We start from the raw sequence: 72089 nt of genomic DNA on the forward strand, positions 1-72089 counted from the left end.
CTTTCTGTATCTGTGACAAAACACCTGAGGATAACAACTTAAAGGAGGAAAGACTTATTTTGGCTCACAGTATCAGAAGTTACAATCCAAGATTGCTTGGCTCCACTGTTTCTGGACCTATCATGAGACAGAGCACTATGGTGGAACAAAGCTGTCTACCTCATTGCAGCTAGAAGGAAGGGGTGAGAGAGAGAGAAGGGGTGAGAGAGAGAGAGAGAGAGAAAGAGAGGAGAGAGAGAGAGAGAGAGAGAGAGAACACCCAGAGAAGGAGCCTGGGACAAGATATAGTCCCAAAAGGCACATCCCCTTTGATTATGTTTACCTCTGAAGTTCCATCACCTCTCAATAGCTCATGGAGTCATGAACCCACCAATAGATTCATTTGTTGATGATGTCAGTACTTTCATAATCCAAAGTTTTACCTCTGAACCTGCTGCCAACACTGGAACTGGAACCAAGTCTTCAACACATGAGACTTTGGGAGACATTTTAGATTTAAACCATAACAGGAGGGATGAAAAGGCAGAATACAGAGGATTCCCAGGGTAATACACCTATCCTATATGACACTACAATGGTGGATACCTGCCCTTATGCATCTGTCAAAACCCATGGAACATACAACACCAAGAGTGAACCCTCACGCAAGGCATGGTGTTTGGATAATAATGATTTGTCCACATAGGTTCATTTGGTATAACAAATGTGGTGGTGCAGGGCAGGGGACACTTGGGAAATCTCTGTACTCTCCATTTTGCTGTGAACCTAAAACTGCTGTAAATAATGAAGTTCAGCCTGGCACAGTGACCCATGGTTATAATCCAAGAGACTCCAGCGGCTGAGTTAGGAGGATCACAAATGCAAGGCCAGCCTGGGCAACTTAGCAAGACTCTGTCTTAAAATATAAAAAATAAAAAAGGAGAGGGGATGTAACTCAGTGGTAGAGAGCCCTGGGGTTCAATTCCCAGTACCACACACACGCGCACACACACACAAATTTGTAATAATTTTAAAAAGTGGTGTTCCACCTCACCCCTTACCTCCATCCCACCCTCCCTCCTGTCACCAATGCCAATCAAACTGTTCTGAAGTAAGACCTTGGAGTCTGCATTTTCAGAAGGGATGTTCGAAATTCTGATGAGGGGCAGAAAACTGTTTTCAGAAATCCTGATCTCCGCCCTCAAACCTGCTGAGGAAACAGCTCACACAGGGAAACACACTTTTTATCCAGTCTGCAGACAATGCTTGCTTTGACATGCATTGCCAACCCACAATCTCCTGAAGCAACCTACTGCTTGGGAACCCCTACCTTGCAATTAGGTAGTTAAACCTAGAGGTCAAACAGTTGTGGGAAAAAGCAGCGGTCTAGGGAGGCCACAGTATGGTTGTTTCCTCTTTCTGCTGCAGGTGGGGACTTGGGAGGCTTGGATGACTGCACCTGCCTTCTGGCCTTTGCTTTCCTGTTCTGTGATAAGAAAACAAAGCTTCCAAACGAGGCATTCGTAACTATGTAGAGCAAAGGATTCCTCAAAGAGTGCAGCCCGAATCAGGGGCCAAGGAGTTCTCTCAGCCAGCTGTGGGCAACATAAACCCAGTAGGAAATTGTACGTCAGCTGGAATTTGAGGCCCTTTCTGATTTTGTAGCATTCTTGAGTCACTGCTTGAAGTATCATCCTTCCTCTGTGTTGGACACTCTTATAGGCAGTGGGATTATGCCAGGGAGAAAAACCCTTGACTTTGCAGACTTTATGTTCCCTGTACAACAGCTATTATTTTATAGAACCTACTATGTTCCTGACACCTTGCTAAGCACTTTACATATATTCATTCATTAGGCCTTACAACACAGTAAGTTTGATGGTCCTATTATTCTGTTTACAGTTACAGGTACTGATATAGCATCCGGTATGGTGGTGCACACCTGTAATTCCAGCAACTCTGGAGGCTAGAGCAGTAGGATTGAAAGTTTGAGGCCAGCCTTTGCAATTTAGCAAGATCCTGTCTCAAAATTGGGAGGCGGGACTGAGAATGTGCCTCAGGGGTAAAGTGCCCCTGGATTTAATCCCAGTACCAGAAATACTAACAAACCAGATATCAATACAGAGAGGTTAAATTGTTTGCCCAAAGTCACAGTCATCCCCATCTAAACCAGAGAGGATGGTTGAGTGTTCCCTCAGGGAATTATTGAGTTTGGATCCTTGGGTACACATGGCCCTAAGTTACCAGTATGAAATTATTCATATGAAGAGGAAGGGAATTCTGTTTTTTGTTTTTTGTTTTTTTGGTATGGGGGATTGAACCCAGGGGTGTTTAACCACTGAGCTATATCCCCAGTCCCCAGTTCTTTTTATTTTTTTATTTTGAGAGAGGGCCTCATTAAGTTGCTGAGTCTGGCCTTGAACTTGCAATCCTTCTGCTTCAGCCTCCTGAGCTGCTGGGATTACAGGTGTGTACCACCATGCCTGGTGGGACCTCTGAATTGTCGGAGCTGTGATAATAAAATACCACAGGCTGGGTGGGTTAAATAACGGGTGTTTCTCATACTTCTGGATACTGGAAGGCCAAGATCAGGTGCCAGCATCTCATTTCTGGTGAGGCCCATTTCCTGGTTTACAGATAATCATCTTTTCTTTGTATCCTCAATTGGTCAAGAGAGAGAGGGCTAGGTCTCTTCCCCTTCTTCAAAGACATTAATCCTACCATGCAGGCTCCACCCTCATGACTGGATCCTGTTTCCAAGGCCAAAAAAACCTATAAAGTATATTATTAGATCTATTAACAAAATTGGAATGGGGAGGGGGTTATAACTCAGTGGTAAAGTGCTTACCTAGCATATGCAAGGTCCTGGGCTAATAGTGAAACCCCCCCCTCAAGAAGTAGGAATGATTGACTAGATAAAAAATATATAAATTTATGAAGTGACTACTGTGATTATGTAGACTATTCTTATTCTTAATAAATACACACCCTAAAGTTTTTAGAGTTAAAGGACCTTAATGTGTGTAATTAACTCTCAAATAGTTTAGGAAAAAGTTGTATACACACACACACACACACACACACACACACACATGCTGACTCATACATACATGATTCTGATAAAAATAATATGAACAGGTGATAAAAGAAATGCTATTGGGGTGGGAGGGGAAAGGAAAGATGGTAGAATGAGACAGACAGTATTACCCTATGTATATGTATGATTACATGAATGGTGTGACTCTACATTGTGTACGACTATAGAAATGAAAAGTTGTACCCCATTTGTGTACAAGGAAGCAGAATGCAGTCTGTAAAAATAAAAAATAAAATAAATGCATTCCCTGAAACAAAGAAACAAACAAAAAATGATATTAAGCTGCATGTGGTGGCACATGCCTGTAATCACAGTGATTTGGGAGGCTGAGGCAGGAAGATCTCAAGTTCAAGGTCAGCCTCATCTGCTTAGAGAGACTGTCTCAAAATAAGGTCTGTGGATGTAGTTCAGTGGCAGAGCACCCTTGGGCTCAATCTCCTATCATAAATAAATTAATTAATTAAATATAAAAAACTGGAACTATAACTCAGTAGCAGAGTGCTCACTTAGCATGTGGGAAGCCATGGACAAAAAAAAAAAATAATATTGAAAAAGTGAAAAATGATGATAAAAGAAATAATATTAACATGTGAATTTGGCTCTAAGAAGTATATGGATTTTTTGTTGGTTTTTCTTTTTCTTTTTGCAGATCAAACCCAGAAGCCCTGCCCATGTCAGGCTCCACCACTGAGCTATAGCCCCAGCCCTGGATATTTATTATACGATTTTAATTTTTTAAAGTTTTAAATTATCACCAAATAAAAAATGTTAAATTTTACATAAATATATAGATGAGTATATACTCATCTATATACTTTAATACAGATGTATTTTAATGGAGAGGGTTCATTTTTCTAAGACTCTGTGATAACAATGAAGGGTTTTAGAAGTAACCTCTTGATTTTTGAAAGAGTTTATTCCTCATTGGAAAGATGTTTGCCTTTTAAGAAGGTAAAACAGAGCCTGGGGTGGTGGCACCTGCCTGTAATCCCAGCTGCTTGAGAGGGTGAAACAGGAGGATCACAAGTTCAAGTACAAACTCAGCTCAGCAACTTAGCAAGGCCCTAACAACTTAGTGAGATTCTGTCTCGAAATAAAAAATAAAAAGGACGGGGAACTGGGGATGTGGCTCAGGGATAAAGCACCCCTGGGTTCAATCCCCAGTACCAAAAAATAAATAAATAAATAAAAGGGCTGTAGCTTGGTGGTACAGTGCCTGCCTAGAGTGTACAAGGCCTTGGGTTTGATCCACAGTGTTTGGGGAGAAAGCCAACTTGTGGCTTCTAATTTCTAGAACTCACATTTCCTATGCACTTCAGCAACCCAGAAGAGTGCAAGAGTGAGCCTGCAGTATCTGGTTAACCTACTGCACATTCATTGCAAACCTACTATGTAGCATACATTTGCCTCCAGATACATAATGATAAAACATAGGTAATTGTCACTAATCCTTTGCTGTTGCAAAACATGCACTCTAACAGAAACTTAGGGATAAGTGACTGTGATCTTAACTAAAAAGTATTAAATGTTTTCAAATAAATATAATCCAGAAAGCTAAGGGAATTTGGGAGAGAAGACTTTGGGCTGAGATTTTCCAGGGTGGAGATACTTAGCTGGATTTTGCACAACCATGAGTTGTGCAAGGGCGGGGTATCCACATGTGAGTGTGCTTGAGTCTGTGCGGTGGGTAAAACATGCGGATGGGTAAGTCTCTGCTGCTTTGGGAAGATTTTCCACTTAAGCTGGTGTGACTGGAATATGCTACAAGAACTTAGAGGCAGAGTTGGTAACAAAGAACCCTAAGGACTGGGCTAAGAAATTTGGATTTAGTTTACTAGGAAGCAGGCTGGCTGTGGAATTTTAAGCTGACAAATGACATAGAGGGATTCTTTGGGAAGATGGACCCAGGATTGGTGTGGAGGTGGGACTGGACCCTGGGAGGAGGCAGAAAAGAAAAGCAGCACCTGACTCTCATGCTGGGTCTGAGGTGAGGTACCCCAAAATGGTGAGAGTGTGGTGACTAGGGAACCAGAGTTCCCAAGGAAGGTTGAGGGATGGAACAGAGGAGGCTGTTCAAGGATGTTTAGAGATGCAGGCTAAGTAGACACCAAAAACCCTCTACAGCCAGGAGATCAAAGAGAAGCAGGTTGCCATGTGGTTCCTGGGCAGGCAGGGCTGAGAGAGCTGTTCCCAGCTTTCTGCTCCCCCACCACAGACCTTCCATACCCGTGTGAGTATACCTGGCAGAGGACAAGGGCATTTGGGTGGGGACAAGTGAAGCAGTGCTGACTCGTGGCCTGCCCCAGGCCTTGGATGACATCACTGCAGCCCTGCACTAGGTCTCTGTGTTCGGAGGGTTCTCCAGGGTGCCAAACCCAAGGGCTCACAGAATCAACACCTCTGATGTTCAGCTTCTACTGCCTCCTAATTACTCACGAAGACTCTCGCATGGCATGACTATGAGCTTGTTTCTTGACTGTGGTTTTTTTTTTTTTTTTTTTTTTTTTTTTCAGGATTTAATTATTTTTATTGTTGAATAGTGTTCTTGACCGTGGTTGAATCAGCCGGAAGAAAGACACATGCTTTACCTGAAGGATCCAGGTCTTTTTTTTCTTTTTTTTTTTTTTTTTTTTGAGAAGAGCAGGATTGAATCTACACTCCTGTTTTTCAGTTTTCAAAGGGAAGGAATAGATGGGATTGACACCAGTTTTTTGAGATTTAGACTGTAGGTTCTCTTAACTGCAAAGAAGGGTCCCACATACCTTGGGCCTTCTTGCCACTGATGTTCCTGAGGGATTTCTTCTCAGTCAGAGAATTTTAGATCTGAAAAACAGACTTCAGAGATCGTCTCTTTCAATTTTGTTCTTGTGCAAATGAGGAAATGTAAGTCCATAAAATTTGGGTGACTGATCTAGTCCTATGGATAGGGCAAAGTCCAGCCAAAATCCAGACCTCCTGGAATCCTGTCCAGTGTAACCAGCTGCAGTTCCCCCAGAAATTCCTCATGAACTCTTAGAGTTCATCCTCCTTTCCGAAACTTTCTCCAGAGGGCCATCTCGTAAGCAGCAGATGCCAGGACATGATGCTTCCCCTGTGGGACTGGAGAAGGGATTGGGCCAGGATGTTGAAGCAGGATGGCCTGGCTTAAATTTCCCAAAGTCTTACAGGAAATAGAAAGATCTGGTGTTTTACAAGACCTGCAACAGGTGTCTTGTTTGTTCACAGGACTTTTCTAGAGACAGCCATAATGCATCCTGAAAAAGAAGTGAAAACTCATAAAGTCTGAAGGAGATTAAATAGTTGAGATTAGCTTTTTGTGATCTTGCAATGTTTTCACTTATTTCCAAATCATATAATGGTGAGCATGTTGAGCAATCAGGTGAAAATCACATGCAAACAGAGTCTAAGTACTGATAAGAATCCTAAAGGTAAACAATGAATTCCTACTAATGGCTAAGTCACTAAGGTAAGATCCAGTCTAAATACACACCCTTGGTTAAATAGGGTTTCTTTAGCTCAGGTTACAGTGGCTCAGGAAAATTTTTCCTTTATGCTTGTCAAGTGAAATTAATTATATATCATCCATCAATCATTCCTGCCACAGAGCTTCTTGGTGAACATTAAGGAATTCACAGCATCCTGACCAGTGCCCCCTGCCCCCATTCCCTACCCCACCAGGAGCACTCTGGGGCATATTTTGGTGCCCATAGCTGAAAGTTCCCAGGATTTTCTAGGAAATCACAACTATGGTTTTTACTGATAACCTGTAAAAGTTTTTCTTTTCAAAATTTGACACTTGGTGTGTGCTTCAAGTTACTGACAAATATTTGACTTTGTAGAGTGTATCTCAGACTGCAGAGCAAATGAGATTCTTGCAAGTTTCTGATACTAAATTCGTCTTCATGAAATAATTTAAATGATTCAAGAATAATTATTTTAAGAATAAAAAATGATTTTTTAAAATAATTAAAAAATGAAATGGTTATTTTATTCTTGCCTCAGTAGCTTCTCATAGTGGAAACTTCCTTAATATTCTATAATAGATGAGATAGTTTGATTTATTAACTTCGATATTTACAGTTCCCCTTCTCTCCTTTTTCCTCATAGTGTCTTATTCTTTACATACTGAATAAGCATATTTCTGAGTCAGGCATTAGGTTAGGAAATTAAGGATAAGAACATTTATTTATTATTATTATTAATATTATTATTATTATAATACTGGGGATTTGAATCCGGGGATGCTTTACCACTAAGTCATATTCCCAGTCCGTTTTATTTTTTATTTTGAGACAGGGTCTCATTAAGTTGCTTAAAGCCTTGCTAAGTTGCTGAGGCTGACCTTGAACTTGCCATCCTCCACATGTGGCAGAAAATTTATTTTAAAAATAATTATACTTGGCTGTGTGCAGTGGCACATGCCAGTAATCCCAACTGAGGCAGGAGGATCACAAGTTCCTCCTTGGGAGGCTGAGGCAGGGGGATTTTAAGTGTGAGGCCAGCCTCAGTAACTTAGCAAGGCCCTAAGCAACTTAGCGAGACCCTGTCTCTTAATAAAATATAAAAAAGGACTGAGGATGTGGTTCATGGGTGAGTGCCCCTGGTTCAATCTCCAGCACCCTCCCCCACACAAAAAAAAACAAAAAACAAAAAACAAAACCCTAAGAGTCCATTTTGAATCCTTATGAGTCTTCTCTGTGTTCTCCTAGGAGATAGCAACACAGTGGTGAGTAAGACATCATCTGCTGTTCTCAAGTGGCTTAGGGTCCAGGGTCCAATGTCATAAAAAGGACATCTGGAGGCTGTTAAGAATCATCATCCCCAAATGGATATAGTGATACTTGTCCTGCATGAAATTCAATGAAAGGAACTTGCAAGTACTTTGCAAACTTTCAAGTGTGATAGCTGATGGAAGAGTAGCTATCTCTCCTCAGCAGAGGAGCGATGCACAGCACACATGAAACAAGAACAGTACCGGAGAGTGCTGAGGGCCAGGTGGTCAAACAGGCTGTTGGGTAGATTTTCCCAAAGAGGAGACATTTTAAAAAATATTCGTGTGTTTGTTTTTTAATGAGAGATCAATAGAGTTGAGGAAAGGGACCGGGGGAGGGAGTGGGAGAGAAAGGGAAAATACTGGGGAACGATAATTGGCCAAATTATATTGTCACGTTGTGTGCAAGGAATCCCACCATTAGGTATGACTATAATGCACCAATACAAATCTGGAAAGAAAAATACATTATTTGGGGACTGGGGTGTACTTTAATATTGCAGTACTTGCCTTGGCTTCCGTCCCTATCACTGCAATAAGAACAACAAAATACACGCTATATTGTAGAGCAGTTTTAGGTTCAGAGCAAAAGAAATAGATCCTATCCTCTGGGCTCTTTATTAGCTCATTAGATACCAAGATTTGCAAATCAGTTACTTTTTTTTTCAAAGTAAAAGGAACAGAAAGGTTGTATTTCATCATCTTAAGGTTTCACAGGGATGATGCAGGTTTATGATTCAATTCCCACATCTTGAAAAATGACTTCTTAAATAAGTTACCTCTCAAATCTTAAAAGTGCAGTAATCTCGAGCAAGGGTTGTGGCTCAGTAGTAGAGCACTCGCCTAGCATGTGTGAGGCACTGGGTTCGATCCTCAGTACCACATAAAAATAAACAAATAAAATAAAGGTATTGGGTCCATCTACAACTAAAAAAAATTTTTTTAAAAAAATGTAGTAATCTGGAATTATTCTAATCTAAAGGCTTACTAACCAATTATGACTACAGTTGATGTTCATTGTGAGGAATACATAGCTATATGAAACACTTAGCTATACAAAAATAGAATTCAGAGGAGCAAATCGATTACTTTTAACTTATTTAAACTTGGACAGTTTTAGAACTGAAAAATACTGTTCATGCCTTTACTTTGCAAGAAAGCGTTCTGGAGATATGAAGAGGCTTGTCCACAGTTACACAGCGAGCCAGGGTCCAAGGCATCACCCAAATGCAGGCATAGGGCTGGATGACCTCTTTCATTGCACTTTCTGCTGTCTTGCGGCCCCTAGGCACAGAGTGTCTATGTGACTGTCTGTGTGAGTGTTGGTGGCTCAGAGCCATAGCTCCTGCATTAGAGGCAAGTGTGATTTCTTAGAGAAAAGCTGCCCTTCAGAGTTTCTAGCACTGCCTAATTAACCACAAAAGTACTCATTTTGTCTGAGGACCATGTATTCTATATAGTGGCCTGTAAATTCTCCAGCTGAACATGGGAGAATTTCCAAATAAATCTCTTCAAAGTAGGACCTTATCACTTCCCAGAGGAAATCATTTCTCCTGGGGCTGGAGGGGTAACTCAGTGGTAGAGTGATTTCTTAGTGGACGCAACACCCTGAGTTCCATCCTGAGCGCTGCAAACGTACAGAAAAATATTTCTCCATTGATCTGGGTCTTTTTTCTTAAGTCTCCTAAAGACCTTCATGGATCTTTTTTTTTAGCTTATTCTGAAACTGATGCCTGGGTTTTGACTAAAATCCCCACAACCTGTGTTATGGACGATATGTAAGATGGTGCTAATTAAGTCTCTGAAGATGGCTTTGAATTTTTGATCTTTCTGCCTCTGTCTCCCAAGTTGCTTCGATTACAGGTGTGTCTCACCACACCTGGCTAAGAAGACACTGATTAAGAAGCTGTTTCTGGTTTGGTTTTTATTTTGTATGGAGAACAAAAGAGAGAGGAAACAATGTGATTAACTTTTTATGAAAATACCCAAATCATTCCTACCAATGTTACTGCAGGATTAAGAATATTTCTGAAATTACCATGTGTCCTTGCCCCTCTGGAGTGAGTTGTTTGATCTACTTCCAGTGACTTGTTGGTGAACTGTTGACGATAACTGTTTGGGGAGGTGATGGAGAAATGGGCATTTGTATCCATGTAAAGTGGAGTGAAATTGGTGCAGCTTTTAGAGGGATAGTTGGATATGGATATATTAATTATTATTATTATTATTATTATTATTATTATTATTATTACTATTATTTGGCTTTGAACTCGTGATCCTCCTGTCTCAGCCTCCCAAGCCACTGGGATTACAGGTGTGTACCTCTGCACCTGACAAAAGTTGGCAATATTGACTCAAATAAAAATGTGGACATTCTTTGAGCATTTCTTTTAAGAAACGAAAAACTGTCAGCACAAGTGTGCAAATATGTACACGTATATTAAACAGTATTTTTGGAAATAGTAATAAATGAATAAGTAAATCCATACATGAGTAAACCACTGAAGGAAAACAATGATCTATTGATGTGGCATTTGATTTTAAAACTACAGTCTCAGCTGGGCAGGGTGGTCCCTGCATGTAATCCAGCAATCAGAGAGGCTAAAGCTTGAGGATCACAAGTTCAAGGCCAGCCTGGGCAGTTTACCAAGCCTCTGTCCCCCACAAAACATTTTCTTCAAAGGCTGGGAATGTTATGTGGTTAAGCGCCCTGGGGTTCAATCCCCTGTACCAAAAAAAGGAAAAAAAAAAAAAGAGAAGAAGAATAAAGAAAAGAAAAATAAAAAGGAAAAATGAGTGAAAGTAAGAAACAGATGTAGAACAGCATGCACTGTTGATAATTAGCCTATATATTGTTAATTTGTTATTGGGGATTGAACTCAGGGTCACTTTACCACTAAGCTACATCCCTAGCCCTTTTTATTTTTCATTTTGAGACAGGGTCTTGCTAAGTGGCTCACTAAGTTTTTGAGGCTGACCTCAAACTTGCCACCCTCCTGCCTCTGCCTCTGGAGTTGCTGGGATTGCAGGTGTGCACGTTGCACCTGGCTATTTTTACTTTTTACTGATGCATTATGGTTGTACACAATGGTGGGACTTGTTGCTACATATTCATGCATGCACACAACATAACAATACAGTGTGGCCAATACCATTCAATATCACTGCCCCGTGTCCCCCTTTCCCCTCTTCCTCCCTCCCCCTTGTCCTTTTCCTCTACTCCATTGGTCTCCGCATGATTTTAATGAGACACTACCCCCATTCTAATTTATTTTCCTTTTTTCTGTCTAGCTTCCATATATGAGGGACCCTTGGGTTTCTGAGTTTGTCTTATTTTGCTTATATTGTTTATTTTTGTGTGTGTGTGTGTGTTTTGTGTTTTTTTTTTTTTTTTTTTTTTTTTGCGGTACTGGGGATCGAACTCAGGGTCTTGTGCTTGCGAGGTAAGCACTCTACCAGCTGAGCTATCTCCCCAGTCCTTGTTTATTTTTTAATGTGTGTGACTGAATGCAGTTTCTCTTACTTAGCAGTGTGAAAATTAGTCAGAAGTCCGAAATGACTCATCTATCCACACTGCTAACTGGTTATCTCTGGAGGTTGGGTTATGGGGACTCTGTTCTCTTTAGTACTCTTCATTTTTTCATTGGATTATTTTTGTAATAAAACCAAAACCAAAAAAAAAAAAAATAGTTGAACTTTTTTTTTTTCCTTAAAAAGTGATAAAGATTTTAAAAACTTTTCAAAGTCCTGTTTATCTTGTCCAGGTTTTATATCCAGACAATGCCACCAAAGTTTAATCTTTCTTTGGACTTTCATAGATGAAAATGACCTTAAAGCTACTTGAATCTAGGGGAGGCCAAGATCAGAGGAAGTCAGCCTGGGGCAGTTGGAGTTAACTCAATATAAATGGTAGACTGGTTTGAGGGCTGTATGGATGGTTTATGGGATAGATAATGACTGGTGCTGGAGATGGAAAGCAGGACCTTGGCGGTGCTGAATGTGCACTGTACCCCTGAGCTACACTTTGAGCCCATGGGGAATGTTTTGAACCAGAGATTTCTGGTTCCTCAGAAAAGTTAATATGACAGAGAATGCAAATTTCTGGTGGAGAAGTGATAAAGGCCCTAATTATCTTCAATTAGTCTTTACCAATAGTGAATGGAACCTGGAGTCTGGGGCTGAATTATGGACCCTTCATTCTGGCCCCCAGGCCTTAGCCTTCCTGTCTACTGCAGTGTGAATTGGCCCATTTCTCAGGGACTCATTTGACTTTTGTCAGATTCTGTCTCATTTTTGCTGAAATGTGTATGTGCCTTCCCATTCTCACTGGATCATAAACTTGCCAATGGCAGGAAAATCATTTAGATTTATGCAACTATTATGTTGTCTCATGCCTGGGGAAGTGCCTTTCATAGAACAGGTGCCTAGTAATTGACTGTGTCACTTCCCTGCTCAGACCCCCTTTGATACTCCATTTCTTATCAAGTAAAGGACAATTTCCTGGGATCTGGTTATAATTAACTTACCAGTTTTAACTTGCTTTGTCACCCTAAAGGCACCCTGTGCTCCAGAGAAATGGGAATTTGAGTTTGTCTGCAAATGGAGTTGGGATCCTCCGTCCTCCAAACTAGAGTCTGGGCCACCATTGCTTTCAGAATAAAATCCAAATTTTGAAACCATTGAGACTCTATCAACAAAAGCAAAGAAAATGGTAGATTAATCACATGGCCTTCAGAACAAGTTCAAGTCCTCCTTCCCCACCTCAGAGCTCTGACCTTGGGTAAATTGCTTTCTCAGGAAATAGGAATAAGAATAAACAACCTACCTTATGGGTTGTTAATGAGTAATTTGTTTAGCATAGTTGCAGGGCATGGACTAAGTGATAGATATTATCATTACCCTGTATTTAATAGTTTTATGTTAATTATCTGATGCCCTCAGCCAAGGCATTTTGAATTTCCCAGTCATGAGGTGGGAGGTTGGGAATGCTATGTGGGGGTGCGGAAAAGGGAAGGATATCCTGCAGTGAGTGAATGAACCTTCAATTTCTTGAAAGTTGTGTTGGAGTTAGGTGTGACTATAATCCCAGGTGCTCAGCAGGCTGAGGCAGGAGGATTGAGTTCAAGGCCAACCTCAGCAATTTAGCAAGGTTCTAAGCAACTTAGAAGACCCCGTCTCAAAATAAAAAAAGAAAAAGGGCTGGGGAAGTTGCTCAGTGGTTAAGCACCCCTGGGTTTGATTCCAGTACCATTAAAAAAAAAAAAAGTTAGATTAGAATTAAAGAATGAAAGACTGCATACTTTACTAAAAATTTTGTTTTGGGTATAGATAATAAACTTTGAGGGATAAGGATATATTCTACCTATCTATTTATTTAGGTGCTAGGGATTGAATCCTGGGATTTGGACATGCTAGGCAAGCATTCTACCATGGAACCACACCCTAGTCATGGTATATTTTAAATAATTTAAGTACATAATTGGCCATTCTCTACAGCTCGACAGGTATAATTCTTGGAATTTCTCCCCAATACCTGATGATGACAATGTCTATTTTTTTCTTTTTCTTTTCGGTACTGGGAATTGAACCCAAGGGTACTTTACTACTGAATTACATCCCCAGTCCTTTGTAGTTTTTATTTTGAGATAGGTCTTGCTAAGTTGCTGAGGTTGGCCCCGAACTTGCAACTTTCAGTTTCACTGAACTACTTTCTAGATTTTTCAGTCTTCACGTCTGTGCTCACACCTTTTTTTTTTTTTTTTTTTTTTCAGTGCTGGAGATTGAACTCACAGCCTTGTGCATATCGGGCAAGCACTCTACCACTGAACTACACCCCTCACCCTTTCTGTGCATTTTGGCCTTTTGAAGGTATGTATGTCAAATGTCACCTTCTCCTGCAGCATATTTTGGGTCTCCCAGCTGGGACCAGGTCTCCTTGCTGCAAGGATCCTGTTTGTGCTTCACATCCAGCACTGACTTTACCCTGCTGGAATACTTCACGCTGTTAGCTGTACGTGTGGGTTGACGGCTTCCCTTTTCCAGTAGGCTGCCAGGCATCTGCTTTGCACCTCTGTTGCTAACATCTCTTGCCTGAACTACTGCCCGGGTCTGGTGTAGCCAGGTTGCTCTCCTCAGTCTTCCTTTCCACTCTTTTCTCTCCAGCTGGTCCCACCTGTGGGTCTGAGCACACAATTGAGAATGCCAACAGTGATCTTTCTGAAAGACAAATCAGAGGATTGCATTGTGTTACTTAAAACCCATCTATGGTCTCAGTGAAGATAAAATCCACCTGTGTGACACACAGGTGGCCTTTCATAACCTAGACCTGCAGCTTCTCTCACTCTGTACCAGCTGCTCCTCAACCTGGTCTCTTCAGCCTCCATCCAGCCCTGCCTCACATAGTCCCCTCTGTTGAAAGGACTTCTGCTACTCTACCAGGTCAACTCACATGGCTCCTCTCTCTGAAGACTGTCCCTCTTTAGGACATTTTTTATTTTTATTTTTTATTTTGAGAGGGTCTCCACTAACTTGCCCAGGCTGGCCTTGAACTTGCCATCCTCCTGCCTTAGCCCCTAGAGTAGCTGGTATTACACTTTGTGCCACATGCCTGGCCGAAGTCACATGTTTAACGGTTGGTCTTTGCTGCTAGACTGTACCTCTCTTAAGGCAGCACCCCAAGGGTGGTTGTTTACTTCTGTATCCCAGGGTCTGAGAGCTGGCTGCACAGTAGAAAATGAGTATATTTTTGTTGTGTTTTGTTTTGGTCCTCGGGATTGAACCCAGGGGTGCTTTGCCCCCTCACCCTTTTTATTTTTCATTTTGAGACAAGCTTTTGCTAAGTTGTCCTGGTTGACCAGGAATTTGCCATTCTCTTGCCTCAACCCCTCTGGTCGCTGGGGGATTACAAGTGTGGGCCTCCATGCTCTGTGTAATAAATTTGTTCAAAGATTCGCCTTACAGCTCACATGGTCTTCCTCCAATTTTCAGGAGTTAAAAAATATATAAATATAAACATACATATGTATATACAAAAATATATATGTACATATATATTTTTATATATTTACATAAATAAATTTATATTTGTGTACATATAAATAAAAACTAAATATATACATATATACACATAAACATATAATATATACATATATGCAATATATTTAAATATGTGTTATATATTTAAATATACTATATTTATATATGCATATATATGTATACATGTGTGTATCTATATGTGTGTGTATATGTATATTTACACACACACGTAACATGAAGATATGCTTATTGTAAAATTCAACTAAAACAGCATTTGAATGCAGTATAGGTTCCCTTTTAATCTGCTCCTAACCTTTTCTCTCCAATTCTATTGTCTCCTCTGGGATGTTAACAGTTTACTATCTATTTTTCCATTTTTTTATATTGCCTACACACACGTACACAACCCCACCAACCCCATATGAAATGTTTTAGTAAACAGAAATGGGATATCATAAGTGGTGTTTTATACCTTATGTCTGCTTTTTTTTTTTTTAAATGACTCCATTTCAGAGAATTTTCTTTTCTCCATGTGGATTTATACCTAATATTGATTCATTTTATTTTCTATTGGGGTCGCTGGCAGTTGAACCCAAGTTCTCCAGTACAGCATGCTAAGTATTCACTCTACCACGGGGCTACAAACACCCCAGGCCGTTCTGTTTTTTCAAATACCCATTTGTGCTGGGGGAGAGGTCTCCGTAGGCCTGTTGATTCCCTTCCTGTAGGCTCCCTGTGTTCCTCCTTTGCTCATGGCTGCCGGCGTAGTGGTGGGACAGCTTTCTGAAGTGGAATTGCTGGCTCACTGAGTGTAAGCATCTTGTTTGTTTTTTTGTTTTGTTTTCAGTTCTTGGTTATTGCTTCGCATAATTCTTAGTGAGGGGATTACAAATTCTCAGAATGTTTGATTTGTCAACCTGGCCTTGGCAAAACTATGCCAAGGGGGTATTTATCTTTGCCTCATCTTAATTCCTTTAGAATGGTTACCTTTTGCTCCTTCCTGCATCCTTCACGTCCCGCCCTGTCCAACATACTCGTGGGACTGATAAATTTAGCAATTTCTAGGAGTGGAAGAACATTCTTCCCTGCTATATATTCTTTTATGCATGGTATTTCTTGCTTCAGTTCCTGGGGCCACCAACAAACCATGGAAAAAAGCCCTTATGATGTGGAAACTTGAGGGTCTTCTTAGATTCTTTTCTCATTTATGTTTTTGTTTTTTCAAGACAAGGGTTTGTGTGGCCCAAGCTAGCCTCAAACTCCTGGGCTGCAGTGATTCTCCCACCTCCGCTGACCAAAGAGCTGGGAGCTCAGGTGTGTGCTACTGTGCCTGGTCGATTCTTTTCTTTTCTTCTTAGTGCTGAGGATCAAACCCAGGACCTTGCACAAGCTAGGCAAGTGCTCTATCACTGAGCTGCACCACCAGGCCTCCTTCTCCTAAACCATTTGCCAGCTATTACCAAACTTTTGTATTCCCTGTCTAGATTTTTCTGGAATCTGGCTTAACTCTTACGCCATCAACTCTAGAGTTCCGTCCACAGCTTTGTTTCTAGTTGATACTGACTCCACCCACAGCTCAGGGTTCAGCTGACCATGGTAGGTCTGCACTTGGTCTGGTGGAATTTTCTGTCCTCCATAATGTGCCAAGTAGATGCTTGGCACCTTCTCCTTCAGAATGGTGGTCAAGAAGGGATTCTGGATTCTGGCATGATGGTGCATGGATGTAATCCCAGTGAGTGGGGAGGCAGAAGAAGGAGGATTCCAAGTTCCAGGCCAGTTTCAGCAATTTAGCAAGAACCTCAGCAACTAAGTGAGACCTTGTCTTGAAATGATAAATTAAAATGACCGGGGATGTAGCTCAGTGGAAAGTGCCTCTGGGGTTGATCCTTTGTAACACCCTGCATCCCCCTCAAAAAAAGAAAAAACAACGAAGAGGTCATGGAGGCCTCTTATTGTAGCTCAGTTGTACAATGCTTGCCTAGCACACAAAAGACCCAGGATTTGATCCCCAGCACTGGGAAAAAAAGGGGTGGTGGTGGTTCAAGGATCATAAAAATACTTTTGCTTAATGGACCATTATAAGTATCTAGAATATCCAGTTTTTTAAAATGAACTTTGGGAAAAGTTTGCAAGAATTTAATATCTTTATCAAATTTATTTATTTCCTTTTCTATAAAGAGATGGGCTTTTTTATGAACAATTGAAGGACAAGTTCTAGCATCATGACTTTATTTATATCTTGCCATACCAGCCCTCTACATAAGTGAGGCAAATGCTCTACTACTGAGCTGACCCCACTCCTCTTCATTATGAGACAGGGCTTCACTAAGTTGCTGAGGCTGACCTCAAACTTGTGGTCCTCCTGCCTTAGCTTCTGGAGTAGCTGGGATTAAAAGTGTGTGCAGCTGCACCCAGCTACCATCATGCCTTCTTACCCCTAAATATTTAAATATATGTCTCCTAATAACAAGGACATTTCCTTTCATAACTGTAGTACTTACCAAATTAAGGATGTAATGCTTATTAAACACTATTAATGTTCATATTTTTCAAATGATCTCAGTAATGTCCTTTATAACCCCCTCTCCACATAGCAGGTTCAGTCTACTATATTTACTTGTCATGTTTTCTTGTTTGTTTGTTTTATTTTGTTTTCTTGCCCTGCTGGAGATCAAACCCAGGGCCTCACACATGTTAGGCAAGTGCTCCAACACTGAACTACACCACAGCATGTTGTATTCTTTTTAAAAAGCATCCCATTGTTTTCCCAAAGGACTTTTTTTTTTTTTGGTACCAGGGATTGAACCCAGGGATGCTTAACCACTGAATTACATCCCCAGCCCTTTTTTTAAAATTTTACTTTTTATTTAGAGACAGGGTCTCACTACATTGCTCACAGCCTCACTAAGTTACTGAGGCTGACTTTGAACTTGAGACCCTCCTGCTTCAGGCTCCCAAACTGCCAGGATTACAGGTGTGCACCTCTGTATCCAGGTTTTTTTTTTTTTTTTTTTTAATATAATGGACCTTTAATTAATTAATTAATTTATTTATTTATATGTAGTGCTGAGGACCAAACCCAGGGTCCCACACATACCAGGCAAGTGCTCTACCATTGAGCTACAACCCCAGTCTACTCCCTGAGGTTTTTGAGCCTGTCCCCTTAGGTCAAATTCCAGGATGGCTAGGTTTGTTGAGATCTGGGCCTTGAATGACAGACCAAGACCCTAGGTGTGCCCTGTTTTTGACTTTGAAAACTCCCTAAGGCCTCAGTTTCTTTACCTGTGAATAGAAAATGGAAGAGTTTAATTTAAGCATGTCTAAAGTCCTCCCTATGCTGGGAATATTGCTCAGTCATAGAGCACTTGCCAGGTGTGCCTGGGGCCCTGGGTTCATATCCTTTCTAGCACAAAAAAAGCACACCAACAACATAAACCTGAATCATCTCCAGCATCTTAAGGCACCAAATAAATAATTTTTAGTTTTTTATATATATATATATATTTTTTATATATATATATTTTAAATTTGGGTGGAAAGATACCTGCCTCTTTCAGAACTTGTCAGTTCTGAAAGCCAGCTACATGATCATATTTTCTAGATGTTTTACCTAACCAATGTTGTCTTTTCTTCTGCCATTATCCTCCTCAAATGCTTGACTGACGGTCTTTTTCATCTTAAAGGTATTCTGAACATAATATGACTGTTTATTTAATGTCTCATGCACTTCAGCTGATAATGACCAGAAGCAGGAACTGTTTACCTATTTTTCAAGCAAATAGGTCTGAGCTTACTCAGTTCCAGACTTCCAGAAAGCCTACATTAATTTGCTTTTATTTTGTCAGTTTGAAGTTAGATTAGCACTTGTGAGTTTTTATTCTCTCTCTTCTGAAATCTGATGGGAATTTGCTACCCAGATTACTTGGCATTTACACTTTACTTCCATGGGTTTCCCTGCCGGTGGAACAGTCTGCTGGGAAATTCATAAAGGGTTTCTAAAATCAAAAAATAGTGAAAATGACATTGTAGCTTCAAGATTTGAAAATGTTTTTAATTTTCTCCTCCTTCTTACCCTTAAGGACTATTTCAAAGGGAGCTGGATCTGATTTTAAGGAGGCAGTCTTGTGTTATGTCAAAAATTGTTTTTCTGTTTTTATTTTTTAATTAATTAATTAATTTGGTTTTAGTTGTAGATGGACACACTACCTTTAATTAATTATTTATTTTTATGCCGTGCTGAGGATCGAACCTACTGCCTCACACTTGCTAGGAGAGCACTCTACTACTGAGCCACAACCCCAGCCCCCAAATTATTTTTCTTTTGGTCTTTACATAGAGGTCAAAGACCTCTGTGCCTTCTGTGAGTATTCACTGAGGACCTCCTGTCTGTGTTCAAGTACTGCCCTGGTCCCCTGGGGATGCAGTAAGGAATAGGGGCACTGAGTCTTGTAGGGAAGACAGACTTGCACTCTTGAATAGTTCCAAGGTAGAGTAACCCTTCTGCTGGACATATTGATACAGTGCTCCAGTACAGCAGAGGGACAGACTGATCCTGACGACACAGTAAGACCAGGCTGTTCTTACACATTCATGGCTATAAAAACTTAATAATTTGTAGGGCACAGTGGTACCCCCCGGTAGTCCCAGCGGCTTGGAAGGCTGAGGCAGGAGGATCGCGAGTTCACACCCAGCCTCAGCAACTTAGCGAGGCCCTAAGCAACTCAGAGAGACCCTGTCTCTAATAAAATATGTTTTTCTGATAAAAGGACTGGGGTGTGAAGCGCCCCTGGGTTCATTCCCTGATACTAAAAAAAAACAAAAACAAAAACAAAAAACTTAATGCTTCCTTTAGTAGACAATCTGTGAACTAATGGCTGACGGATGTCACCACTCCACCTTCCCATTTGGGACAGGCTCAATGAACTCAGAACTCTTGGGATGATACAGCTTTTTTGGATCTTCAGTGAACCAACATGCCTAACCTTGAAGCCAGGCACAGAATACAAGTGCAATAAACAGGTGCTGGAATCAGAAGTCATGTGGATATTGATAGTAAAGGGGGCTCATCCATTTGGTGTTACCAAAAATAGAGTTCGTTCTCTGATGATTCCAGTCGGGTATGAAATACCGGTTGGGAATGCACCTAGTGGGGTGGTATATAAGGAATCCCCAAAAGGTTGTGAGTTTTTTAAATTGGGAGAAGGCCAGGAAGCTCCACGTAGGCAAGGCTGATCCAGCCCAGACTCCTGGAGGACTCCTGGAATGAGGAAGGGGAGAGAGGAGGTCCCAAGTGCAGCTTCCGCCACAGTGTGGAAGTTTCCAGGAAAGCTTAGAACTGTGTGTGCTCAGTTTTGCAACAAAGAAAAAAATTCTGGCTTGTAGAATAGCAAATATTTTTTGTGTGTCTTCCAGACTCTCCTTGTTCTTCCATGGTTCTTACACTGAACTTGTGTTGCTCTAATAACTAACAAATAACAATCATCTTAAAATGATCTTCCTAGGCTTAGAATGCTGGGCTTAAAACAAAAGGTTTTGGGGGCTGGATGCAGGAGATGTGGATAAATAGGAACAAGGGAGGAAGAGAGCTCTTTGGTTGACTGAAAACTCAATATGAACAAGCCACCGCTCAGGCCGCTGGCCCAAATGCTGATGTCATCCCAGTAGTTGACAACACGGTATTACAGACATATGACCTACCTGGGATCTTGAGGAAATAATCAGAAATGAATGCACAAAATTTTTAACAAGGAGGTTCCTTAGCATTTTATTTTTAAGAATGAAAAATGGAGACAAATCAACTATCCAAAAACAGGAGCTCAGAAACAAACCATGATGCAACTATGATTTCGTATGAAGTTACGAAAATTTATTTGGAGAATAATTGTTATGTTTAATATTTCTTTATCAATACATTAAAATAAAAGCAGACTTGTTTTATTAATTTTGTTTATCCTTTATTATTAGACTCTGTCTAGAAAATCAGCAGAAATGAAGGAGAATTAACTGATGTAAAGAGTCCTGAGCAAGAGGGAGGACAATAGGCTGAGTTTCATATGGTACAAGAAGACCTCAGGGGATATTATGAATGGGAGTTCCAAATTAAGGGTGGACTCTTTTTTTTTTGTTTTATTTTTGCTTGTTTATTTATTTATTTATCTGTGCTTCTCAGCATTGGGTATTGAAACTAGGGGCACTCTACCACTGAGCCATATCTCGAGCCCTTTTTAATTTTGAGACAGAGTCTCACTAAATTGTCCAGGCTGGACTTGAACTTATGATTCTTGTGCTTCACTGTTCTGAGTGGCTGGACTTACAAGTGTGCAACATCACTGCCCGTCACACCAAACCAAACAAAACCAACCTTGAAAATAATCGAAGCTGCCTGTAATCCCAATGGCTCAGGAGGCTGAGGCAGGAGGATTACAAGTTTGAGGCCAGCCTCAGCAACTTAGCGCTGGGGGTGTGGCTCAGTGGTAGAGTGATTCTTGAGTTCCATCCTCTGTACAAAAAAAAAAAAAAAAAAAAAAACACACACACACACAACTGAAATACAACACATATTAGAAAGTTGCACAGGTCCCAGGTGCATGACTTGATAAGTTTTCACAAAACAGGTAGAAACACTCGTCAACAGCACACAGATTGGAAACAGCACGTTACCAGTGCCTCAGAAGACACCTCATGTCCTCTCAGTCCCCAAACTCTTTCCAAACCTCCCCGAAGTTAACTACTATCCTCATTTCTACTACCACACATAAGTTTTAATTTACCTATTTTCAAACTTCATAAAAATGGAATCACTTAAGTTTACATTCTTCTGAGTTTGGCTTCTTCCTCTCAAAATTAAGTTCATGACCATTTCAAATTCTTATTATTGCTGTATTGTATTTTATTGCATAAATGTATTATAATTTAGGTGTGTATTCTATTGTTTGGACCCAGTGTTTTTTAAAACTATTTTATTTTATTTCTTGGTACCAGGGATTGAACCCACGGTCTCTTAACCACTGAGCCATATCCCTAGCCCTTTTTTATGTTTTATTTAGAGACAGGGCCTCACTAAGTTGCTGAGGCTGACTTTGAACTTTCGATCCTCTTACCTCAGCCTCCCGAGCCGCTAGGATTACAGGTGTGTACCAGTGCACCCAGCTCTTATTTTTTCTTTTTTGGTCCTAGTTTTACAGATAGTTGAGTATGCTTTAGAATGCTTGCTGTCTTTTCCCCATGCCGGCACATCAATGCAGCATTTTAAAGGTTAAAAACCATTGTTTGTGCATCTGATCAATTTATGGCAAGTACATGGGACATGGTGGCACCCTCCCTGTGGGAGAGTAGGCTTATCTGAGCAGCGGTGGATCCTTTCTAGTCCCCTGCAGGTGGTTACAATCAGGTTTTGTTGAATGGGTATACAGATGTGATGCGGTTTGGTACCACTTGCCTGGTGATGCTTTAGTATGGCGTAAAAGAATTCTTCTGGGGCCCGGGGCAAAGCTCAGTGGTAGAGCACTTGCCTAGCACACGCGAGGCTGTGGGTTCAATCCCCAGTCTCTCCCCCCCACCTCTCTCTCACACACAGATCTGTTTTAAATATCATACAAATGCTATGTTTGAAAAATAACAGAATGAGACAAACACCATTACCCTATGTACATGTGTGATTACACAAATGGTATGCCTCTACTTCATGTACAACCAGAGAAAGAAGTTGTACCCCATTTGTTTACAATGGATCAAAATAAATAAATTATTAAAAAAAAACAATTGCTATGTTTGGTAAGTGGGAGTTTTTGAGTCATAGAATCTCAGAAAGAGAGTTCTTCTTTAGATAATATAAATTGTTACATTCTTTCTTGAAGATAATTGCATAGGGCTGAAGGTGGCAGAGTGCCTGTCCAGCATGCATGAGACCTGGGTTCAATCCCAGGAACTTGGGGGGGGGGGGGAATAATTGGATAGTTTAGCAATAATCACTAAATCTTCTTTAAAAAATCATGTTTGATTCAGTGAATTCCCTTATAAAAGAGACAGAGGCAGTCTAGCTTCAAATTCATGTTTTCCCACTTACTAGCTGTGACCTTGAGTACATTATTTCCTTTCCTTCCCTGTATTTCATCATTTGTACCTACCTCATAGGGCTATTTTGATGCTTTATTAAAATAATAAGACTATTATAAAGAATAAAGGTATTAAGGATAGGGAACACAAAGACTTTCATTTGTAGATGCATTTCTAAGGTCTTTGTGATGGTCAAAATTTGAAATAAATCTCAATGGCCATTCCTGAAAAATGGGAAAACAGTTGAGGGTATCTGATTTATACCATGGAATGTTATATAACTATTCAAAGCAATGTTTCCAAAGAATCTATAAAGTCATGGGGACATTTTGCATATATGTTATCAAGTGGAAAAATCAGGCTACAAGCTTGTACACAGTTTGATCTCAATTATGTAATTATATGTATATAAATATATATATATTTATAGCAAAAAGATTTGGGGTATATGTTTAAAAATGTTCTCTCTGGGTGGTGAGATTCTGTTGTGGACTTAATTTTTGTCTTTGTTGTTGTTAGTGTTTTGTATTTTCCAGAACTGATTTTTCTGAGTAGTCCCTTTCTAATCAGAAAATAAAACAAAACAAAAATAAAAAGCTTCAGTAGATATGACTTAAGGAAAAAGCAGGGCCCTTTGTCATCAGCCAGCCCGACCCTTTTGGCCAGAGCTGCCCTCTTGGGCTCTTTCTGTGCGTTACGTTAATGACTGCACCTCAGCCAACGTCTGCCAAGTTCTAGATTTTTTAATAATTCCACTTCCTTCTTTCTTAAGTGAGAAGGTAGAGACCGCCCTGGGAATATAATGTCATCTCATCACTCCAAGTGGCTCTGGATCCTGAACTGCTGCAGCCGGTTCGCCTGGTAATCTCCTGTCTGTGAGTTGTTAGGGGTAACCGAAGGCAGCTGATCACTTAATTGTTGAAGGCCGGAAACCTGGCTTTTCATTAGTTCCCATCATGTTCTTGAGAACAGCCGGTATTTGGCCTTGCTAGGTTTTCTCTCCTTTCTTATTCACAAGGTATATTTTTTCCCCTCCGTTATATTCACAGAGGCTTTAACCCAATAAGTTGTATACAAAGTCAACTGCATAGTAACATCTGTTTAAGGCCAATAAATGAAAGCGTTTGGTGAGATACAACTGAATTTTTTTTTTTTTTTTTTGCTTAAAAGTGACATAAATTATTCTATTTTTTTCTTCTTTCCTTCTTTCTTTCTCCCCATCCCCACAATCTTTTTTATTCCAGTGTCGAGGATTGAACCCTGGGCTCTACAGATGTCAGGCAAGTGTTCTACCACAGAACTATACCCCTGTCCCCTTATTTTTATTAGATTATTGATCAGAATGCTCCAAAACACAGAATTTGTGGGTGCTCTGTATTAATATCAAAAACTGGTTTCTCAACATATGTTGTCTAGAATTTTGCTTTCTACTGGCAAGTACAGTTAAATCAAATGAAGGTCCTAATTCAGGTATTTACCCCCCAGTAGAGTTTGAGAAGCTTAATTTGCCTTTAAAAAATGAGAGTTTTCTTCCTCTCCCTCCCTCCTGCTCCCTGTTCGGTTGTTCTCACACAGAGGCTATGAGAACCTAATGCCAAAGCAACCAGTTGAAAAGGGAAACATCCACGTAATTACCGGTTGTTTCATCTATACAAAGTGGAACAAGAAGTTGGCATGATTTTATTTTTCACCTAGTTGACAGTTTTGTTTTGTTTTGTTAGATTTCTTTGGACTGAAATGATTTGTTGATTTGGTATTGTGTAAACCAAGCCTGGTTCCACAATACTTCTGTCACCGTTAGGAAAAAAGAAAAAAGAAAAAAAAAAAGCAGATTGAAGAATGAAAAGGATAATTAAACTGTAAACCAGGAGACTTCATGGTCTGTTCCCGCTTTGCCACCAATTGCTACGTGACCTTGGGCAAGTCATTCACCTCTGGGGGCCTTCATTTCCTTAAACGTAGAATAAGGAAGCTGAGCAAGACAAGTCTTCAGGAGTCTGGGAGCTGCACCTTTGAACGATTCTTTGACCAGGAGGAAGCAGGATAGCTTTCATGTGATGCTGGGAGATGGGGAGAGAATCATAGTTTTGAAGTTGTTTTTTATAATCAAATCACAGATTTTGGCAGCATTTTCAGTTTAACTTAATCTATTTTTTTTTTTTTTTTTTTATGTGCTGGGTATTAGGCCTGGGTTCTCAGGCAGGCTACTGAAGTGCTCTTCCACCAAGCTACAGCCCCAACTCTAGAGGGTTTTTTTTTTGTTTGTTTGTTTTTTTTGTTTTTGGTACTGGGGATTGAATCCAGGGGTGCTTAACCATTGAGTCACATCCCCAGCCCTTTTTTGTATTTAGAGACAGGGTCTCACTGACTTGCTTAGGGATTCACTATATTGCTGAGGCTGGCTTTGAATTTGTGATCTTCTTGCCTCAACCTCCCAAGCTGCTGGGATTACAGGGTCTTGCTAAATTGCTGAGGCTGGCTTTGAACTCTGGATCCTCCTGGCTTAGGCTCTAGAGTCACTATACCTGGTTTTCTGTTTTTTTTTTTTTTTGTTGTTGTTGTTGTTTGTTTGTTTTTTGTTTGTTTGTTTTGTTTGTAATGGTACTAAGAATTGAACCCAGGGGTACTCTAACACTGAGCTGTGTCCCCAGCCCTTTTATTTTTTATTTTGACACAGGGTTTCACTAAATTGTCCAATCTTGCCTAACCATTATCCCTCTGCCTCAGCCTTCTAAATAGCTGGGGTTACAAACGTGATGCCTGGAAGTCTTGTAGTTTTATTATGTACTTTTTCATACTGCAATAACTAAAACTTACCAATTACATAACAATGAAAAATTAAAGAATAATTAGATAATGAAAGAGCAATTAAACAAGAATTTATTTAAATAATTATTTAACTAACTGTTTAATAATGAATTATTGATTATGTTAAATCTCAACCTTTGAGTCTACATCCTATTAATATTCTGTGTGATGAAATGGAAAAGAAGGCATAAAGCACTTTTACTGCACACTAAAGTAACAATGTATATCTGGAGAAGACTTTGAGCAATTATTTGAATTTCTAATTTATTTTCTTAGTTAAAATTTCTTTCTTTCTTCTTTCTTTTGCAGTGCTGGGTATCAAACCCAGGGCTTGCATATGCTAGGCAAGCACTCTACCAATAAGTTACATCCCCAGCCCAGCTTAAAATTCTAATATAGTAAACATTAATCAATATGATGCACATGAAAAAAAAGTCTTGTGGTGTACTCAAAAATATTTACAAGTGTAAAGAGATCCGGAGACTAAACTGAGAACACCTGCTCACCAAGTTTCCTATTGCTGGAACATTTCCATGTCATCCTTATAGCTGAAATGTAAAATTTCCTTAGTACAGATGCTCAGAAATGCAACTTTTGAGTCTTACTGTTGGTAATTTTAAAAGTTTATCTGTAACAGTGTCAAATTTCCAGTTAGAAATGTGGATCCAGTCTGGCTGGTGGAACATGCTTAGAATCTCAGCAGTGTGGAGGCTGAGTCAGGAGGATCTCCAGTTCCAGTCCAGCCTGGGAAACTTAGTGAGACCCTCTCTCAAAAAAAGTAAAATCTTAAAAAAGAGCTGGGAGCTGGGTATGGTGAGACATACCTGTAATACCAATGACTCAGAAAGCTGAGGCATGATTGTAAATTCAAAGCCAGCCTCAATAATTTAGTGAGGGCCTAAGGAACTTAGTGAGATCCTGCCAAAAAATTTAAAAAATAAAAATAAAAAGGGTTGGAGGTGTAGCTCCATGGGAGAATGGCCCTGTGTTAAATCCCTGGTCCAAAAAAAAAAAAAAAAAAAGGAAAAAAGTGGAAACAATTTATGTTCTTATCTTGGGTGTTTGAGGATGCTCATTTAATTCTGGCTGAATTTTGCCAACATCCCGGATCACTGAACACCAGTCAGGTTGCAAAGGGGGAATCAAGTTAAAGTTATCACAAGGTTTTAGAAATATTTGGGGCTTCTTTATTTTGAAGTTTAAAAACCTTTGCGATACATTTATTCACGTATTAATAAATTCATAGCAAAAGATGAAACCTCCATTGTGACTTCTGAGTGGGAAACACTAGAAAGGGGCATTACCAATCTCCACGGTATAGTCAACTATTTAAAGTCTGGTAACAAGAGGAAGGAGGCCGGGAGTGCAGCTCAGCAGTAGAGCACTTGCAGAGAGTGTGTGAGGCCTTGGGTTCCATCCCCAGCACTGCAGAAGTAAATGATAAAGTAAAATAAAAGGACATACCTTGAACTATTTTCATGATCCAAGACATCAGGAAGGTGAGCATTACTGTGCTTGCCCTCCTGTCTCCCACTCTTCCCCCTTCCAATTGGACCTTTTTTGAGGTGGGGGCAGTTCTGGCTATTAAAAGCAGGCCTCACACAGGCTAGGCAAGCACTCTACTACTGTAATTTTTTGTAATTTTATTTTGAGACAGGTTCTTGCTAAATTGCTGAGGCTGGCCTTGAATTTGTGATCCTCCTGCCTCAGCCTCCCAAGTTGCTGGGATTATGGGTGTGGGCCACCATGCCCTGCTCAAGGACACATTTTTTTTTTTTTTCACAAGTCTTAGCTTCTCTAAGAAAGGAGAGGAGTTTGACAAAGTTGAAAGGGAGTGGCAGACAAAGCTGGTCTTCCGTCTTTCCTGTTTTTCCATCTTTGCCTTAATCAATCCATATTTAGGTTTAACTTTTTCACTAGTTTTTCTTAGGTGCCTTCTTGCTGCTCTTATTGAATAGCATGATCTATTAAATAATTTTCTGTAGTTACATATATGGAACAGAATATATTCCCTAAAGTGTGGCCATATGAGAATCTTTCCAAATTCTACCTATACAACTTCATGAAACTTCTTGGGATTTGGGGCTTTCTTTCTTAACTTTCAGGCATTGGAAACAAAGCTGTTTATTTCATTGTCAGGAAACAAACTGAAAACTACTATTAGTACAAATTACTACTATTGTACTATTACTGCAAATAGGTGTATTCTAAAATGGAAAACTATGCATCTATCAACAAGAATAAAGAAGCTCTTCTTGTACCAATATGCAAATAATTCAACAGTATGTTTATCGAGTAAAAAAGATAAAGAGAATAGTATGCCTAGGATGTTATCTGTTATGTAAAAAGAGGAAGAATACAAATATATGTTTATATTTTCTTGTTTTTGCCTAAATTCTGGAAGTATATATAAAATACTAAATTTATTGGTAATTTGTTTGGCCAGGAAGAAGGGTACTTATCAGATTGAAGATGAATAGAAGCAAGACTTTCCACCTTGTATCTTTTTTAAAAAAACATGAATGTATTACTCCTTAACAATTAATAATAATAATATTTTTAAAATAATCAAACTTTTCCAGGCACAGTAGTGCATGCCTTTAATCCCAGTGGCCCAGGAAGTGGAAGCAAGAGGATCGTGAATTCAAAGCCAGCCTCAGGAACTTAGCAAGACCCTGTCTCTAAATAATACATACATCTATATCTATATCTATATCTATAAATCATATATATGTTTATCATATATATGTTGTATTTAAATATGCATATATATATGTGTGTATATATATATATATATATATATATATATATATGGGCTGGGCTGGGGATTTGGCTCAGTGGTTAAGTACCACTGGGTTAAATCCCAGGTACCAAAATAATAATAATAATAATAATAATAATAATAATAATAATAAGTTATACTTTGGTTCAGAAAACAGAATCATAACATACTAGCAGCATGTGATGCAGCTCTCCCCTGATGGCAAGGAGGCACTTCCTTACAGGTTTATATTTCCTCATGAGCCTGAGACTCTTTCCCCCATTCGCATGTGAGGCAGGCTGGAGCTGGTCTGGGCCCTCCGAGCTGGAGGGCATGCCTGGAGAGGGGGAGTGCGTCTTCTTCCTTCCCTGCGGGCAGACCCTCCCTGTCCTCCTCACATTCCTCCACTGTCTGGGTCACGCTGGAATTGGCACTACACACTCCAGCAGCCAAGGGGAGGCGGCTGCAGTGAGTTCTGGCACTGTTCCCAAGGTGAACTGTCCCCAACTAGAGGTATGACAGAGAAAGCACTTGGAAGAGCTGGCAAAACCATCCCCTTGCTTTCTTAGTGGGATGATGAAGATGCTAACATTGGGGCAGTTGAAAGCAAATTCTGAAGGTTTCTATTCAAATAATATGCTCAGAGGACAATGCTATTAATGATCCTTGGCCGGGTCCAAAGTTTGTTAATATTCCAAATACTGAAGAATAGTTCCCCAGCACATGTCTAATGCTAAGTAATTTATTCTGTTAATATTTTGGTTTTCTGCTGCCAGAAACTCTGGGCATATGGCATTCCCCCAAGACATGAAGAAGAAAACCATCACGGTGATAATAAGGAATGCACACTCATTGGTATGTTTAACATCTTGGGTTGAAGATGAAATTATAAGTCACAAATCCCTGTGGCTTCCCAGCTGCGTATAGGTGAAAGTACATTTCTCCGTGACTGTTGGAATTACTCCAATAACGTCTTGATTCTGAGGCTGCTGAGCCTTGGTTTTGAGACGGTGATAAGAATCATCTGGGATGCTTGCTAAAATGCAGGTTCCTGGGCTCCACCTAAACCCTGCCTGGAAATCTCCTGTAACAACTGATCAGATAATTCTTATCTGGCAAGTTTGGGAAACACTGTGGTTTAGAGGACGGTGATGTTTTACTGAATGATCCTGCCTTTAGGCTGACCTCTTCACTCTCAGGGACAAGAGTCGGTCTCCGGAAAGAAAAGAACAAGCATTCCCTGTACTTGGTATGTCATCGTGTATCAAACTTGTGAGAGAACTCTAATTAATTGTCTTCGTTTGGCTTTCCCAGGAACTCATATGTTTTATAATATTTGTCTTCTTTTTCCTAGGACAAAGGACATTAAATATCTGCTGAGGTTTCTATTTTAATTGCAGAACTCAGAAATTTGTGGAGCCATATGTACCGCATTTGAGGTTGCGATGGGCAATAGCTTTGTAATTCAATTACCCTTAAAGCGTCACAATTTGTCCCACCCTATTTCCTCTATCAGGCAAATCTGAGTCTCCAAAGAACAGACCGGGAGGTCACAAGTAGAGTACATTTATGTGGCATCTCCAGTGAGCACAGCAAAATGTTCCTCCTGGACAAAACACATTCTCACCCACTATAAAATAACAGTCCCCAATTAGAAAGTTCTATTTCATGAAGTTTAGAAGTTCAAGTTAGCCTCTTTCATTCTTTTTTTGTGTGTGTGTGGTACCAGGGACTGAACCCAGGGGCGCTTAACCACTGAACCACGTCTCCAACCCTTTTTAATATTTTATTTAGAGACAGGGTCTTGCTGAGTTGCTTAGGGCCTCACTAAGTTGTTCAGTCTGGCTTTGAACTTTCAATCCTCCTGCCTCAGCTTCCCAAGCAGTAGCCACTGGGATTACAGGTATGCACCACACGCCCGGCTGCCTCTTCCATTTTTATGTAGAAGAGATTAAAAATGAAACAAATCTTCCTGTGGTGTAGGAGCTTTAAAAATCTTGCCAAATAATGTTTTTTAGGTTTTTTTTTTTTTTTTTTTTTTTTTTTTTTTTTTTGCAGTATTGGGAATTGAACCCAGACTCCTAAGTGTTAAACTCAATATATTTTCAGCCAACTTCACTGTGCTAACAGCAGAACTCTGCCCACCTGTTTCACTCAAGAGCTCTGTGATTATTTCCCCCAGATTTTGCTTTTTATACCTTTTTATTTTCAGCCCTCATTCTTGATCTTCTTTCTTTCTCTCTCCTTTTCTTCTAGTACTAGGGATTTAACTCAAGGGTACTCTACCATTGGATTACTTTTATTTTATTTTATTATTTTTATTTTATTTATGACACTAGGGATTGAACCCAGGAATGTTCTACCACTGAGCTACATTCCCAGCCCTATTTTGTTGTTGTTGTTGTTTTGAGGCAGGATCTCACTAAGTTGCCCTTGCCAGCCTCAAACTTTTTTTTTTTTTTTTTTTTTTGTGCCAGGGATTGAGCCCAGGGGTGCTTAGCCACTGAGGCACTTTATATTTTTTATTTTGAGATGGGGTCTTGCTAAATTGCTGAGGCTGGCTTTGAACTTTCTGTCTGTCTTCTGAGTCACCACCACACTCAGCACTAATAACTAGATCTGAGGGAGAAGGAGAGAGAGAGAGAGAGAGAGAGAGAGAGAGAGAGAGAGAGAGAGAGATATTAAACAACAACAACAAACTAGGTTCTTTCTTCCGAAACCATCTCTGATAAAACACATTCTTTTGCTTTGCCGCAGGTTCCTGACGCCCTCACATGGCGAGCTCCTTTGGCTGGCTAAACGTTGTCCTAAGCGACCTCATTAAACCTCCTGGTCACCTGTGAAGTGGACGCAAAACCTCCACCTCTTGAGATGGGGAATTATGACTTTCCTATTTTCCTCCCAGTACTTGGTGGCATGATTGGGATGCCCACCCGGCTTTTCTGAATTGGATATTTTTTTTGCTGCCTCACAGCCACATGCAGGACAGTGTGAGGAATGCCATCAAGACCCTGAGGACAGCATGCGTGGGGATGTGGAGGAGGGAGAGTCGTGCTGTAGCCCAGGCGGGAACTTAGCAGAGGCTGTGTTTGGATCCGGCTAAGGTGGGGCAGGGGGTTAGAGGCAGAAGCAGCCTGAGTGTGTCAGGAAGTGTGGGTCATCGAGGCCCTCAGGGTCATCGGCCATAGCACCAGCTTGGTTTGGGAGCCACTGAGTTGTGCCTGATTTACTCATATGTCACTGTGAGATGGCCTCAGCCACCAGCTCCTCGCATCCTTTCTTTATCTATAAATAAATTACCTTTCTGTTCCCCTTTGTTTGCATTTTTGTTTTCTTCCCCTTTTGTGGAAGTCGTTCTCTAAAGTATATGTCATAAAAGGTAAACTACTGCCTAGGTGACTTTAAAGGTAAAATGTCGCCGTTTAGCAGCTAGTCCTGGTTCCCTTGTTAAGATCTCTTTTAATGGGCAAGAACATTTTCTCCTCATTATCGCCTCCTTAAGTTGAATAGAACTAGGAGACCTAGACTTGGCCTTGGGGGTTTTTCAAGGTGATAATGAGATAGCATTTTGTCTGACTTGTGCCTTATTTTAGATCTTCGCGTATTCGCTTTATAATCCGTGTAAAGATTTTACGATGTTTCTGCAGACTGTGTCATTTTCAGTGTTGAATTCTTTGCTGTGCCAGCCCAGCTCGCGTCTGGCACATAGTAGGTGCTCAGCCTGCCAGAGATTCAGTGTGCCATCTCCAAAATTTCCCTGATGATTGGATCCAGGAGTGTAAAAAAAACACTAAGGAATTTTTCTGTCTGGTTGAGAATTGTGAGGGTTATTGCATCCAGGTTTGGTGAAGCTTTGTGGTGCAGGAGATCCAACCCAGGGCTGTGCACATGCTAGGAGAGCATGCTGGGGTAGACTTCCACCCCTGAGTCACATCCTGTAGAACACGGAAGTCCCTGTTCTGTACCCTACAGTACACCGCCTCCCCACGGATACTCAAGGCCCTTCTCACTTTACTTGCACCTATGGAGACAGTCTCATCCCAGGGCTCAGGAGCAGTGGTGCACACCTGTAACCCCAGTGACTTGGGAGACTGAGGCCAGAGGATGGCATGTTTGAAGCCAGCCAACTACCTAGACCTTATCTCAAAATAAAAAGTAATGGACTGGGGACGTAGCTTAATGGTAGAGGGTCCATGGCTTCAACCCCCAATATTGTAAAACACACACACACACACACACACACACACACCCCAAAACCCCCAATCTCATCTCTCTCCATTCATGCCTCCCTTTATAAAGCCAAGATGCTGTGTGTGCTGTGCTGTCGGATCCACAGCAGAATGAGATGGTTGTATCATATCTGTTTGACTGAGATTTGAGTATCCAGGACCAGAAAGATAACAATGTTCCCAGGAGAGTAAAATAAAAGGCAGTGTGGAATTTATTATGTTTATGCATTAATAAGGTCGTTTCAGAATTATCTCATGCAATATCAGTGAGAAGACATGTGGGATGGGGGTTAAGAATTTAGACTGTCTCTAGGTTTGAATCCTAGGTTTGCCAGTTACTGACCCAGGACCTGGGACAGGCCACTTACCCTGTCTTTGCCTTAGCGTGCTTTTCTGTAAATGGGGATGATGGTAACTGGAGTTGCCTGGTTAGGCTGTGTTGAGAATCAAATGGGTTAGAATACTGTGGCAGTGTCTGGCACATGGTGAACTTGACCCAGGGGCTAGTGAATCCTATTGCCCCCTGGGCTCTAAGAGATCATTATATCACTCCTTCAAGGTCACACAATTAGTTAATAGTTGGACTAATTTTCAAACACTCATTTATCGACTTCCAAAGACCACGTGTTATGGTTTGGATGTGTCCCCAAAGTGTCCTTATTAAAGTTTTGTTCCTTGGGCTAGTTTAGCAAGTGGTGGACAAAACTTTAGGAGGCAGGGCCTTGTGGGAGGTCCTTTGGACACTAAGGATTTGACCTGGAAGGGACTGTGGACCCCCAGGCTCTCGTGCCTTCCTTTTGCTTCCTGGCTGATCCACAGGAGTTCCCCCACGATGGCCTGCCTTTCAAGCAGTCCAGAGCCATGGGGCCACTGGGACCTGAGCTGAAACCTCCAAACCCATGAACCAAAAGTAAGCCTTTTCTTTTCTTTTCTTTTCTTTTCTTTTCTTTTCCTTTCTTTTCTTTTCTTTTTTTCCCTTTTGGTATTGGGGACTGAACCCAGGGACGCTTAACCACTGAGCCCCACACCCAGCCCTTTTTATTTTTTCATTTTGAGACAGGGTCTCGTCGAGTTGCTTAGGGCCTGGCTAAGTTGCTGAGGCTGGCCTTGAATCTGGAATCCTCCTGCCTCAGCCTCCCGAGTCTCTGGGAACAGCTAAACCTTTACTTTTTGTTAATTAGTTGCCTCAGATGTTTCATCATATTGACAGAAAGCTGCCTAACACAACATATTAATTCCAGTATATATCCTTGTGTTGAGCAGAATAAGGACGATTAATTTTTCCCTGTGAGGGACTTTTAGACACGTACTCACAAAAACAAGGTGAAATGTCAGAAAACTAAAGACAGTAGGTCCTAAGACAATTCATAAAAAATAAAAAAAAAAAAAAATTGTCCTCACTTTACGTACTGTTCACAGTCTAGCATCACCTCCTGGGGTCATGGAAATATGGTTTGGTCACCTAAGTGCATGCAAACCCTACATAAAGGCTGGCTATCATTATTAGAGTGTGTCAATTTTACAGCGAGAAACCTGGGCTTAAAGAAGTTAAGTGCAGGGCCCTGAGGGAACGGAGTGCTCGAAGGTGCGACATGAGTGTGTGGCACCACAGAGAGAAAGGAGTTTTGGTGGGAGGTAGATTGAATGAGTCAATCTACAGCCGCGGGGCCCACTGGCAGCTGCGAGCTGGCTGCGTAGATTGCTTGCTTGGGAGGAGGGCGAAGCCCGGAGAGTAGGGAGAACATGAAAAGGAAAGACAGCAGTCACGGTGAAGGAAAGGTAGGGACTTTCTCTGCTGGAGAGAGTGTCAATAGTTGTGTCCTTTCTGATCAGGATCATGGCATGACACATGGAATAGCTCAAAAAAAGTGCCTTCATTTTTCATTTTCAATACTTTCTCTAAAGTACATAAGAATGATGGCCAAAGATGAGTTTTTACTACAATGTTATTTAGAACAGGACAATTTGGAGATATTGGTTTTAAAGAATCCAGGACCAGGAAGATAATAATGTTCCAAGGACAGCAAGGTTAAAAGGCAGCATAGAATATATCAATTTATCATGGGCAGGCCTTCTGTGCAATAGATCTGTAATAAAGTTGTTTTATTTAATCCTCAGATTTACTCATGCAGCATCAGTGAGAAGACATGTGATATGGGCGTTAAGAATCCAAACTCTGATGCCAACATCTCTTGGTTTGAATCCCAGGTTTGCTAGTTACTGGTGCATGACCTGGGGCAGGCTACTTACCCTCCTCCAGGGGTTCTGGGGGAGAGATGAGAGAGGTGAACAGGTGGGGCACAGGGTATCTTTAGTGAAATTATTCTGTGATACTGTGATGGTGGACAAATGTCTTCAGACATTTGTTGAAACCCACAGACCTCTATAACACAAAGTAGCCCTTAATACAAACTATGAACTTCAGTTAATAGTGATGTTTCAATATTGGTTTATTGTTTTAACAAACACTAATGCAAGATGTTAGCAACAGGGGAATAATGGAACAATATGCAGTCATTAACAGTAATTTTAAGAATGATTTATAATCTGTACGGGAGCAAGGATCTTTTATATCATGTTCAGATCTCTCCCTTGCTTAAGACAATGCATGACTTAAAATAAGAACTCGACTCCTATTTGTTAAAGAAATAGATGCAGAGAACACTAAAGTGAATTTCTTACTTTGAAAAGATTACTGACCACAGAAGAGGCAGTATTAAAAATGACTTTATACCAAGTGCAATGTGGTAGCCTAGTTTGAATCCTTGAACAGAAAAAGGACATTAGTCAAGCCATGTGAGAAGACATGGAGGAATCTTAGATGCATACTGCTAGGTGAAAAATACCAGTCTGCAAAAGCTGTATGTTGTACGATTCCAGTTATATGAGCTCCCAGAAAAGGTAACACTAAAAGACCATAAAATGATCAGTGGTTCCCAGGGGGTCCAGAGGAGAGAGGTAAATGGGTGGAGCACAGGGGATCTTCAGTGAAATCATTCTATATGACTGTGGACAAGTGTCTTCAGACATCTGTCAAAAAACCACAGACCCATACAACACAAAGAGTAGACCTTAATACAAACTATGAACTTCAGTTAATAATGTTTCAATATTGGTTCATTGTTGCAACAAATTTGCCACACTAATGCAAGATGTTAACAGGGGAAACTGTGTGCCAAGCGTGGAGGGGTGGGCATGTGGGGCTTTGGAATCATTTTTTCAATATTTCAGTAAAAGAAAAAACTATACAAAAATGCTATTAACTAATTTTTAAAGGGACAGTAGCAGAAAATCTGGTAAAACTTGAAAAAAGTCTGGAGTTATGTAATTAGGAGTAATGTACTAGCATTCATTTCTTAGTTTTGATAAATGCCCATGGTTGTGTAAGAGGCTAACATCAGAGAAAGAGTACTTGGGGACTCTGTACCATCTTTGTCATGTTCCTGTAAATTTAAAATTAATCCAAAATGAGAAGTTTGTTTGGAAAAAGAGGACTTCATGCAAATAATGGTCAGCGCCTCCTGATGACCCTTTGGCAACTGGCAGTGTTGTTGGCCAGGAGTACTGTGGCTGTTCAGGTGGCCAGAAGTACAGAAGACAATGAAGGAAAAAATCAGTGTTCAATGCTCATATTTCAATTTTGCTTAAAGTCACCGCACACTCACTCCAACTCACTCAGGGCCTTACACATGACAGACAAGCACACTGTCACTGAGCTTCACCCCAGTCCCACACTTCAGTTCTGGGCTTCAGGCGATGCCCTGGCACCAAAGATCCTGAGAGATGAAGTGAAATATGGTGTAAAACATTCACATGTAAGTCAACAAAGTGCTGATGCAAAGGCCATCATCCATTTTAAAAATAAACCAAAATGGCTAAGGAACAAAGATGACAGTTGTACCTTTTAAACTTAAGGCTTATCTTTACCCTCGGAACGTCTTCCTTCCCTTGTCTCCTGCATTAGACCCAGGGTGTTCTTTAAGGAACGAGAGAGACACAAGTCTTGCCCTAAAAAAAATTACTTCCAATAGCCAAAGAGTAGATGTTTGCCTGTAACTTGGTAAGCGTCTTCATCTCTAATGAGCTTCATGCTGGTTTCGTCATGTGTGGGCCTTTGCCACACTTCCTCAGACACCAAGCTTGGTAGCCCATATTGCTTTGTGATGGTCCACAAGATTTCAAAAGACTTTCTTGATCTGCTTCTGTGATATTTTATCAATGACCACCACCTCTGAATTGGTGCTTTAAAAACATCTTTAAAAACTCATCAACGAGTCATCTTTCCTTTGGAAAGAATGGTAGCCTTAGTGAGGTAGGTTTGGGGGTGGGAAGGAGCAGTCATTTAGCTGGTGACTGTAGAAAAGTTGAGTTTCACACTCTCAGATTTAGTTCTCACCGCGCTGGCAGTGACATTGGCTCGTGGGGGCTCCAAGAGGAGAGTTCTTTCTGGCCACTACTCTCAGCTCTAGCTCTTGGGCTCAACTGCTGTACTGTGGCCACATTGCTCCTTCAGGTTTCCATCCGGGATCTGGTTCTTCCTCATGTACCTGAGTGCTTACTCTGTTTCATCTGCAAAGCAAAGGCAGGATACTGATTCTCAGGAGAGTTTGTTTTCTTTGGCTAGTCAGTTATTACAGAGAAAAATGCACTATTTCCAGTCCCACCTGCCAATTCTAGACATGTATGGGACAATGGAGGAGTAGAACTATATTTTGAGGTATTCTTTACCCATAAGGTACACTCAGTCTATTTTATTTTATTATTTTTTGGTACTGGGGATTGAACCCAGGGATCCTTTACAACTGAGTGACATCCCCAGTCCTATTTATTTTTTAAAATTTTGAGACAGGGTCTTGTTAAGTTGCTGAGGGCCTTACTAAATTGCTAAGGCTGGTCTTGAACTTCTGATCCTCATGGCTTGGCCTGCCAAGTGGCTGGGATTCCAAGCATGTGTGCCACCAAACCTGACCATCTCAGTCTATTTTAGAAGGCACACCTAACTTTCCATAAGTAATTAAACAAGGTTCAAATTTCTGATCTGTAGATAGGGTAAAGCTGGTCTGTTTCTGCCTCTGACACAGGTTGCAACAATTTCTCTGAGTGTAGGAACTCAGAAGGCGATAATGGACAGCCTGCAGTCGGGAGCAGGAGCAGGAGCTGAGTAGTGACTATGGCTAAGCCCCAGGTACAGGACTGGCTTCCTGAGTGTGTGACTGTGAAGTCCTACAGACCATGCTCAGAAGGACCTCGTGTTAGGTTTAATGTTCTGCTGTCCCTGTCCTAAAATGATTAATAGTTTTCAAACACGGGACATGAATTGAAGTTTTCACTGAGTTCCACCAGTTACATAGCCTGTCTTGCCCATGTGTGATCAATACAAGGGGACTTCAGACAACTTGAGCTTAACTCCTTGCTAACTGTGAGAGCATGAGTACATTCCCACTTAACTTTCTGAGCCTCAGTGTCCTCATCCATTAAGTGGGGACAATTTCTCATTATAATAAATGCTTAAGTGGGAAAAGATAGTTTAAAGAACTACCTTGGTGAAAATGGATGGCCCTTGAGAACATTATGTTAATCAAAATAAGCCAAATGCAGAAGGTTAAGGGGTGTATGTTTTCTTTCACATGTGGAAGCTGGAGAGGTAAAAGGAAAAGAAAGTTGTTGGTGGGGGTGGGGGGAATCTTATGCAAATCAAAGGGAGATCAGTAGAATAGAGGAAAGAGACCAGGGAAGGGAGGGGGGATATACTGAAGGATGACACTGGTCAAATCGTTACACATATTGTTCTATTGTGTGTGTGCATGTATGGATATGTAACAACAAGTCCCACCATTCGGTACAACTATAATGCACCAATGAAAACTGAGGAAAGATTAGCAAAAAAAAAAAAAAAAAAAAAAAAGAAGGAATGAACTACCTTGGTGTGCCAGGCACACAATAGATACCTATCCAACCAGCCAGCCATCTCTCCAGAAGAGCAAAAAACATTTCCTCTTTCCCTGTTTGTGCAAGGCACCGTTCTCAGCCGTGTTTGGGATGCAGTGTTGAAAGGAATGTGTTCCCAAGTAGCTCATAAAGGCTCCTGCCTCCACACTGGTTCCTGCCAACAGAAGTCAAACACAGTATCATTTAGAAGACAGGTTATTATTTACTTTGGGGTAGGAAGACAGTAAAAGGAAAGAAAGTTATAACATTTAGGGATGAAAAGGTGAGTTTGTGATTTGAATCTTCAAGAAAACAGCGTAATCTCTTTTTAACAAATGTCCCCCGGAGGGAGAAGGTGATAATCTGGGCAAAGGGAGACAGAAGAAGGACAGGAAGGGAGTCATCAGAATTACATATCCAAGGGTGAGACAAGAGTGGAACTGGATCCAATACTGGAGAGCATATAAAACGTTAACACTCACATTGTCAAACCAAGCAGTCAATTTTAAGTAATAAAAGATTTCTGGTTTTAGCTACAACAGTTTTTATCAGGTTAAGCATGAAAGCAGGCAGACTAGCAAAGCAAATACACAAGGAAATTTGCCATCTTGGTTTAATAAACGAGTTTATGTGCTGTGTTGAATCAGCGCAACTTCCTTAATCCAGTATCTGATGAAGGAGCAAGGAGAGAAGAATTAATTTACCACACACTAATTAAAGAGGGGTATGCACTGTATATACGGTGAAAGTCTCTGAAATGAATATTTGATAAACAATATCTGGTAAATTAAAAACCTGAAATGTTAAATTAAATGCAAATTAAAAATCTGGAATGTTAAATTAATTAAATACAGAAAACTGCATCAAATAACATTACAGGTCTCAGTTAAATCAGGGAAGGAAAAAAAAAAAGCCAAGTTACTCAGCATTACATCTTGCCAGTGTGCACTCCTGATTCACCTGTTGGGAATAAATAAGGGTGCCAAGAGCTTTGGCTTTATTTGTGAATTTACATATTGCATTCACAACCATTTCTGGGTACTTTTTTACTTGTGAAGCTAGCTGGGGAATAAAATGGACTTTTTATTTTATGCCAGATTTATTCAAATCACTGAATTCTCTTCCAGCTTGAGATAAAAATGGCTAAATTGCTATGCAAGGGATACCCTCCAAATGCAGAGATTCACAACGAGCTGATGTCTAAAGGGCAGAAAAGCAGGCACGGAGAATCAGGCTCAGAGTGCTCCTGGAGACGTGACTTTGGCCGTGGTTTTTTTATTTTTTGGTATTGGAGACTGAACTCAGGGGCACTTGACCACTGAGCCACATCCCCAGACCTATTTTGTATTTTATTCAGAGACAGGGTCTCACTGAGTTGCTTAGCACTTCACTTTTGCTGAGATTGGATTTGAACTCACAATCCTCCTGCCTCACCTCCCAAACTGCTGGAATGACAGGCATGCACCACTGCACCCGCCGCGACTGTGGTTTTGTAGTAGGGAAAGAGTGAAATGTCCCAGTAGACCTGAATCCCATTGCCATGTAAGGGAGTTTACTGGGTGGAGGTCAGTCATGACTCCTTGGGCTTCTTGAGACAAGAGATGCCTGTAACTGGGTGTGGTTGTGCACATTTCTAATCCCAGCTACTCAGGAGGCTGAGCAGGAGGATTGCAAACTCAAAGTCAGTTCAGACCATTTAGTAAGATCCTGTCTCAAAGCAAAATATAAAGAAACAGGCATAACTTTCCTATGTTCATAGGAACACAGTGAAACTCCACATCATGTACAACCACAAGAATGGGATCCCAACTAGAATAAGTTATACTCCATGTCTGCATAAGATGTCAAAATACACTCTACTGTCACGTATATCTAAAAAGAACAGATTTTTTAAAAAAGTGCACTCATAAATAAATAAATAAATAAATAAACAGGCTGAGGATGTAGCTCAGTTGTGGAGATTTTCTCCTAGCATGTGCAAGAATGTGGGTTCAATCACCAGTACTGTGGGAACAAAACAAAACGGGGGGGAGGGGGATGGAATAGGAGATGCCTGTAAACCTAGTTTTCTGACTGACACTTGGTTTCAACACAGAATCAATCCTAATGGTCACTTGGATTTTAAAATCTGCCCTGCTTCTGATTGTTGAGCAATTCTGGGTAAGGCACAGATTTTTCCTTTCCTCCTCTTCCTTGCCTAGATGAGGCTCCTCATGCTGACACCACAGAAAGCTGCCTCAGGAATGACTAATCGCCATGAAGGCCTTGTTATTTTGGTTCTCACTTCTACAAGTCAACCAGCACTCTAAAGCTGTCAGAAACCAAAGTAGTTTCTCTCGGACTGAGTCTCTGGGTATCTATGTTATGAATTTGAGGTATAGAATTGACTTCTGGAAGAAAAAGAATAAAGGCATATTTAAAGAATGGGAAACTTTACAGATTGGATTATCTCACCTTTCTTTGGGCCACATAGAACCTCATCCCTATTTTAGCACTTGTTCTGTATTGCAACTGTTTTAAAAAGTATATGAAATTTTAAAAATTATTTAAAGTAATAACTGTAATACATGGAAACATTCTCTATAAAGTATAAACAAAACGAAGACAAGAGCTTCTCCACTGCAACTCTCAACCCAGATGCACCCCTACCTTGGGGATAGTGTCTACCCTTCTGGGCCTTTATATGTGCTTAAAAATACATACCCTATAAAGATCTTTTTATTTTTGATTTTTTTACTGGGGATTGAACCTAGGGCACTTTACCACTGACCTCCATCTCCCTTTTATTTTTGAGACAGTGTCTGGCTAAGTTGCTGAGGGTCTTGCTAAGCTGCTGAGACTGGCCTCAAACGTGTAGTCCTCCTGCCTCAGTCTCCTGAGTTGCTGGGGTTATAGGCATGTGTCTGGCAAAAACAACGTTTTCAAGTAAAAATATTCTGTTTGCGTAGTTTTGTGTGTGTACCTATCATTTTGCAACTTGCCATTTTTTTTTTTTTTTTTTTACAACTGCATGATGTGTTGGAGAGTCTTGTGTCATTGAATTAAGGATCTATTTTATTCTTAACTGCTGAACAGAGGTGCAGCTATGTCATAGCTTATATAACTATTTCTATATCTATGGCACTTGAGTTTTTTCCAGTTCTCTGCTAACATAAAGCTGCACTCAATGGCCCTGTCCCTTTTTATTGCCCCCCTGGTACTAGGGATCAAACCCAGGGTCTCATGCATGCTGAGCAATGGCTCTACCTCTGGGGTAAACAGCAGGGGACTGGTGGGCAGCAACAACTGCTTCTTGGAGATACAGTATTTCCTCTGCTTGAATCCGGAGTCACACAGCAACAAGGAATGTAGCCTTCCTCTAGTCCACCATCTTGGATCTCCCTCTACCTCTGAACTACACCCCCAGGCCCTTTGTTTTTAATTTTTTTTTTTTTTTGCAACAAGGTCTTACTAAGTAGCACAGGTGACCTTGAACTTGTGACTCTCCTACCTCAGCCTCCTGAGGAACTAGGATTACAGATGTGCATCACAGTGCCTGGTTGACCATGTTCTTTTTTTGTTTCTAAAGAAATGTGCAGAAAAGTGCAATCTAGGGTGGGCATATTAAAAATGTAATTGATGCTGCTGATTTGCCTTTGGAAGTGGATGGACCACATTATACTCCCACTAGTGACATAGGAGATTATTTGTCGTCCTACAAAGTTGGAACTGAATTCACCATGTATTCTACTTCCCTATTGCCAATCTGGATTTGCTATTGCTGCTGCTGCTATTAAAAAATTAATTTGCCCTAATTTCTGTTTCTCTGAATACTAAGAAGGCCAAGTAACTTTACAGTTATAGTCATAGTTGTACATAATGATGGAATGTGCTGTTACATATTCATATATGCATATAAGATACCAACATAATTTGACCCATATCACTCCCCAACATTTCCCCTTCCCTCCTATCCTCCCATTCCCTGGTCCCTTCCCTCTACTGATCTCCCTTTGATTTTCATGAGTTCTCTGCCTCCGCTGCCTTTCTTTTCTCTTTTCCTCTCTAGCTTCCACATATGAGAGAAAGCATACAACTCTTGACCTTCAGACTTTGGTTTATTTTGCTTAACATAATGGTCTCAAGTTCCATCCATTTTCCTGAAAATGACATAATTTCATTTTTCTTTTTCTTTATGACTGAATAAAACCTCATTCTGTGTGTGTGCATGCGTGTGTGTGTGTGTGTGTGTGTGTGTGTGTGTATCTCACATTTTCTTGATTTGTTCATCCACTGATGGACACCTAGGTTATAATGGACACCAAAGTTTGGCTGTTGTGAATTATGCTGCTATAGACATGGGTATGCATGTATCACTGTAGTATGATGACTTTAATTCTGTAGGATAAATACTGAGGAATGGTATAGTTGAGTCACATGGTGGTTCAATGCCTAGTCTTTTGAGGAACCTCCATACTGATGTTCATAGTGGTTGTACTAATTTACAGTTCCACCAACTGTGTAAAAGTGTTTCTTTTTTTCTATGTCCTCTCTGGCATTTATGATTGTTTGTATTTTTGATGACTACATTCTAACTGGCATGAAATTAAATCTCGGTGTAGATTTGATTTGTATTTACCCAATTGCTAATGATGTTGAACATTTTTCATATATTTGTTGGCTATTTATATGTCTTCTTTTGAGAAGTGTCTATTTCATTCATTTGTTCATTTGTTAATTGGGTTTTTAAAACACTTTTTGGTGTTAAGTTTTTTGACTTCTTTATATATTCTAGATATTAATCCTCTGTCAGAAGAGTGCTAGCAAAGATGGTCTCTTATTCTGTAAGTTCTCTCTTCACATTCCTAATTGTTATTTTGCTTTATAATCTGATGCTTTCCCATTGGCTTCTCTTGGCATTATTTCCTGAGCTTTAGGGATCCTATTGAGAAAGCCGTTGCCTGTGCCTGTATGCTGGAGTGTTGACCCTAGCTTTTCTTCTAGGAGTTGCCTAGTTTCTGGCCTAATACCTAGGTTTTTGATCCATTTTGAGTTGATTTTTGTGCAGGGTGATAAATAAGGGTCTACTTTCATTCCTCTACATATGGAGAACCACTTTTCTCAGGGCCATTTGTTAAAGAGGCTGTCTTTTCCTTAATGTATGTTTTTGGCACTTTTGTCAAGGATCAGATGACTGTTGATGTGTGAGTTAGTCTGTCTTCTATTCTTTATCTTTGGTCTACATGTCTGTTTTTATACCGTATCACACAGCTTTTGTTACTATAGATCTGTGGTATACTTTAGGCTTAGAATTGGTCAAGCAACTTTTTTTTTTTCAATCAGTCTCTTATATTTTTTGTTTCATTAATTGCCTGTTCATATCCTAAACTATTTTAAATTTTTTTTCCTTTTATTTTGAGATGCGGGGAATCACTCCAGAGTCTTAGGGTATGATGGGCAGGTGGTTACTACTGAATTACACTGCCAGTCCCATTGTAAATTTTTAAATAGAGTCATTTTTCTTTTTCTTGAGTGGTTGGTTTATAATTCTTTATTCATTCTAGATGTTTATGTGGTGTTACAAAGATTCCCCATCTTGCTTGTCTTTTTGTTTTTTGTGTATTGTCTTTTTGTTGCTGTTGTTTTTGCAGTGCTGGAGATAGAGCCCATGGCTTCAAATATTCTCTATGGTGTTTTAAAGGTGGTTAATTTTTATGATATACCAGAATTTTTAAAATTTAAAATATTAAAATCTTGTGTGCTGCAATTATTTGTTGACATGACTTCTCTGCACTAATAGATGACAAATTTCTTAATTCCAAATACTCCACTCTAGGTTTCTAGTGCTTAGTATACAGCCTGGCACATATGTTTCATAAGTGTTTATGAATAAAAGAAAAAAAATAATGAGTGAGTAAAGTAAATGAAGAAGGATTTCAGATTTGCAAAAGTCTACTACAATATGATTTTGATTGACATATAGTGAAGTTGAGGTGAATAAGGGTATTGTTAGGTATGTTGTTATTGAAATGAGTATTGTAACCAGTGGTTCTATTTCTGACTCCATTTTCTTCAACACTTAAAAAGGAATGATTGGGGTTGGGGGTGTAGCTTGGGGTGGAGATTGTGTTGAGCATGTGAGGACCTGGGCTTGATCTCAAGCCCCACATGTACATATAAAGGAAAGAGTTGTGTGAAATCCCAGCAGGGCTCATTGGGATGCTTGCAGAATATAAAATATAAATGCTTAATATAACTATGATTAATTCAAGATCCAAAATAATCTTATAAGTGGGAGTATTAGTCCAGGAAAAATCTCCCAAGATAAAGATTTCTAGAGAAACAATCTTGTTCAAGTGCCTCCCTTGTCCTTTCAGTGAACACTAAAACGGTTAATAGATACATCTCTGCTGTCAAGGTACTTAGGGAAATTTCTGATTTTAAATATAAATCTGAGGCAAAAGTCCACGTTAGAAAATACCTGATGAGGGAACAATATACAGTGAAAGAGATGTTCAGGCAGGTGCAGTGACGCACACCTGTAGTCCCAGCAGCTCGGGAGGCTGAGGCAGGAGGATTGTGAGTTCATAGCCAGTCTCAGCAACTTAGTGAGACCCTGTCTCAAAAGAAAAAGTCAAAAGGGCTGGGGATGTGGTTCAGTGATGGAGTGCCCCTGGGTTTAATCTCTAGTATCACAAAAATCAAACAAATAAACAAAACTACCCAAACAAACAAACAAACAAACAAAAATACAACTAGGGGGAAGCTGAGTCACCATTTAAGAGTAGGGTCAAAAGTCACATAGCATCACTTCTGCAGGAGTCCAGATTTAAGGGATGCAACATGAACTCCATCTCTTAGTGGAAGGAATAGCAATATAGTGTACCACGAGCACGTGGGGTGGAGATAGAGCTGCAGCCATCTTTGAGAGGCCAGTCTGCCAACATATATCTCCCTAAAGAGACACTGGATTCTCTGTGAGAAAACTCGTACCCTGTATAGACTTCCATAGGGAGCTCTATTTGTAAAATATTTCATGAGAAATGGTGTTGGGAAAGCTGGTCTGACGTTCATGAGACTTGGGTTATGATCTCATTATCATTAGGTAGTCCTTTGAAATTGGGTGTGTTATGTAACATTTTGGGTAGCAGTTTCCTCTCCTGTAAATAAGGTAGTTGAGCAAGATGACTTCTAAAGACTTTTTTTTTTTTTTTTTTTGGTGGGGGGTACTGGGAATTAAGCCCAGGGGTGCTTAACCATTTGAGCCATATCCTCAGCCCTTTTAATTTTTATTTTGAGACAGGGTTTCCCGAAGTTGCTTAGGGCCTTGCTAAATTGCTGAGATTGGCCTTGAACTTGCAATCTCTTGCCTGAGTCTCCCAAGGTGTTGACATTACAGGCATGCACCACCGTGCCTGGCCACTTCTAAAGATTTCTAAAGTTCAAACACACTGAACCCATAGGTTCCAGGTTGCTATTCTTTTCCATTACCCCAAGACAGTTTGTTATCTCTGATCTAAAGAACTCGTACATCAACTAATATTTGGTAGCAATGGGTGGGAGGGCAAGAGTTGATAGTGCATAATGATGCATTTATTACTGAGATAGATTTGGAAGTGGCTATTGAGGAAGTTCCCAAACCTAAGACTCGGATTTTCTAAATATTTTAAAAATCCATGACAAGTCCCCAAAACAATACTGTGGAGAAAATCTGGATAATAAGACACGCCAATGTTGAAACAGGCAACTTAAATTAGAATAGGTAGTTACAAATCACATCATCAGATCAGCCTTGAAAGTAACTGAATTAGATGGGCTATGAAATCACATTCTAAGTATCATTCTTAAGTGATAAAATTGGACCATTTGTGAGAGGAGAGGGGCACCTGAGTTAGTATTAATTGCATTTACAGGGTTTTTTTTTTGTGTGTGTGTGTTTTGTTTGTTTGTTTTGTTTTGTTTTGTTTTAGAACCCAATTTATCCCAGGCAGTAAGTAACATGAACCTGTTTTTAAATTAATATATCACATGAGGTTAATGTTTAAACTGGGAAGAACAAGGTAATAATTAAAGTTTGGCTCATCCTTTGATGAAAGGTAAAGAACATAAATATGCCCTTGGCTAAATAAAATTATTTCATTATCTGTATATAGACATGGATTTGTGTGGTACATAACCACATATTTGTGTAAGTACATACATACATGTTATAAGCATATATAATTAATATTTTAAGATACCTAAAATGTAAATATGAACATGACCAAAGAAGTGAAACCTCAGATGGATAGTAATGCAAACTGCAAGGATACAATTTGTTTGGTGAGCAATCTTGTGCAAGGAAATAAAACATACAGGAGGATTTGTGGGCTTAAAGATACACCCCCTCTCGGTGCGTGCAAGTGCATGCATGCACATTCACAATTAAGAACTCATCAGAATTCATATTAAGCCTCTGTTTTCCTTTTCTCTTTAGTAGGAATCCAATTCTGTCTTGAGGTTTTGGTTGAGGAAGAAAAAATATCTCCATGTTTATAAACTCCCTCTGCCCTCTCCAAGAATATACATACATGTGATCAGTACAGATATAAAGTTGCAAGTCTGTATCCTGAACTAATTAAAAAAGGAGTTTCCAAATTGAGCAAATTGTGTTTTTATGTATATTTGAATAGGCCACAATGAAACTCACCATTTTGTATAAATAATATGCACCAATAAAAAATTATCTAAAAAAAAAAAATAAAAAGAAACTTCCTGTGTATCAGTAGCATTTCCCTGTAGGTATAGTCAATTTCCCCCAGCAATAGAAGATATAATTATACTGATGTAAATCTCAGGGAGATGACTAGGAGGGATTGGCCTTTCACCTTCTTTAATTCATTGAAAGATCTTATCTTTTTGACAGGTACCATCCGGCAGTAGACAAGGAGTTGGGAGGCAGGATATTTTTCTGGTAATTAATTTGCCTGGAGGAAAAAAAAAAAAAAAAAAAAAACATATTTTTTGCAGATGCTCAAAAGAAGTGAGATAATCTCCATTTAGCAGAGAGTTCTCCAAGTCTTTTTCCTCCCTGTTTTAAGATAAATGTCCTGTGCCCTCTCACTGTGGTCCCCGCCGCCCCGCCTCAGCACTGGGGAGTCGAACCCCGGGCCTCTCATGTGCTGGGTAAGCGCTCTACCACTGAGCCCCTGCTGCCCTCTCTATCTCTATGCTCACAGGTCTCTTTCACTCTCTTCCTCCTCCATAAAGCATTACCTATTGTTTCAGGCCTCATGTTTGCATACGATAATATATAGGCCTATATACATATGCATACGTAAATAACATATATACACACAGCATATGTACATATTTTCCTTAAAATAAATCCTTGCTGCCAGCTTGGATACTTTGCACTCTTTATACAAAAAAAAATCAACACCGGAAGAAGCCAGCATTCTGAGAACTCCTTTCTACCCGCACCAGGCCTGTGACTTCCTTTCACAGTTGCTTCCTGGTTTGCTGATTCTGTTCAAGAGATACTTCCTTTAGGACAAAACCACCTGGGGCACAGCCTTGGATGTCTAGGATTACGTGAGAGTCAGAGCAGCTGTAAAGTCTGATGGGAGTTGGTGCTGAGAAACCCAGCCCAAAAGGAGGTAGCATCTGCCACCCAGCTGGAAATGAAAAGATGCCCCAAGTTCTGTGGTTTGTCTTCCCTCCACCACACTCCTTTTCTTTTTGTGGCAAACCTTGAAACAAAGCTGGAGCAAAAGTGCTTTTCATTCAGTGGGTGGTGAGGTTCTGACTCAAGCTTTGCAAACATGACATTGCTTGAACTTCAGGAGGAACGTTCCCACAGGATTCCCGAGAAGCCAGCTGCCTGTCACTGTATGGCATCCCACCTTGGGAATTCCAGCAGAGCTGGGGAGGTGGTTGCACAGGTGTAGGTCTTCTGAGGCACATGAATGGAATTGCTAGAGTTCAAAGGGGTTTTTGAACTTGAGACCTGGGCTTTCTTGGTTACATTTAGTCTATTTGCTCAGCAGGTTTAGGTCTGGAACTACTAAAGCCCAAGGTTCCCAAACTGTCACTAATATATTTTATTTTAAGAAATCAGATTTTGTTAATAAAAAATTGAAGAATTTAGCCAGGCACAGTAGTGCTGACCTTTAGTCCCTGCTACTTAGGAGGCTGAGGCAGGAGGATCGTTTGAGCACAGGAACTGGGGCTATGGTGTGCTCTAACAATCATGTGTCTGCATTGTTTGGCATCAATACGGTGAACTCCAGTCCGAGCAAAATAAGATTCTGCCTCTTAAAAATAATAAATTAATAAATAGCATCCTAGTATCCAATGTGAGGAATTGTTAAACAAATTATATGTCCGTGTGATAGAATAGTACATAGGCAATTTGAATAATGCAGTAGAAGATAATGGGAAAATTTTATGATACATTGTTTTATGAAAAAAGGATTTTAAAACTGGTACTACATTTCCATATTCAGGAGAAAAAGTAAACGTGAAAAAGAATAAGTGAGACCTATGGAAAGATTGAAAAATACATTCCAACATGTTAAAATACTAGCATTAGTTAACAATGAGTAGTAGAAGAGTGGGAAATTTAATTTTTGTCTGTTAGCTTATCTGTACTTTAAAATACATAAAAAGTGCATTACTTTTCATTGCTATGTTAGTAATAATTATAACAATATAATTTATTTTTAAATTATCTATATATTTTATCATCATTATTATTATTTTATGTAGTATTGGGGATTGAACCAAGGAACATTCTGCCTCTGATCTATATCCTGAATCCTTTGTAAAACATTTATTTGGAGAGAGAGTCAGTAGCTCTTTAATTCCAGCTAGTCAGGAGGCTAAGGCAGGAGGATCATGTTTGAGGTCAGCCTCACCAACTTAGTGAGACCCGATCTCAAAATAAAAAATAAAAAGACTTGGGGTGTAGTTCAGCAGTAGAGTATTCCTGAGTTCCATCCCAGCATTGCCAAACATAACAAAACATTACATGGTGTTCTTAGTGAGTCCTTTATTATTTTTAGTGCTGGAGATGGAAACCAGGTCCTTGTTCATGTAGGTAAGGGCTCTACCACTGAAGTGCATCCCTACTTCCTGAAGTTCTCACTTTTACATTTGGCACTTAGTGGTAACTTAAAAAAGAACAAAACTTGTGATGTGATTGTAGAAGGATCAGACAATAGGAAGCACCCAGACACCTCCTCAGAATGCCATAGCCTGTGGTCCTGAATATATTGGAACTTGGCATCCATGCTTATGCCCACCTCATTATATAGTAAATTAATACATTGGCAGGATGCAAGCATTTCAGGGTGGGGTTGATGTTTCATAAGCCGAAGTACAACTGACTTCAACATGGAAGAAAATTTTTTAGCTAAATATCTTTTGCTGGTGAATACACACACACTCACACGCACGTACATATATTATTATTATTATTATTATTATTAATTTTTGGTACCAGGGATTGAACCCAGGGATACTTAACCACTGAGCCACATCCCCAGCCCTTTTTATTTTTTAATTTTGAGACAGGGTTTTGCTAAATTGCTTAGGGCCTCACTAAATTGCTGAGGCTGGCCTTGGATTTGTGATCCTCCTACCTCAGCCTCCTCAACAGCTGGGATTACAAGTGTGCACCACCCAACCCAGTTGATGAATGTTTTGATCTAAGAATTGTAGTCCAAAATGTCTGAAGTGAGGTAGGCCACTTACTGTCAACAACATGCAAGTCCATTCTAGTGTGCAGAGACATTGTGTGCTTGCTCATCGCCTTTGCAAAATTTTCACTTTGCATCCTTGCAGTAAGTGAATGCACAGTTGGGTTTCCAGCGTCATGGATAAGTGACAGTGTTTTAGATTTGCCATAGAACCATGAACCTTGAACCATAGAACCACGAACCCCTGCTCACCTGGCATCTTTGGTCTTTTCATTACTTACCTTATTTGCTTCAGTAAGTGAAGCTCTGGGCTTACTAACCTAAGAGGCAGGTGACAATTTATTCATGGCCTACTGTGGAACAGTTGCTCACATACCTTGTCTCTCATCTCTACCTAAACTCTGCAGGACAGGTGTGGTTTTCCTTTCTTTTATAGATATGATATTGAGGTCAGAGAACGCTTAGGAACCCAGAGCTGTCTGACTGAAAACTTATTCCATCTCCAACACAACGGTTTCACTATAAGCCAAAGCTCCATGGTCTAACTTGATTGTTTTCAAGTTGCTTGTTCAAATCTGGTCTATGACCCTCCATCCCCATGCTGACCCCTACCAGTCTTTCCTCCTGTCCTCTTTCCTTACATCCATTCCATCCTTTCCTTCTTACCTCCGTCCTTTTCTCCTTCTTTCTCTTGGTTTAAAAGAGAATAGTAATTACATCTAAGAGAAAGTGATGGGCAATTGCATTCATTATTCTCTATTCTGTAGCCTACCAATGACAGCTCTTTCTCTTTTCAAAAGTTTTGCAAGGTCAAGCATGCAGCTTAGTGACACCATGCTTGTGTGAGGCCCAGGGATCTGTCCCCCTGCATCACACACGTGCAGACTGGTGCTGCTATAGCTTTCCTCTTTAACTCAGGCTATCATACCAAACCTTTTTACTTTACTAACAGGAGCAGGGGAAGAAGGGATTTTTGTTTTTGTTGTATTTTTTTGTTGTTATACTTTTGTTGTTGTTGTTATTCTACCATTGAGCTACATCCCTGGCACCCTTTTTTAATTTTTTTTTTCATTTTTTGAGGCAGAGTCTAAGTTGCTGAGGCTTGTCTTGAACTTAAGATCCAGATCCTTCTGCTTCAGCCTCTGCAGTTACTGGGATTATAGACCTGTACTACGACACCATGCTGGTACTATTTTTCTTAAAAACAAAAGCGAAACCCCTAAATACTCCACAACTCTTTATTAAGAAAGATTTTAAATAAATAAAAATAGAGCATTATAGTGAACCCCTACAGAATTTCCTATCTAAAATTACTAATAATACTAGCAATAATTCTTTAGTATCATCAAATGACTAGTTGATGTTCAAATTTCCAACTGTTTCACAAATGTCCTATTGCTTTTATGGTTGTTCATTTGAATGATCATCTAAATGAGGGCCACACTTCATTAGGGAGTTACCCGGGATTTATTAGGGTGAAATCACGGTGCTCCACCACTGAGTCGCATCCCCAGCCCAATTTTGTATTTTATTTAGAGACAGGGTCTCACCAAGTTACTTAGCACCTTGCCTTTGCTGAGGCTGGCTTTGAACTTGTGACCTTCCTGTCTCAGTCTCCCGAGTCATTGGGATTACAGGTGTGCACAACAGCATCAGGCTTTTTTCCTTTTAAATTATATTTTGATTTAGAAGTTGGACCAGACTCAGATTCAGCTATCTGTAAGAGTGAGTATTCATAGGTGGTGTTGCTTCTTCTGTTGGGAGCACATATTGACTTTCTCTCCTTTTGTGATATTAGCAATTGTTGAGTCTTTGCCTAGGACCATGAATTCATTTGTGGCTGCAAAATGGTGATACTCCGATTCTATCTTTTCTCATTTATTATACTGTTATTGTACACAATATATACATTTACTACCCAGAATATTTCTGTAAAGGCCAACTCACTCTCATCTACTATTTACTAAACGGGTACCATATACCAGGCATTTTATATGTAATGTTTCATAAATCAAAGCACTATTAATTTGTCAGCCATTGCCCCATATAATTAACTCTCAGACATTTTTCATTTGGTTGAAATATTTCCCTTCCTCTTTTTGTCCTTCTTTTCTCCTGTCCCCTTTGTTTTTCTTTTGGATCTCAATACTCCCCCTTAGGATTGGTTTTGGCAGAGACATAGTCACAATGGTGACCCCCGTGAGGTGACCAGGAGAGCTGGAAAACTCTCAGCACAGAGAGATTAATGCTCTCTCTCTCTTTTCCAGTGCTGGGAATGGAGTCCGGGGCCTCGCATGTGCTAGGCAAGTGCTCTGTCACTGAGCTTCATCCCCAGCCCCAGAAACTGAGTTTGCATGGTGTTCTCTTTTTGGTTGTTCAGGAAAACGCAGCATTTCCCGGCAGTGCTAGCCACACGCAGCTGGATTTACTGGCGATGTACCTGAGCTGGTCGGGTTTTACTGGAATCCCTGAGATTTAAGGATACAGCTCATTCTAGAATTTATGTGTTCAATTTTACCATTTGGGGGGTGACTCATTATAGCTTTCAAGCTGTTTGTGAAGTTTGTGAGTGGACTGCTAAACTGGTTTGTTTTTCTTTTTGTTTTAAGCTGGTTGTTCTTTTATTAAAGGGTTTAAATCAACATTTTAACTGCCATTTGTGATATAAGAAGTTATCCAACACGAAATCAAAGAATGCTGTGATTTCCCATAAGACTTCTCATCCACAAAATCTTGGGATACTAGGAAAAAAAATCTGTGTAGGTTGGAGGCTCAACTTTTGTTAAATAGTGAGACCCAGAGGCAAGCAGGGAGGGACATTTTTAGGCAAATGAAGTTTCACTTAATACCTGAGAGCCTCCAAGGCTGATTTAGGGTAAAGCACTTCACCCAAATGTTCAGACCACTTTGGTTTGAAAAAATCAGTCTTCCTGAGATGAGCCTCAATCAGGCTATTTAGGGAAAGAAAATAAGGTCTAGAAGGCAGACTTAGGTCAAGCCTGGGCTCTGCCACTTCCTGGAGAGGAATTCTAGACAAGACTTGAATAGCTCTGAGTTTTACCTAGGATGGTTGTAAAAATGAATCAAGATCATTTCAGCATTTTGAAAGTCTTAAAGGCCTATTCAAATGGATGCTATCTTAATCAATATTGGTTTAGTTGTAAAAAAAAAAAAAATTACATAATAGAGATGGCACAATAGTGTGCACCTGTAGTCCCAGCAACTTGGGAGGCTGAGAGAGGAGGGTCACTTGTACCCACGAGTTCCAGGCCAGCCTGGGCAATATAGAGAAATCATGTTTAAAAACAAAATAAAACAAACAACAACAAAACAAAAACCAATTGCACAGTTAAGAAAAAATGTAAAATATAATGTATCTCATTTTCTTATTTTTATTTTTGCATATTATTTCTGGCCATTATTCATGTGCCAAATTTTTAGACTTTGAATGTTAAAATACATTTTATATTTTTCCTTTGTAGCTTAACATCTTATTATTAATATGGCTCTGGGTTGCTGTCTTATCTTTATACTTACATCTTATAACCATGGTGAAATATTTAAGCAATTTCACTTGTATATATGAAACTACCACAGTGCTTTTTGTACATGAATTATTTCCTTAGGGTAAATTCCTCGGGGTGTGATGACTGACTGAAAATATATGGGTGTTTTATGACTCTTAATAGATTTTGCCATATTGCTTTCCAGAGACTAGTAACAATGAACCTGACACCAGCAATGAATGTGTGTCATTTAAAATGGTTATTTTAAATCAATTATTCACCAGCCATATGTGAAGGCATGTGCCAGGATCCTTGTCTGCCAGGAGCTTACATTTCTGACTCATTCATTCATAAGAACTAAAGCAAGAAGATGGTGTATGCTGACTGAATGAGGAGTTCTATTAGCATTCTAGAAAAGCCAGCATATTATTGCATATGATGCTTGCTTGTCCATTTCATTTTATAGATCTAGCGATATATTTGAAAAATTTCTGGAACATACAGAAAACCAGTATATGCTCCATGACCTGGAATCTTTCATGAAAGCATAAGTAGAAGCAGGATTTTTTTTTTCCTAGTTTTCAAGAGCTTATCTTTTCTACCTATCAAGGCCTTGTTTTGTTTTTTTATTTGGGCTCTCAATGAAGTAGATCATGCTTTAAGAGCATGACTGAACCCCAAGTGGGTATTAATATGTATGATTTCAAGCTATGGAATTGTAATGACGTCCATCATCTATGCATTTAGAACTTTCAAATTTTCAACCATCTTTCTTGTATTTTTCTCATTTGATCCTCACAACCATTCCATTGGAAAGGCTGGGATGGCATTATCACCTCAATTTGACTGATGGGGAGGCCTGAGGTACAAGGAGATTTGCCTAAGATAGCACCATTTCTCAGGGTGGACACACCTGCCTATCTCTTGTCTCCTGGCTTTTTCTTTTTCTTTTTATGGTACTAGAGGCCCAGGGGTGATCTACCACTGAGTACCTCCCCAGCACTTTTATTTTGAAATAGTGTCTTGCTAAACTGCCCAGGCTGTCTTTGAACTTGGGATCTTTCTGCCTCAGCCTGAGTAGCTGGGATCATAGACACATACTTCCAATGTCTCTAAACATAATTAACTGAGGTTCTCAAAATAGTCTGAGTTGCTTGCAGGCCCACCCATAATTTTCATTTAATATCAACTCCCAGGAGGAGATACAAATTTCATTAAAACAGTCAGCATGCCAGCTGCAAGTTTGTAGAAACCCAAAGCAGATGCACTCCTGGAATTCCAGCTACTCAGGAGGCTGAGGCAGGAGGATTACAAATTTGAGGCCAGACTGCACAATTTAGTGAGACACTGTCTAAATGTATGTGTGTATGTGTGTAAAGGAAGAAGTTCTTGCAATATAGTGTTAGGCTTTTCTTTACCACAGTGGAGGGATGAAGGGATTCTTTAATTACAATATCCATCACATACTCAGGGGTTAATATATGTGATCCCTTCTTACTATGTCCGTCCCTTCACAGCTCTGTGAAGTGGGAGATGTTGTCGATCACCATACTCTAGGGGAGAACCCTGCAGTTCAGAACAGTAAAGAACTTTACCAATTTTATAGTGCTAGTAGGTGGCAGAGATAGGACTTGAACTCCGAATCAAACCATCTTTCCTTTCTATCACACTTTCCTTGAGGCTCGCTTTTCAAAGATGTAAAATTGCCATATTGTGTACTGTGTGCATGCATGAATACATAACAACAAATCCCATCAGTATGTACAACTATAATGCACCAATAAAAAATGTGGGGGAAAAAAAATCAAAGAGTAGCTGGGCATGGTAGCACAGGCCTATAATCCCAGCAGTTTGGGAGGCTGAGGCAGGAGGATCATGAGTTCAAAGCCAGCCTCACCAACTTAGCAAGGCACTAAGCAACTCACTGAGACCTTGTCTCAAAATAAAATACTAAAAAGGGCTGGCTCCGTGGTTGAGTGTCCCTGGGTTCAATCCCCAGTGCCCCATCCCCCCCCAAAAAAATCAAGGAATGAAACATAAAGTAACTTTTTTTCTCGTTATAAAAGAAACATTTTCAGTAATATGGAACATTATATTTAGACTATGTCAGACTGTCTTTTCATGCAGAGAGCCTAATCTAAGATATTGAAAAGACAATATCTAATTAGCTGTCTTCCTAGAGATAAAAGCACAGAGTTCAAGTGTCCAGTCAGTGTTTTTATTATTATTATTATTATTATTATTATTATTAATTATTATTATCATTACTCCCCCAAAATCTAGCTTTCTGTAAAGCTTAAAGGTTTAACTCACTACACCCCACCTACTTGGCTCATGTTCTCTCCAGTTTCTGGTTTTGTACTTATTCCATTTGTTCACCTGGGAAAAGGGTAAATATAACAAAAAGAAATCAAGCCCTGACTCCACACAGTAGCTAACCAAGCATCTTAAATCAACACAGCCAGTATAACTTGTACAGATTCAAGTCATTATTTTTATCTGTAGGGTTTCGCATTGTCTCTGCTACCAAAACTTCCTGATCCTCAGACGCAGAACAATGGAAGGCCCAGATGTTTATTGATACAGAGCTCATCCTCGGCTTATGAAAAGAAGATGCCATTCACAGTCCTGCCTCTTAGACCTTCGGTGTCGCACCCTCTCTTTTGACTCCATAAAAGCAGTAGCAGAAAGCATTCCTCGAGACACAATGGAGTGACTTAGCAGCCGCCCCAGAGCTGGAGTTGGTATTAGGTTACCATTCTCTATGGTTTTTTTTCATACCATACCGGTTTACAGGAAAGTTGGGATAAGGTCAGAGAAAGTGCGTAATCGTTATCAGTTTGCTGAGGCCACACCCAAACGCAAAGTTTGGTGCTGAAACAAGATGGAACTTGAGTGTTATTTGGAACTTAAAGCAGCTCACATCACCGTAAAATGCGACGGCCTCATAGGTGTACAAAGGGGACCAAAGCCTGGCCCTGGCAATTTCTTTCAACGTGACGGACATTTCTTGTGGGCTGATTTCATAATCATGCACAGGCAGCTCTGTGCGTCACAGTTCACAGAATGCCTGTGGAGCCCAGACCGGCCCCAGCTGACCATCCCAACAGCTGGTACTTGGGTCCTGGCCACACGCTGCCTGTTATCACACCAATTCAGATCTGAAACAGATTTGCTCCTGTTCCCAGAAACAAACTCCACATAGCAAAAGCTTGATAGAGCATAATTAACCTATATCCTGTTCAGTCCTATGATCCTGGTAATACGCCGATCATCTTTAACATCTGCTCCTATTCTAGCTGCTGGCATGTTGTTTTAATGAAATTCCTATCTGGTCTTAGGAGCTGTCATTAGATGAAAATTATGACCGAGCCTGCAAGCAACTCTCAGATGATTTTGAGAACCTCAAGAATTAATTATGTTTAGAGACACTACAAGCTACATTAGTCAATCTGTTTCTTCTCATTTCAATTGAATTTACTCAACATTCATTGCATTCCTACTGTGTGCCAAGCATTGTGGTTTCAAAAATGAATCGGATGAGGTTTGCGCCCTGAGGACTTCTTGATCTAGCAAGTTTGGAGGCCTGTCGTTCTTCCCTGGCTGCTCACATAGTCATACTCTACTGCCACCCAGAAGGGGCCCTGCTTCTCTTTATACTTCCCCCTTCAGCTACAGGTAAGCTGTCTCTCAGCCCTGTTCCTGTCTCTGCAGTCATCTTCCTGATTCCCACCCAGTTCAACAGAGGACTCAAGAGGATGGGCACATTCATCTGGATTTGAGGATGAGACCAGTTGTCACTATCAAATCAATGGAGTTGAAAATTCCGTGTGCCATGGATTCATCAGGGGACAAAATAGTTAGGCTGTGTTTTCTGAGTTATGGGGGAAAAAAAGGGTTGTGATTTTAATTCTCTTGAATCATTTGAAGGCAAAGAAGACTCCAGTCTTTTATTCCTGTCTCCTGTTTTGGGAGAGTTTGCTAGTCATCACAGACCATTCGCTGGCCTGGCTGAGGATGGCTGTTTAGAAGTTTTAATTGAAAAATTGACTTGGATTTTTCAGTTTGGACCTACAGATGAGAATCTACATTTTGAGGCAAAATCGAAAATGAGCAATTTGCATTGAAAACAGGCATGTTTTCCAGCTTCCTATGACTAATGGCACATGAAGGGAGTCTAGTAATCACATAATTAGTTTGCCATTACTAAGAAATCATTTTCAGAGTCCATGAGATGTGGTTTGTAATAATTTCAGTGGTTCTGCACCAACAACCTAGACTTCGGAGGCCCACATTTAAAGACAAAGACCCAATTTCCAATGATAGAGCCATGGGGAATTCTTCTAACTGGGGGACAAAGCTTGGTTTAACTTATTTTCTTTGTATTTTGCTTAGAATCCAACCCTTGGATCAGGTTCAGGAAAAAAACTTCCTAGAGGATTTGTAAACTTTTTACAGATCTCAGGCCCTACTCAATTCATATGCTCATCTTGATTCCATGCTGAGTTTGAGAGTTTGATGGATCTTGTATCTTTTGTAATTTTTTTTTCAGCTTGTATTACTCTAAAATATAATTCCAGAGAGACTGAGCTACTTTTTTTTTTTTTTTTTTTTTTTTTTTTTGGTAAATGAACTAAAGGGAAATTAAACTGTGAGTAAAGTATACCTGAAAATGTTTCCTGGGATAGTTGGGATTTTAATAAGAGAAACCCAAGTGATCCTATAGAATAAGTAAATTGAAAAGGTAAAAATTAGCCTTTACTTTTCTCATCTAGAGTTAATGTTTAGAAGATTAGCTACAAGTTGAACATTGTTGAATCTGGGTCACGGGTATATGAATTTTTGTTCTAATTTCTTATATGTTCAAAATTTTCTATAATAAGACACAAAACTTTAATGAAATTCAACATAAAACTTCAAAGAAGGAAGAGATTGATGATACAAAAGAAAATTGGAAAGAAAGAGGGAAGAGGAGAAAGATGGAGAGAGAGTGAAGGAAAGAGAGGGAGGGAGAACTTAGCTTTTTGCAATTATGTAGTAAAAAGCCACAGGGCAACCATCTCTGAAGCCATTGAACAATAATAATAGCTCATAATAATAGCTCCTTACTGAATACTTAATATGAACTAGGGCTTTAATGAACATTATTGAATTTAGGCTTTACAGCCAGCCTTTGACAGAAGCAGCGTCAAGGTCTGTATTTTTAAAAATGTAAGCACTGAGGCTTAGAAAGTGCTTTTGACTTGCTTCAGATTACATATCAATGAGTGGTAGATTATCTGCAACCAGACTCCAGGCCCCAAAGTTTAGTACTATCTAACAATTACTTTCTAAAGCATGAAGAAGCTTGGATGGAAAAGAACTCTTCATTTAGAGCACGGTGGGAACACTTTGGAGCAGACTGACCTTAGCGAATCCTGCTGCCGTAGTTTATGGTGGTGTGATCTCAGGCAAGGGCAGGCCTGCTGGGCCCTAGCTCCCTCTTCTGTAAAACAGCACATCTGTAAAGCCTAGCTATCATTTTTCTTGTCTGCTCACTATGTCTACTTCTGTTCCAGTATGCATGTACACTGTTCTAGCTTTCCATGATACACATCAGATGGACTTCAGAATAGCTGTTAGCAATGAGAAAAGGCTTAAACACTGATCTTACCTTAATGGAAAATGAAATTCAGGCCTACTTGACATTTACTTCAAAACAGCCTGACTTCTAGTCATTTTTTTATTTTAAATCACACACACAGAGGTGTTCTTATAATTACTAATGAGACAATGGTGAGTCATCTTATTACCACCGAATTATTCCACCATTCCTGGGACAGAGATGAGCAAGGGCACCTCAGGGTTGATCCCAGCATTCCTCAGAAGTCTGGAAGTTCTTTGGATTGATTCGGTTGTTTTCCTGTTCCTCCTATGAGCCAGAGGTAGTCTTAAGGACACTGAGACTTGGGCAGGGTTACCTACTTTGTATGCTTAAGTTTACTGTCCCAAGGGCTTAAAAGAAATAGTCATCACTGAAAAATCAGAGCAGCCACACAGGCTGTTGGAAAGAAATAACTAAATAATAACCCAGAAACCCTTATAGATCAAACAGATGAAGGTAAAGTTGCCCTTTCCCTTCCATGGTTCTCAACCATGTCATTCTGATTTTGGAATAGGTAAGAACAAGACAAAGACAGAAAACAGAGGATGGAAGTTTCTAAATGCACCACACGTGTATCTACAACATCAGAAATCTCTCTCTTACCTTTTCTTTCTACACCTTCCCCCACACCCCAGCCCCACCCCAATTAGTATCATGTGCATACCTATGAGTTCTAAAAATCTCACTATCCGAGGGCTTTCCTCAAACTCCTCCTACTTCCAGACATCAAAGAGCTTGTTGTTGTGAAACAAACGTTTTTTGTGCACTTTGTTGAACAGTGTTTCTTCCTATGTAAAGAAAGCAACGCTTATTCCCAAGTGATACTGTTAATTTCAGCTGAGAATGTCAGCTTGCCATAACATGGACAAGGCCTGAGGTAATAGGTTAAGTATATAATTCAGGTTTGGGTCATGCCAGGTGAAGAAACTCATGAAAAGAATTTTTCTGTTTAAAACAGGCTTTTTTTTTTTTTTTTTTTCCTGTAGGAATACTTTCATATTGTAAGTAATTTATATTATGAAATAGCTTCTTATTTCCAGCTCCATTGTTAGACATTGATAGGGTAGTAAAAGAAAGAAAAATAAAACATTATCAAGTAAAGGTACTCTTTTTTCTTTTTTTGGTACTGGGGATTGAACCCAGGAATACTTAACCACTGAGCCTCATCCTCAACCCTTTTTTAATTTTTTATTTTGAGATAGGGTCTCACTAAGTTGTTTAGGGCCTTGTTAAGTTGCTGAGGCTGGTCTCAAACTTGCGATCCTCCTGCATCAGCCTCCGGAGTCATTGGGATTACAACTGTGCCCCACCACTCTCAATTTTAAGAAAAGTACTCTTGGAGTATCTCCTGAATCTTATTTAGTAGTTTTGAAAGATTAATCTTTCTTAGAAGGGATCCTTTTAACTACTAGGCAGAAATCACTCTGGTTTACAAATGAACTATATAAGCTATTTTATCCTTGTAGCTTAATGTAGTAGTTCTTTATTTGATCAAATTTCTTTTAACATCAATGGGAGTTATATCTGAAGAACTGCTCCAGTATTGGGCCCAGGGGAACTTTCTGAATGAGCAAATATTGGGTATTTCTGAATGAGCTGGATAGAAAGTTTTGGCATTTGGGTGTCAGGTCTAGGAAGAGGAAGAGAGAAAATGAAATCTCACAATTTTAGCAACGAATACATGTTTTATTCTTTCCACCCTTCAGGGGGACTTACAACGGAACAAGGAAACTAACTTGTGGAGGCCCCACACTGTTATATGGATAAGTGAGACTTTGACATGTGTGAAATCCCGAGAGTTATTCTGAAAAATCTATTTTCAGAAAAAAACGACCCTTTAGTCCACAGTCCTTCCGATACAGGTGGTCTCCTAGGGAGATTTCTCTGTGTGAACAAATGAACAAGTGGAAGAATCTGACTGTTCCATTAGTGAATAAGCTGCTTTTGGGGAAAAATGCAAACTGGATTAAGGCTGGATTTTCTAAGAAAGAGGATAGGATCTAAGACCTGGGGATTGGTATTTGGTTTTTACATACACAATACCCTTTTAGCGATTGGTCAGACACTTAGTACATCTGGAAGGGAAGTCTAGCCAAGTCCCAAGCACATGGGAGGAGGACCTGAAACTAGTGTCCTGGGAGCCTGGGTGGGCTTGAGGGTTAGGAGTTTGGGCAGGACTGGCCCAGGGCAAAACCGTGAAGAAGGGAAAGCTCAATTTCCCGATGCACCCCCACCCTTTCCAGGCATCTGGTAATTTCCAGTGGGAAAACCACGACTGTCCTTGCCTTCCTGAAACCGGTCGCAATTCAGATTGGAGGGGAAAAAAGTGGCACTAATAACAACAGCTCACAATATATATATATTTATTTGTGATTCAAAGATAGCAAATGTTAATTATAGAAAACTTGCAATATTCTATAAAGAATAAAGAGGACGAGATACACTTTATCACTTAGAGATAATGACATAGCACATCTGCGTATTCTATTTCATACACATTTGGGGTAGGAGTAGGGGTATCAGAGTTGACCCTTAAAATTATTTTTTTAACCTTCCTTCTCATTGAGATTTATTGATTTTGCATCTTATTCACTTAAGATCCTGTTGAGTGTTAGAGGTACAGTCATTTCTGTGAAAATATGACAGTTGCTCTAAAAATCTCCATGTTGTACATGCAATAAATGCTCAAATGGGATCAGGGGCCCCTAGCCAAGAATACCGTGCCAATTTAGAATTAGTAATGAGTCTTACTTATAACAACTTTAGTGAGTGAGATCCAGGAACTGTGAAGACAAAACAACCTCGTTTGTAAACATCTTCACTTTTAAAAAGGTGAAGGACAGTATTGTCACCTTAGGAAAGCAAATAAGCATTATGTAACCACGAAGTTACATCCCCAGAACTTTTTATTTTGAGACAGGGAGTCACTAAGTAACCCAGGCTGAACCTACTGCTTTCTCTTCCCTAGTAACTGGGATTACAGTACTGCATCACTGTATCTGGTAGCAAATAAGCAAATTTATATTGCATTGCACATAATCTAGCAACTTTAGCAGAATGTGTTAATTTTACATAGCTTTAAATCTCTTAGGAATTGCTACGAGATTTGTAAAAGTTACAGATTAAGACAAATTGTTTAGCAACACTTTAAAGCAAATAAAATAATCTCAAGGATTGGAACTACAGGGCTGTCACCCTTGTTGGAGCCTGGAAAAGAAGCCTCAATGTAATTAAAATAGCACTAAAAATAAGAACAGAAATGTGTTTGGCCTATGACGTTCGTTAGATGATATGTTCTAAAGGATGTGTTTATAACAAATTTAAATCTTGAATAGGCAATAAAATAGTAAGATTGAGGCTTTATGTATAAAGAATAGAAGTACAAACACTTTAGGAGGTTTTAACAATGTTTTAAGATTTTTACAAATTTAAAATGTATGTGCTTTTATTGAGACATGGAGGGAGATGTCAGTGGAAAGGAAGTTGTATCTCCCCATAGATTATAAACAGTGTCGAGGTAATAACAGTTTCAGAAGATACAAAGAAATTTAAAAATCCAAATTCTCAAAATGAGTTATAGTGCATAATAGGTCCTACATGAGTATTCTGAAACTATTGTTCCTAGCCCCTGCTACTTTCTCAGTGGAGGATAGGCATATTCTAAATGAGCCCTCAAATTCTAACTTGGAATAATTGATTCTTTAAAAAACACAGCTGAGTGTGGTGGCACACGCCTGTAATCCCAGCAACTTGGGAAACCAAGGCAGGAGGATTGCAAGTTCAAAGCCAGCCTCAGCAACTTAGAGAAGCCCTATGCAACTTAGTGAGACTGGCTCTAAATAAAATATAAAAAGGGACCAGGGATGTGGTTCAGTGGTTACACACTCCTGGGTTCAATCCCTGGTACAAAAAAAAAAAAAAAAAAAATGCCACTCTTAAGTTGGTCGTAGATTTAGAAACTACATATACTCACTTGAACCATTTTATTTTCGCTAGACTATTTAAATGTCTAATTAAATTTATTGGGAATTGTTTTGTAAAGTGAATATCTCCTTATAAGTATTATTTAAAAACCCTCATTTGTCTGTTTTGTGAATCTATAATGTGAGTGCTTTTGTTTAAAATACAGAGATTTTCTTTATATATATATGTGCATATATATATATACATATATATATATTTAGTTGTAGATGGACACAATACCTTTATTTTATTCATTTATTTTTATGTGGTGCTGAGGATTGAACCCAGTGCTTCACATGTGCTAGGCAAGTGCTCTACCACTGAGCTACAGCTCCAACCCCATAGATTTTCTTAACACATAATATGATTGAAAAAAAAGCAAGTTTTTATCATCCAGCTACTAGTTAGTACTTATAATGTGCTGGTTATACTGGATTAGTTTATGGGAGTAGTTGTGTTAAGTGGTCTACAAGTAATTCTACCTTCCAAAACAGGAGGTGCTTCCCGTATTCTGTTGATAGTCAGGGTGGTTCACTTTAAAGAAGACAGAACAGAAGAACCTAGTGCATAAATGTAGGGGATATTGATAACTGCTTTGCAGTAAGATTTTCTTTTTTTTTTTTTTATGTTGGGGATGAAACTCAAGGGTTTGTGCATGCTAAGCACACACTACCACTGAATTACAACCCTAGCCCATAAGTAAGAGGCTTATTCTAGAATATCCTTGGATTGTCTTATTGGCAGTAGCAACAGAAGTGGCTCAGTGGTTGAGCGCCCCTGAGTTCAATCCCTGGTACCCTCCAAAAAATAAATAAATATAAATATTGATAACTGCTTTGCAGTAAGATTTTTTTTCTACCAGCAGTAGTCTGTGGTAGAACTCCATTGCTTTTGTGAGTTTAATAAACTTTCACATATAGAGTTAACAGTCCATTCAGTCACACAGCCCAGTAGGAAGCCAGAGATCAGCAGCTGTGTTAGTTTTCACGTGGAGCTATCATAGCACAACTACTCACCACCTTTTGTTTTTAATAAGGGGCAAACATTCATGTCCTTTTTAATGAGCTGGAACTGTCCAGTGGGTTCAGCTCAACCATCATTAGAGTACTAAGAGTTTAATTTGTTTCAGTTCAGGTAACATATATTCCTTAAATACATATATGCAGATAACTTTTAGGGGGCAATGGTATTCAGCCAAATGCTAAATTCTCTCAATCCATGTCACTAAGTGAACTTGCTGGGAATAAAGGAGGCCTCCCTAAACTGCTATTAGACTTCTTTTTGTGTGTGTGGTACTGAGGATCCAAGTCTGAGGTACTATGCCATTGAACCACATCCCAGCTCATTTTATTTTTATTTTTAAATTTTGAGGATCTTACAGAGTCGCCAAGGCTAAACTTGCACTGGCGATTCTCCTGCCTCAGCCTCCTGAATAGCTGGGATTGCAGGCTGCACCACCATGCCTGGTTTCCCATTATTCACTTAAATGCCTTAAAGTATTTGAGTGAAGTTTCCAGTGCTGTGGAGAACTGGATTAATGAGCAGCACAAATCCACATGCACACGTAAGCAAGTATTTTTATCAATAGATGTGAAAATCAGCCCGAGGTGGACCTGAGACCTGGGTCTTATGAGAATAAAGAATAAAGAAACTGACCTATGATTCAGTCAATTTATACAACCACTTCAGAGTGTATAGGGTTGCTAGGGACCAGCCACTCGTTTGCTTAACTTTGTTATGGGACAATTTTAACATCAAAAACAAAAACAAAAACAAAACAAAACAAAAATGGTTGTACCATGAACTCCTGCATTTCTATCACCCAATCTGTCTTCTCCCACAGTATTTTAAATGCTCTTCTCCCAGCTTTTCCAAATCTGATTATTTTGAAGGAAATTTTGATCTAGTTGCTTTTATTTTTATTTATTTATTTTGGGGGGTACCAGGGATTGAACTCAGGGGCACTCAACCACTGAGCCACCTCCCCAGCCCTATTTTGTATTTTTTTTAGAGACTGAGTTGCTTAGCACCTGTATATTGCTAAGGCTGGCTTTGAACTGAAGCTCCTCCTGCTCTGGTCTCTCAAGCTGCTGGGATTACAGGTGTGCACCATCTAGTTGCTTTTAAATGGGAAGCAGATAGGCATCTTTCCAAAATCTCTAGAAGGTTCTTTCCTTAGCACCGAAATTTCTCAGCTACCTTAGGTGGGATCTTCGTTTCAATCAGGCTTTATGATTTACAACTGTGTTTCCCTGTGGGGAACTTCGAGGGTTGAGAAGTATTGTTCTCTAGTTTGGTAGCTGGGCTACAAAATTATTTGTATTCTTCGTATTATAGAAACTTAACTTTTTACTGTACAGACAGCCATTTTTCTATCAGTCAACTGACTGTCTGATCCTCTGCTCAAGCACTGGGCTAGATGACCAGCAAGTCCTTCTCCCTTCTACTCTTTCTCCACCATTCCAGTAAACATTGAAGTTTCTCTTAATAACAGATTCACTGTATTATCTTTTCCGTTTCATTTGCAAAGTAAATTCACAGATGTTAGCCGTACTTTAAAAAGTATTTTATCGTCGACACATAAAAATAGATTGCTGACTGGGTGGGTGGCACATGCCTGTATCCCAGCAGCTCCCGGGGCTGAGGCAGGAGGATCCTGAGCTCAAAACCAACCTCAGCAATCGCGAGGCACTCAGCAACTCAGTGAAACCCTGTCTCTAAATAAAATACAAAATTGGCCTGGGGATGCGGCTTAGTGATTGAGTGCCCCTGAGTTCAATTGCCAGTACCAAAAAAAAAAAAAAAGGAAAAAAAAAGAAAACTAATAAAAATGGTAGTACAGGGCTGGGGAGATAGCTCAGTTGGTAGAGTGCTTGCCTCGCATGCACAAGGCCCTGGGTTCAAATCTCCAGCACTGCAAAAAAAAGAAAAAAAAAATGGTAGTACAGTTGTACACACATTCAAAATATACATGTACCAAAGGTTAAGAAATAAGTGTATACTACAAGAAATATGGCACTTTCTCTTCAGCAAAGAGCTGTTTACTTATGAATGTGGACACTAGAAGGGTTGAAATCGGAAACACAGAAGACTGATACCCCAGATGTGGATGGGGGTAGCCTGTGGTTCTCAGTTTGGTGTTGGCACCAAACATGACAGTTGAGTGATCTTGGAGCATGTTTTTCTGTCTTTGAGATGTGAATCTTTCTGGGCATTTGTTTATAACAGGTATTTTTTTTTTTTTCCATCAAAAATTGAAAGTTTGACCCAATTAGTAGCCTTCTTCAATAAACTTCTACATAACACCTGGACATTTTTTGGTACTTTCTCATCTGCACCCACAACTTTGCTGGATAGCTGAAAACTTTAGAAATTGTAGGTGTGTTGCAGATGATTAAAACAGCCACTACTGGTGCATAAAAGGAACTACTTCTGTAAGATTTGGTGATTTCTGTTTAGTCTTTGCATATAGTGTTTTCCTTTTAGTTTGTACTTGCTGGCATGTTGAACCAGAATGCTTAGACAAGTTTGGGATGTTGAATGAGCGTTTCTTTATACAGAAAAGTTCTCAAGTTGAAAGAATAGCAAAACACAACCTTACAGGGTGATAAACACAGTGAACAGAAGTAGCAGATAGAGGTCTGAAGTAGGTATGTGTGTTTTGTGTGTTCCTACCCATCTTGGTTCAGTGGGATACAGTTTTCGATGTTCACCTAGCATTTCTTGCAGACAAAATCGTGCGTAAGCAAATGTGAAATTTGAGTTATGCTCAATTGTTCTTTAATATATCAATTATGTTGGAATAATTTGTGTTTTCAAAGCAAGTGTTATAGCAGAACTGACTGCGCTCTGAATCTGATAAACACACTTACTTTAATGAAACGAGTTTCTAATCCCTCCTTACTTTTTTCTTTCTTTCTTTCTTTCTTTTTTTTTTTTTAAATCCAGTATTGGGAATCAAACCCAGGGCCTCACAAATGTGAGGCAAGTGCCCTACCACTGGGCTTCATCCCCAGCCCTGATAAACACATTAATTATCAGGCATGAGCAGGACCAGGTGGTAGAAATCCATAATCCTTATTTGTGATTTTAAAATCTATAAAACTCTGAGAACTGAAAGGTTTTTTTTTTTGTTTGTTTGTTTTCGTTTTGTTTTTAGTTAGTTAAAACTTGATTCAACTTAGGTTCATTTATCACCAATCTGGCTTAAACTGATATGAGGTTCTTCATGTTATTTGATGTGGATATTTATCTCTTTTGCTGCAGAGATATTATTGCAGTTGATAGTTAAATCCAACCCAGACACCACTGGAAGTTTAAATAATATATGGTATAAGCAACTTTTTTTGGGTTGTTCGTTTCTTGGTACTGGGGATTAAACCCTGAGTTTGATGCTTCCGCATGCTCTACCACTGGGCTCCATCCCCAGTCCTTTTAAATTTTTTTGTGTTGAGGGTTGGGGTCAGTGGTCAAAAATGCATGACTCATTTCAGGTAGTGCATCATATTTGCGTTTTCACAAGGATCTTCAGCCATCCTCTAACATTTAGCAGGAACCACTGTAGGACGTCTTGTGGGGAGAACTGTCCAGTTCTCTCTTTGTTGAAACGGACTTCTAGCTCTCTTCTTACTCCTGCAGCCTCCCCTTAGAATTAGCCAAGTGTTTCTCTTCCCTTGTCCATCTCTAAAATTGGTGTTTATAAAAGTGTGGACCACACCCACTCTGCATCAGAATCATCCAGGGAGCTTATTCAAAATGCATCAGGCCAGATTTTACAAATTAGAAACCTAGGGGGTAGAAGAAGAAAGAATATGTATTTTTATTAATTTACACTAGCTGGGCAGGGTAATGTGCACTGTAGTCCCACCTCCTCAGGAGTTTGAGGTGGAAGGATCACTCGAGCCCAGGAGTGTGAGACCAGAGTGGACAACAGAGCAAGATCCCATCTCAACAAACAAAAGACAAAATAATAATTTACTCCACATCAAAGTACTGGGGTTTGAATCCAGGGATGCTCTACCACTGAGTTGCATCCCCATCCCTTTTAATTTTATTTTGAGAATAAGTTGCTGAGACTGGCCTCAAACTTGTTGATCCTCCAGCTTCAGCCTCCCGAGTCCCTGGGTTATGGGCATGCACCACCATACCTACCTTTCATTACCTTAAAAAAGAATATTCTTCACTGTCCTTTACTATATTCACTTCTGAGTTTCACTTTGGTTTCACTCTGTCAATGGCCACATATATGCTGAGAATTTTAAAGCTTATCTCCGCTTCTAGGCTTTAGACTCTTGTGTGCACTGTTACCTGGATGTTAGTGACTTGGATGTCCTGGATACTACAATACTACAGCCTATTCAAAACTGGACTCATGTTCTCCTTACATTTCAATGAATGGAAACAGTTATCCCAGTTTTCTAAACCTCAAAACTTAGCTTGTCTTTGATTTTTTTTTCTCTCATTTCCAACTTCCATACCCTATCTCCATGTTCTAAATAAATCTCCCATATTTGCCTTCCCTCCTTCCCTTAGTCTAAGCTGCCCTCACCTGCTGCCTAGATGCTGTAGCTCTTCCCAATCCACACTGTCCGTGTTGACTTCACTTTCCACAATGAAACCCGATGGATCTTTCTAAAAAGCGAGTCAGACTATGTCACTATCCTGCTTTCAAACATGGGAACGCTTTCATTATATTTGCTAATGCCCAAAACCCGGGTCAAGGCTTGCAAGGCTCTGCTTGGTTCTCCAGCCTCCTTGGTATGGACTCACATCCTGTGAAGCTCTGCCTCCCTCCTCCCATCTTATTAATGCATTCCCAGCACACACTTCCTATCAGAGTATCCATCAGACTGCATGTAATTACGAGCTTAATTATCCACCTCCTCCCTCACCAGACCCTAACCTCCATGATGGCAAGACCTTGACTGTCTTGTTTATCGTTGAGCAATCCCATGAAAGGCACTCAATTAATATCTGATGAACAAATGAACGAATGACTTACTTTGGCATGTGTAGATGTGAGGGCAGGGGTGGGGCATTTCCTGCTTCTCAGGCAAGACCAGTGAGGATGGCTGGCTGGCCAATTCAATTTAGTTCAAGACAACTCAGTCTAGCAAACAGTTATTATTGAGTATTTATTATGCTCTATTGGGCATGTCACAAAGTTGGAGAAGACAAGGCCTTTGCCCTCAGAGACGGTTGCCCTAACTTAACCTGTCACTGGCTGGCATCCTGCTGTTCATAAACAGATGGCTCAAAATCACAGTGCCACCGATGCCCAGCCTTCAGAAACTGCATGATGCCTCCGCTGCCCCCTTGGAGTCCTGCCTGCCTGCCCCCACTTCAGGTGTTTGCCCACATGATGCCTGAATTTGCCACATTCATTAGTATAAGAAAAGAGCTGTATAATGACGGGATGCTTTAAAGGACATTCCCGTCCCCCACTCCATGTGCCCTTGGCCGCGGGGAAACAGGCAATCTCCACATACGGTTGCATTTCCAGCAGAAGGTGTAGCAGAGTAGGACTTAGGCAGCTATTTAATAACTAACTCGCCTTGGGCAAGTCTTGTTCATATCCTATTTAAATAAAATAATAAAGTCATGCAATAGGTTTTTGTGAGTTTAGTGATATTAAAAATAATAACAGCTACGTTTTATAGCATACTTACCTTTTTTTGCATTGTGATCTATTTTATTACAGTGAATGGCTAATAAACCTATGAACTTTGCAAGAAAGTATTTTTAAAAAATGTATAAACATTTTAGTTGACACGTAATAATTGACATAATTTTTAGTTAACACCATAATTTCAATACATGTATATGATATGCAATTATCAGATCAGGGTAATTGGTGTACATGTATTACCTTAAATATTGATCCTTTCTTTGTGTTGGGAACATTCAAAATCCTTGGTATCAGCTATTTGAAAATATATAATCTTTTTACTAAATACATTGATAAATGTCTTCTGTTAATAAAAACAAGTTGCACCATCTTTAATCAGTTGCAGAGTTCCATTATATAGATGAATACATAGATATTCAATATATATATATTCAAATATATATATTTGAATGAACCAATTCCTATGAATGTATTTTAAGGTTCAATAGTATTTTAGTTTTTTTTTTAAGGTGGATTACATGTCCTCTTCTTTTTCACCACATTATTTTATTGGTGTATTATAGTTGTAAACAATGGTCAGGTTTGCTGCTACAGGTTCATACATGTACACAATACAACAGTATAATTTGGCCAATATCACTCTCCAGCACTTCCCCCCACCTCTCTGGAAATATAAAACTAATTATAGTCAACCAGAGTTACCTTCCTGTGCTGTCCATCTTTCCTTCTGTCTAGCTGCGCTCTGTGTCCATTGACCATCCTCTCTTCATTCCCTACCCGACTCTTTCTAGTCTCTTCAGCCAGTAGAGTAATCACTTCTTTACTCTCTACTCTATGAGGTCAACTTTTTCAGCTTCCACATCTGAAAACAGGAGATATTTGTCTTTCTGTATCTGACTCATTTCACCTAATATACTACCCTCCAGGTTCATTCATGTTACCCCAAATTACAGGATTTCATTCTTTTTATGGCTGAATAATATTCCATTGTGTGTGTGCATCTTTATCTATATCTCTATCTCACATTTTCCTTATCAGTGGATCCATCAGTAAAAACTGAGGTTGATTCCATCGCTTAGCTACTGTGAATAGTGCTGCAATCAGTGTAGATGTCTCTCTGACTATGGATTTCTTTTCCTTGAGATATATACCTAGGAATGGACTAAATGAATCATATGGTAGTTCTATTTCCAATTTTTGCTCCTTTTTGGTTTGGTTTTTTGGTATTAAGGATTGAACCCAAGGGCATTTGCCACTAAGCCCTGTCTCTGGTTCTTTTAGTTTTTTTATATTGAACCTGGGTCTTGCTAAGTTGCTGAGGATGGCTTTGAACTTGCAACTCATCTGCCTCAGCCTCCTAGGTAGCCAGAATTACAGGTGTGCACCGCCATGCTCAACATTCTATTTCTAGTTTTCTGAGGAACCTCCACATTTTATAGATTGCTTACTGTATTCTGAGCATTGTCTAGGGACCTATCTCATTTAATCTATATAACAGTCCTATGTAGTAGATAATAAAATTATCTCTCCTATTGCAAGTAGAACTAGTCAGGATGAGTAACCTTCCCAGATGAATAGTTAGCAAGGGTTTTATTGGGGCATCCTGACTTCATGGTTCACGCTTTCAGTCTCCATGCTACCTCTTTAAAGTTGAGGTTAATTAAAGCTATTGATAAAATTTCCATTCTGTTATTGAGGAAAAGCCAAAAATCTTACTTAAAAGTTTAGTTTTTTTTATTTTTTATTTTTACAGACTGCATTTTGATTCATTGTACACAAATGGTGTATAACTTTTTGTTTCTATGATTGTACACAATGTAGATTCACACCATTCATGTAATCATACATGTACATAGGGTAATGATGTCTGTCTCATTCCACCATCTTTCATATCTCTGCCCTCTCCCCTCTCTCATTTCCCTTTATGTAATTCAAAGTTCCTCCATTCTTCTCTTACCCCTCACGTCCACCCCCATTATGTATCACCATCCACTTATCAGAGAAAACATTTGATCTTTGGTTTTT

The 72089-nt window shown here is 39.7% G+C and overlaps 1 long non-coding RNA gene across 2 annotated transcripts; it reads left to right on the top strand.

The window, feature by feature from the left end:
- The first annotated feature begins 29276 nt into the window (after positions 1-29276).
- Positions 29277-31707, top strand: LOC124993805 (uncharacterized). Of its 2 annotated transcripts, XR_007110337.1 has the most exons (4): positions 29277-29361; positions 29686-29755; positions 29861-29945; positions 31264-31707. It is a non-coding gene; the product is annotated as an uncharacterized LOC124993805 (long non-coding RNA). The 2 variants fall into 2 exon arrangements; XR_007110336.1 differs by lacking the exon at positions 29861-29945.
- The last annotated feature ends 40382 nt before the right edge of the window (positions 31708-72089 follow it).

This window comes from Sciurus carolinensis, chromosome 9 (genome assembly GCF_902686445.1).
Source record: "Sciurus carolinensis chromosome 9, mSciCar1.2, whole genome shotgun sequence".
NCBI lineage: Eukaryota > Metazoa > Chordata > Mammalia > Rodentia > Sciuridae > Sciurus > Sciurus carolinensis.